This window comes from Somniosus microcephalus, unplaced genomic scaffold, assembly GCF_052327205.1.
Source record: "Somniosus microcephalus isolate GS21.2 unplaced genomic scaffold, FLI_Smic_1.0 unresolved_chr3, whole genome shotgun sequence".
In the NCBI taxonomy this organism is placed as follows: Eukaryota; Metazoa; Chordata; class Chondrichthyes; order Squaliformes; family Somniosidae; genus Somniosus; species Somniosus microcephalus.
The window spans coordinates 56,521,109-56,592,038 of record NW_028225181.1 but is presented as its reverse complement, the minus strand read 5'-3'; the positions used below and the strand labels follow the sequence as shown (position 1 = coordinate 56,592,038).

Here is a 70,930-nt window from a genome sequence, read left to right as displayed (position 1 = left end):
AAACCAAGAGGGAGGTAGACAGCGAGGGAAACGGAGACTGAGATGAAGAGAGAGACTTGCATGAATGTGCGTTCGGCTGTGTAAAGAAATTCCCTGTAGTGTAAAAATGTTCCCTGTTATATAAAATTGTTCCCTCTTGTGTAAAGATGGTCGCTGTTGTGTACAGATTCTCCCTGTTGTTTAGAGATTTTGTGTCCTTTGTAAAGATGTCCGCTATTGAGTAATGTGTTTCCTGTTGTGTAAAGGTTCTCCGTGTTGTGTAACGGTGTTCCGTTTTGTGTGATGGTATTCCCGTTTGTGTAAAGGCCAAGAACACCATCTGGTGCTGGCGACGCGGCGCTGCAGGATGCGTTGAGAGAAAGGGGAAGGCCAAGGCTGCTGCAAGTTTGCAGCATTTGCAGCTTATGTTGGTGCGAATAAAGTGTTTTGAAAGTTGTGTTGCAGTTTCTAGTGTTTATTGCAAGAAGGAAGTTGCTGTAAGTAAAGAATGAAGTGTGATAAAAAAAACCTGACGCATTGAGCCTGAAATTTATCGTAACTATAAGAGGAGAGAACAATAGAAAAAATTTGCCCTCCTGATCACATCTTCCTCAGACTGATGGTATGAAAAACACATCTGACTCTCATCCTGAAGTCAGAGTCCAGATCCCCTCCCCCACCCTTTTCTTTTGCAGAATGCATCTTCTCTTAACCATGTCAGAATGTAACTTTCGCTGTCTGGATTGGTTAGATTGAAAAAAAGATACTCGTGTTCAATTAATCGGATTGCAGCACAGGAGCAAATGGGAGGTGCTGTTCAACCGGCAAGTTCGGAAGAGCGAACGGGGAAGCGACGGAGAGATGGTGGGTGCGAGAGTGACAGCGGTCGATAGATTGCAAGAAATGGGAGAAGGAAAAATGGTGTAGACCTGAATAACTGAGAGGCAGCAGGTGTGGAGACGAGTGAGTGAACGGTTTGAATTCAGTTGGTTGGGTGACGGTGTTTGCAGTGTTCGGTGCGCGGCTTAGGCCAATTTACGGACCAGAGGAAACTCTGCGAATCAGATCTGCCTGTCAATAGCAACTGAATGAAAAGGTGACACAAAACCTGCATCCCTGCACGGTTTACTGCTGTTGCTGAAGCGACGAAATTTATTAATGTCGCAATATCTGGCAGCGGTGGGATTCGAACCCACGCCCCCGAAGAAACTGAAGCCTTAGTCCAGCGCCTTAGACCGCTCGGCCACGCTACCACATCCAAATGTTACGGAATTTGAAACTATTACCTGGTGATTGAAATGTGGCATGGTCTTGCAAATAACAGGGGAAACAAGAGGAAATTAAATTCGTGGACGGCAAACTCACTTCTGATGCAACCCAGTAGATCAGAAGAAGCTACGTCTTCACAGGGCAACTCTAATAAATAGATGTTTGCTGGAACACACCCATTGTAAATTTCATTCATAATTTATCCCTGTTGTGTATTGCAAGCAGGAAGTTGGTGTAAGTAAAGTGTGATAAAAATAAATGCGTTTGATTGTGGCTAGCAATAGAGGAATTTATTGCTGGTGTAAATAAGAACGCAACTAGCAGAGGATGGTTTCGATCCATCGACCTCTGGGTTATGGGCCCAGCACGCTTCCGCTGCGCCACTCTGCTGCCGGCTGGTGCGGGATCCCGGCTGGTGCTCAGATGCCGATGCCCCACAGTGCTGTGTGTCAGCGAGACACATTTCAGCATCCAGGCTGTGTTGAAAACTATAGAACGGCCCTCAATCCGCCCAGAGACCCGGACCCCGCAGCAGCCGAGTTTGCAGGCTAACTTGGCTGCACAATGTCACAAGGACACTCAGTATTACACCACCGACAATGGGACGGACAAAAAATGACACACAAAAAACCGGCAAGGGTCTTTCTGGCCACACAAAGGGAGGGACAGAGAAAGACACTGCGCATTGAGCCTGAAATTTATCGTAACTATAAGAGGAGAGAACAATAGAAAAAATTTGCCCTCCTGATCACATCTTCCTCAGACTGATGGTATGAAAAACACATCTGACTCTCATCCTGAAGTCAGAGTCCAGATCCCCTCCCCCACCCTTTTCTTTTGCAGAATGCATCTTCTCTTAACCATGTCAGAATGTAACTTTCGCTGTCTGGATTGAAAAGATACTCGTGTTCAATTAATCGGATTGCAGCACAGGAGCAAATGGGAGGTGCTGTTCAACCGGCAAGTTCGGAAGAGCGAACGGGGAAGCGACGGAGAGATGGTGGGTGCGAGAGTGACAGCGGTCGATAGATTGCAAGAAATGGGAGAAAGAAAAATGGTGTATACCTGAATAACTGAGAGGCAGCAGGTGTGGAGACGAGTGAGTGAACGGTCTGAATTCAGTTGGTTGGGTGACGGTGTTTGTGGTGTTCGGTGCGCGGCTCAGGCCAATGTACGGACCAGAGGAAACTCTGCGAATCACATTTGCCTGTCAATAGCAACTGAATGAAAAGGTGACACAAAACCTGCATGGTTTACTGCTGTTGCTGTAAGCGACGAAATTTATTAATGTCGAAAATATCTGGCAGCGGTGGGATTCGAACCCACGCCCCCGAAAAGACTGGAGCCTTAATCCAGCGCCTTAGACCGCTCGGCCACGCTACCACATCCAACCCTTACGGAATCTGAAACTAGTACCTGGTGATAGAAATGTGGCATGGTCTTGCAAATAACAGGGGAAACAAGAGGAAATTAAATTCGTGGACGGCAAACTCACTTCTGATGCAACCCAGTAGATCAGAAGAAGCTACGTCTTCACAGGGCAACTCTAATAAATAGATGTTTGCTGGAACACACCCATTGTAAATTCCATTCATAATTTATCCCTGTTGTGTATTGCAAGCAGGAAGTTGGTGTAAGTAAAGTGTGATAAAAATAAATGCGTTTGATTGTGGCTAGCAATAGAGGAATTTATTGCTGGTGTAAATAAGAACGCAACTAGCAGAGGATGGTTTCGATCCATCGACCTCTGGGTTATGGGCCCAGCACGCTTCCGCTGCGCCACTCTGCTGCCGGCTGGTGCGGGATCCCGGCTGGTGCTCAGATGCCGATGCCCCACAGTGCTGTGTGTCAGCGAGACACATTTCAGCATCCAGGCTGTGTTGAAAACTATAGAACGGCCCTCAATCCGCCCAGAGACCCGGACCCCGCAGCAGCCGAGTTTGCAGGCTAACTTGGCTGCACAATGTCACAAGGACACTCAGTATTACACCACCGACAATGGGACGGACAAAAAATGACACACAAAAAACCGGCAAGGGTCTTTCTGGCCACACAAAGGGAGGGACAGAGAAAGACACTGCGGATACCAAAGAGAAAGAGACAGACAGACATTCCGAATAACACGAGGCAGAGACAGAGACTGAGGGAAAACCGAGACTGCGAGAGAAACCGAGAGGGAGGTAGACAGCCAGGGAAACGGAGACTGAGATGAAGAGAGAGACTTGCATGAAGGTGCGTTCTGCTGTGTAAAGAAATTCCCTGTTGTGTAAAAATGTTCCCTGTTATATAAAATTGATCCCTCTTGTGTAAAGATGGTCGCTGTTGTGTACAGATTCTCCCTGTTGTTTAGAGATTTTGTGTCCTTTGTAAAGATGTCCGCTATTGAGTAATGTGTTTCCTGTTGTGTTAAGGTTCTCCGTGTTGTGTAACGGTGTTCCGATTTGTGTGATGGTATTCCCGTTTGTGTAAAGGCCAAGAGCATCATCTGGTGCTGGCGAGGCGGCGCTGCAGGATGCGTTGAGAGAAAGGGGAAGGCCAAGGCTGCTGCAAGTTTGCAGCATTTGCAGCTTATGTTGGTGCGAATAAAGTGTTTTGAAAGTTGTGTTGCAGTTTCTAGTGTTTATTGCAAGAAGGAAGTTGCTGTAAGTAAAGAATGAAGTGTGATAAAAAAAACCTGACGCATTGAGCCTGAAATTTATCGTAACTATAAGAGGAGAGAACAATAGAAAAAATTTGCCCTCCTGATCACATCTTCCTCAGACTGATGGTATGAAAAACACATCTGACTCTCATCCTGAAGTCAGAGTCCAGATCCCCTCCCCCACCCTTTTCTTTTGCAGAATGCATCTTCTCTTAACCATGTCAGAATGTAACTTTCGCTGTCTGGATTGGTTAGATTGAAAAAAAGATACTCGTGTTCAATTAATCGGATTGCAGCACAGGAGCAAATGGGAGGTGCTGTTCAACCGGCAAGTTCGGAAGAGCGAACGGGGAAGCGACGGAGAGATGGTGGGTGCGAGAGTGACAGCGGTCGATAGATTGCAAGAAATGGGAGAAGGAAAAATGGTGTAGACCTGAATAACTGAGAGGCAGCAGGTGTGGAGACGAGTGAGTGAACGGTTTGAATTCAGTTGGTTGGGTGACGGTGTTTGCAGTGTTCGGTGCGCGGCTTAGGCCAATTTACGGACCAGAGGAAACTCTGCGAATCAGATCTGCCTGTCAATAGCAACTGAATGAAAAGGTGACACAAAACCTGCATCCCTGCACGGTTTACTGCTGTTGCTGAAGCGACGAAATTTATTAATGTCGCAATATCTGGCAGCGGTGGGATTCGAACCCACGCCCCCGAAGAAACTGAAGCCTTAGTCCAGCGCCTTAGACCGCTCGGCCACGCTACCACATCCAAATGTTACGGAATTTGAAACTATTACCTGGTGATTGAAATGTGGCATGGTCTTGCAAATAACAGGGGAAACAAGAGGAAATTAAATTCGTGGACGGCAAACTCACTTCTGATGCAACCCAGTAGATCAGAAGAAGCTACGTCTTCACAGGGCAACTCTAATAAATAGATGTTTGCTGGAACACACCCATTGTAAATTTCATTCATAATTTATCCCTGTTGTGTATTGCAAGCAGGAAGTTGGTGTAAGTAAAGTGTGATAAAAATAAATGCGTTTGATTGTGGCTAGCAATAGAGGAATTTATTGCTGGTGTAAATAAGAACGCAACTAGCAGAGGATGGTTTCGATCCATCGACCTCTGGGTTATGGGCCCAGCACGCTTCCGCTGCGCCACTCTGCTGCCGGCTGGTGCGGGATCCCGGCTGGTGCTCAGATGCCGATGCCCCACAGTGCTGTGTGTCAGCGAGACACATTTCAGCATCCAGGCTGTGTTGAAAACTATAGAACGGCCCTCAATCCGCCCAGAGACCCGGACCCCGCAGCAGCCGAGTTTGCAGGCTAACTTGGCTGCACAATGTCACAAGGACACTCAGTATTACACCACCGACAATGGGACGGACAAAAAATGACACACAAAAAACCGGCAAGGGTCTTTCTGGCCACACAAAGGGAGGGACAGAGAAAGACACTGCGCATTGAGCCTGAAATTTATCGTAACTATAAGAGGAGAGAACAATAGAAAAAATTTGCCCTCCTGATCACATCTTCCTCAGACTGATGGTATGAAAAACACATCTGACTCTCATCCTGAAGTCAGAGTCCAGATCCCCTCCCCCACCCTTTTCTTTTGCAGAATGCATCTTCTCTTAACCATGTCAGAATGTAACTTTCGCTGTCTGGATTGAAAAGATACTCGTGTTCAATTAATCGGATTGCAGCACAGGAGCAAATGGGAGGTGCTGTTCAACCGGCAAGTTCGGAAGAGCGAACGGGGAAGCGACGGAGAGATGGTGGGTGCGAGAGTGACAGCGGTCGATAGATTGCAAGAAATGGGAGAAAGAAAAATGGTGTATACCTGAATAACTGAGAGGCAGCAGGTGTGGAGACGAGTGAGTGAACGGTCTGAATTCAGTTGGTTGGGTGACGGTGTTTGTGGTGTTCGGTGCGCGGCTCAGGCCAATGTACGGACCAGAGGAAACTCTGCGAATCACATTTGCCTGTCAATAGCAACTGAATGAAAAGGTGACACAAAACCTGCATGGTTTACTGCTGTTGCTGTAAGCGACGAAATTTATTAATGTCGAAAATATCTGGCAGCGGTGGGATTCGAACCCACGCCCCCGAAAAGACTGGAGCCTTAATCCAGCGCCTTAGACCGCTCGGCCACGCTACCACATCCAACCCTTACGGAATCTGAAACTAGTACCTGGTGATAGAAATGTGGCATGGTCTTGCAAATAACAGGGGAAACAAGAGGAAATTAAATTCGTGGACGGCAAACTCACTTCTGATGCAACCCAGTAGATCAGAAGAAGCTACGTCTTCACAGGGCAACTCTAATAAATAGATGTTTGCTGGAACACACCCATTGTAAATTCCATTCATAATTTATCCCTGTTGTGTATTGCAAGCAGGAAGTTGGTGTAAGTAAAGTGTGATAAAAATAAATGCGTTTGATTGTGGCTAGCAATAGAGGAATTTATTGCTGGTGTAAATAAGAACGCAACTAGCAGAGGATGGTTTCGATCCATCGACCTCTGGGTTATGGGCCCAGCACGCTTCCGCTGCGCCACTCTGCTGCCGGCTGGTGCGGGATCCCGGCTGGTGCTCAGATGCCGATGCCCCACAGTGCTGTGTGTCAGCGAGACACATTTCAGCATCCAGGCTGTGTTGAAAACTATAGAACGGCCCTCAATCCGCCCAGAGACCCGGACCCCGCAGCAGCCGAGTTTGCAGGCTAACTTGGCTGCACAATGTCACAAGGACACTCAGTATTACACCACCGACAATGGGACGGACAAAAAATGACACACAAAAAACCGGCAAGGGTCTTTCTGGCCACACAAAGGGAGGGACAGAGAAAGACACTGCGGATACCAAAGAGAAAGAGACAGACAGACATTCCGAATAACACGAGGCAGAGACAGAGACTGAGGGAAAACCGAGACTGCGAGAGAAACCGAGAGGGAGGTAGACAGCCAGGGAAACGGAGACTGAGATGAAGAGAGAGACTTGCATGAAGGTGCGTTCTGCTGTGTAAAGAAATTCCCTGTTGTGTAAAAATGTTCCCTGTTATATAAAATTGATCCCTCTTGTGTAAAGATGGTCGCTGTTGTGTACAGATTCTCCCTGTTGTTTAGAGATTTTGTGTCCTTTGTAAAGATGTCCGCTATTGAGTAATGTGTTTCCTGTTGTGTTAAGGTTCTCCGTGTTGTGTAACGGTGTTCCGATTTGTGTGATGGTATTCCCGTTTGTGTAAAGGCCAAGAGCATCATCTGGTGCTGGCGAGGCGGCGCTGCAGGATGCGTTGAGAGAAAGGGGAAGGCCAAGGCTGCTGCAAGTTTGCAGCATTTGCAGCTTATGTTGGTGCGAATAAAGTGTTTTGAAAGTTGTGTTGCAGTTTCTAGTGTTTATTGCAAGAAGGAAGTTGCTGTAAGTAAAGAATGAAGTGTGATAAAAAAAACCTGACGCATTGAGCCTGAAATTTATCGTAACTATAAGAGGAGAGAACAATAGAAAAAATTTGCCCTCCTGATCACATCTTCCTCAGACTGATGGTATGAAAAACACATCTGACTCTCATCCTGAAGTCAGAGTCCAGATCCCCTCCCCCACCCTTTTCTTTTGCAGAATGCATCTTCTCTTAACCATGTCAGAATGTAACTTTCGCTGTCTGGATTGGTTAGATTGAAAAAAAGATACTCGTGTTCAATTAATCGGATTGCAGCACAGGAGCAAATGGGAGGTGCTGTTCAACCGGCAAGTTCGGAAGAGCGAACGGGGAAGCGACGGAGAGATGGTGGGTGCGAGAGTGACAGCGGTCGATAGATTGCAAGAAATGGGAGAAGGAAAAATGGTGTAGACCTGAATAACTGAGAGGCAGCAGGTGTGGAGACGAGTGAGTGAACGGTTTGAATTCAGTTGGTTGGGTGACGGTGTTTGCAGTGTTCGGTGCGCGGCTTAGGCCAATTTACGGACCAGAGGAAACTCTGCGAATCAGATCTGCCTGTCAATAGCAACTGAATGAAAAGGTGACACAAAACCTGCATCCCTGCACGGTTTACTGCTGTTGCTGAAGCGACGAAATTTATTAATGTCGCAATATCTGGCAGCGGTGGGATTCGAACCCACGCCCCCGAAGAAACTGAAGCCTTAGTCCAGCGCCTTAGACCGCTCGGCCACGCTACCACATCCAAATGTTACGGAATTTGAAACTATTACCTGGTGATTGAAATGTGGCATGGTCTTGCAAATAACAGGGGAAACAAGAGGAAATTAAATTCGTGGACGGCAAACTCACTTCTGATGCAACCCAGTAGATCAGAAGAAGCTACGTCTTCACAGGGCAACTCTAATAAATAGATGTTTGCTGGAACACACCCATTGTAAATTTCATTCATAATTTATCCCTGTTGTGTATTGCAAGCAGGAAGTTGGTGTAAGTAAAGTGTGATAAAAATAAATGCGTTTGATTGTGGCTAGCAATAGAGGAATTTATTGCTGGTGTAAATAAGAACGCAACTAGCAGAGGATGGTTTCGATCCATCGACCTCTGGGTTATGGGCCCAGCACGCTTCCGCTGCGCCACTCTGCTGCCGGCTGGTGCGGGATCCCGGCTGGTGCTCAGATGCCGATGCCCCACAGTGCTGTGTGTCAGCGAGACACATTTCAGCATCCAGGCTGTGTTGAAAACTATAGAACGGCCCTCAATCCGCCCAGAGACCCGGACCCCGCAGCAGCCGAGTTTGCAGGCTAACTTGGCTGCACAATGTCACAAGGACACTCAGTATTACACCACCGACAATGGGACGGACAAAAAATGACACACAAAAAACCGGCAAGGGTCTTTCTGGCCACACAAAGGGAGGGACAGAGAAAGACACTGCGCATTGAGCCTGAAATTTATCGTAACTATAAGAGGAGAGAACAATAGAAAAAATTTGCCCTCCTGATCACATCTTCCTCAGACTGATGGTATGAAAAACACATCTGACTCTCATCCTGAAGTCAGAGTCCAGATCCCCTCCCCCACCCTTTTCTTTTGCAGAATGCATCTTCTCTTAACCATGTCAGAATGTAACTTTCGCTGTCTGGATTGAAAAGATACTCGTGTTCAATTAATCGGATTGCAGCACAGGAGCAAATGGGAGGTGCTGTTCAACCGGCAAGTTCGGAAGAGCGAACGGGGAAGCGACGGAGAGATGGTGGGTGCGAGAGTGACAGCGGTCGATAGATTGCAAGAAATGGGAGAAAGAAAAATGGTGTATACCTGAATAACTGAGAGGCAGCAGGTGTGGAGACGAGTGAGTGAACGGTCTGAATTCAGTTGGTTGGGTGACGGTGTTTGTGGTGTTCGGTGCGCGGCTCAGGCCAATGTACGGACCAGAGGAAACTCTGCGAATCACATTTGCCTGTCAATAGCAACTGAATGAAAAGGTGACACAAAACCTGCATGGTTTACTGCTGTTGCTGTAAGCGACGAAATTTATTAATGTCGAAAATATCTGGCAGCGGTGGGATTCGAACCCACGCCCCCGAAAAGACTGGAGCCTTAATCCAGCGCCTTAGACCGCTCGGCCACGCTACCACATCCAACCCTTACGGAATCTGAAACTAGTACCTGGTGATAGAAATGTGGCATGGTCTTGCAAATAACAGGGGAAACAAGAGGAAATTAAATTCGTGGACGGCAAACTCACTTCTGATGCAACCCAGTAGATCAGAAGAAGCTACGTCTTCACAGGGCAACTCTAATAAATAGATGTTTGCTGGAACACACCCATTGTAAATTCCATTCATAATTTATCCCTGTTGTGTATTGCAAGCAGGAAGTTGGTGTAAGTAAAGTGTGATAAAAATAAATGCGTTTGATTGTGGCTAGCAATAGAGGAATTTATTGCTGGTGTAAATAAGAACGCAACTAGCAGAGGATGGTTTCGATCCATCGACCTCTGGGTTATGGGCCCAGCACGCTTCCGCTGCGCCACTCTGCTGCCGGCTGATGTGGGATCCCGGCTGGTGCTCAGGTTCCGATGCCCCACAGTGCTGTGTGTTAGCGAGACACATTTCAGCATCCAGGCTGTGTTGAAAACTACAGAACGGCCCTCAATCCGCCCAGAGACCCGGACCCCGCAGCAGCCGAGTTTGCAGGCTAACTTGGCTGCACAATGTCACAAGGACACTCGGTATTACACCACCGACAATGGGACGGACAAAAAATGACACACAAAAAACCGGCAAGGGTCTTTCTGGCCACACAAAGGGAGGGACAGAGAAAGACACTGCGGATACCAAAGAGAAAGAGACAGACAGACATTCCGAATAACACGAGGCAGAGACAGAGAGTGAGGGAAAACCGAGACTGCAAGAGAAACCAAGAGGGAGGTAGACAGCGAGGGAAACGGAGACTGAGATGAAGAGAGAGACTTGCATGAATGTGCGTTCGGCTGTGTAAAGAAATTCCCTGTAGTGTAAAAATGTTCCCTGTTATATAAAATTGTTCCCTCTTGTGTAAAGATGGTCGCTGTTGTGTACAGATTCTCCCTGTTGTTTAGAGATTTTGTGTCCTTTGTAAAGATGTCCGCTATTGAGTAATGTGTTTCCTGTTGTGTAAAGGTTCTCCGTGTTGTGTAACGGTGTTCCGTTTTGTGTGATGGTATTCCCGTTTGTGTAAAGGCCAAGAACACCATCTGGTGCTGGCGACGCGGCGCTGCAGGATGCGTTGAGAGAAAGGGGAAGGCCAGGGCTGCTGCAAGCTTGCAGCATTTGCAGCTTATGTTGGTGCGAATAAAGTGTTTTGAAAGTTGTGCTGCAGTTTCTAGTGTTCATTGCAAGAAGGAAGTTGCTGTAAGTAAAGCATAAAGTGTGATAAAAAAAACCTGACGCATTGAGCCTGAAATTTATCGTAACTATAAGAGGAGAGAACAATAGAAAAAATTTGCCCTCCTGATCACATCTTCCTCAGACTGATGGTATGAAAAACACATCTGACTCTCATCCTGAAGTCAGAGTCCAGATCCCCTCCCCCACCCTTTTCTTTTGCAGAATGCATCTTCTCTTAACCATGTCAGAATGTAACTTTCGCTGTCTGGATTGGTTAGATTGAAAAAAAGATACTCGTGTTCAATTAATCGGATTGCAGCACAGGAGCAAATGGGAGGTGCTGTTCAACCGGAAAGTTCGGAAGAGCGAACGGGGAAGTCACGGAGAGATGGTGGGTGCGAGAGTGACAGCGGTCGATAGATTGCAAGAAATGGGAGAAAGAAAAATGGTGTATACCTGAATAACTGAGAGGCAGCAGGTGTGGAGACGAGTGAGTGAACGGTCTGAATTCATTTGGTTGGGTGACGGTGTTTGTAGTGTTCGGTGCGCGGCTCAGGCCAATGTACGGACCAGAGGAAACTCTGCGAATCAGATCTGTCTGTCAATAGCAACTGAATGAAAAGGTGACACAAAACCGGCATCCCTGCACGGTTTACTGCTGTTGCTGAAGCGACGAAATTTATTAATGTCGCAATATCTGGCAGCGGTGGGATTCGAACCCACGCCCCCGAAGAAACTGGAGCCTAAATCCAGCAGCCTTAGACCGCTCGGCCACGCTACCACATCCAAACGTGACGGAATCTGAAACTATTACCTGGTGATTGAAATGTGGCATGGTCTTGCAAATAACAGGGGAAACAAGAGGAAATTAAATTCGTGGACGGCAAACTCACTTCTGATGCAACCCAGTAGATCAGAAGAAGCTACGTCTTCACAGGGCAACTCTAATAAATAGATGTTTGCTGGAACACACCCATTGTAAATTTCATTCATAATTTATCCCTGTTGTGTATTGCAAGCAGGAAGTTGGTGTAAGTAAAGTGTGATAAAAATAAATGCGTTTGATTGTGGCTAGCAATAGAGGAATTTATTGCTGGTGTAAATAAGAACGCAACTAGCAGAGGATGGTTTCGATCCATCGACCTCTGGGTTATGGGCCCAGCACGCTTCCGCTGCGCCACTCTGCTGCCGGCTGGTGCGGGATCCCGGCTGGTGCTCAGATGCCGATGCCCCACAGTGCTGTGTGTCAGCGAGACACATTTCAGCATCCAGGCTGTGTTGAAAACTATAGAACGGCCCTCAATCCGCCCAGAGACCCGGACCCCGCAGCAGCCGAGTTTGCAGGCTAACTTGGCTGCACAATGTCACAAGGACACTCAGTATTACACCACCGACAATGGGACGGACAAAAAATGACACACAAAAAACCGGCAAGGGTCTTTCTGGCCACACAAAGGGAGGGACAGAGAAAGACACTGCGGATACCAAAGAGAAAGAGACAGACAGACATTCCGAATAACACGAGGCAGAGACAGAGACTGAGGGAAAACCGAGACTGCGAGAGAAACCGAGAGGGAGGTAGACAGCCAGGGAAACGGAGACTGAGATGAAGAGAGAGACTTGCATGAAGGTGCGTTCTGCTGTGTAAAGAAATTCCCTGTTGTGTAAAAATGTTCCCTGTTATATAAAATTGATCCCTCTTGTGTAAAGATGGTCGCTGTTGTGTACAGATTCTCCCTGTTGTTTAGAGATTTTGTGTCCTTTGTAAAGATGTCCGCTATTGAGTAATGTGTTTCCTGTTGTGTTAAGGTTCTCCGTGTTGTGTAACGGTGTTCCGATTTGTGTGATGGTATTCCCGTTTGTGTAAAGGCCAAGAGCATCATCTGGTGCTGGCGAGGCGGCGCTGCAGGATGCGTTGAGAGAAAGGGGAAGGCCAAGGCTGCTGCAAGTTTGCAGCATTTGCAGCTTATGTTGGTGCGAATAAAGTGTTTTGAAAGTTGTGTTGCAGTTTCTAGTGTTTATTGCAAGAAGGAAGTTGCTGTAAGTAAAGAATGAAGTGTGATAAAAAAAACCTGACGCATTGAGCCTGAAATTTATCGTAACTATAAGAGGAGAGAACAATAGAAAAAATTTGCCCTCCTGATCACATCTTCCTCAGACTGATGGTATGAAAAACACATCTGACTCTCATCCTGAAGTCAGAGTCCAGATCCCCTCCCCCACCCTTTTCTTTTGCAGAATGCATCTTCTCTTAACCATGTCAGAATGTAACTTTCGCTGTCTGGATTGGTTAGATTGAAAAAAAGATACTCGTGTTCAATTAATCGGATTGCAGCACAGGAGCAAATGGGAGGTGCTGTTCAACCGGCAAGTTCGGAAGAGCGAACGGGGAAGCGACGGAGAGATGGTGGGTGCGAGAGTGACAGCGGTCGATAGATTGCAAGAAATGGGAGAAGGAAAAATGGTGTAGACCTGAATAACTGAGAGGCAGCAGGTGTGGAGACGAGTGAGTGAACGGTTTGAATTCAGTTGGTTGGGTGACGGTGTTTGCAGTGTTCGGTGCGCGGCTTAGGCCAATTTACGGACCAGAGGAAACTCTGCGAATCAGATCTGCCTGTCAATAGCAACTGAATGAAAAGGTGACACAAAACCTGCATCCCTGCACGGTTTACTGCTGTTGCTGAAGCGACGAAATTTATTAATGTCGCAATATCTGGCAGCGGTGGGATTCGAACCCACGCCCCCGAAGAAACTGAAGCCTTAGTCCAGCGCCTTAGACCGCTCGGCCACGCTACCACATCCAAATGTTACGGAATTTGAAACTATTACCTGGTGATTGAAATGTGGCATGGTCTTGCAAATAACAGGGGAAACAAGAGGAAATTAAATTCGTGGACGGCAAACTCACTTCTGATGCAACCCAGTAGATCAGAAGAAGCTACGTCTTCACAGGGCAACTCTAATAAATAGATGTTTGCTGGAACACACCCATTGTAAATTTCATTCATAATTTATCCCTGTTGTGTATTGCAAGCAGGAAGTTGGTGTAAGTAAAGTGTGATAAAAATAAATGCGTTTGATTGTGGCTAGCAATAGAGGAATTTATTGCTGGTGTAAATAAGAACGCAACTAGCAGAGGATGGTTTCGATCCATCGACCTCTGGGTTATGGGCCCAGCACGCTTCCGCTGCGCCACTCTGCTGCCGGCTGGTGCGGGATCCCGGCTGGTGCTCAGATGCCGATGCCCCACAGTGCTGTGTGTCAGCGAGACACATTTCAGCATCCAGGCTGTGTTGAAAACTATAGAACGGCCCTCAATCCGCCCAGAGACCCGGACCCCGCAGCAGCCGAGTTTGCAGGCTAACTTGGCTGCACAATGTCACAAGGACACTCAGTATTACACCACCGACAATGGGACGGACAAAAAATGACACACAAAAAACCGGCAAGGGTCTTTCTGGCCACACAAAGGGAGGGACAGAGAAAGACACTGCGGATACCAAAGAGAAAGAGACAGACAGACATTCCGAATAACACGAGGCAGAGACAGAGACTGAGGGAAAACCGAGACTGCGAGAGAAACCGAGAGGGAGGTAGACAGCCAGGGAAACGGAGACTGAGATGAAGAGAGAGACTTGCATGAAGGTGCGTTCTGCTGTGTAAAGAAATTCCCTGTAGTGTAAAAATGTTCCCTGTTATATAAAATTGATCCCTCTTGTGTAAAGATGGTCGCTGTTGTGTACAGATTCTCCCTGTTGTTTAGAGATTTTGTGTCCTTTGTAAAGATGTCCGCTATTGAGTAATGTGTTTCCTGTTGTGTTAAGGTTCTCCGTGTTGTGTAACGGTGTTCCGATTTGTGTGATGGTATTCCCGTTTGTGTAAAGGCCAAGAGCATCATCTGGTGCTGGCGAGGCGGCGCTGCAGGATGCGTTGAGAGAAAGGGGAAGGCCAAGGCTGCTGCAAGTTTGCAGCATTTGCAGCTTATGTTGGTGCGAATAAAGTGTTTTGAAAGTTGTGTTGCAGTTTCTAGTGTTTATTGCAAGAAGGAAGTTGCTGTAAGTAAAGAATGAAGTGTGATAAAAAAAACCTGACGCATTGAGCCTGAAATTTATCGTAACTATAAGAGGAGAGAACAATAGAAAAAATTTGCCCTCCTGATCACATCTTCCTCAGACTGATGGTATGAAAAACACATCTGACTCTCATCCTGAAGTCAGAGTCCAGATCCCCTCCCCCACCCTTTTCTTTTGCAGAATGCATCTTCTCTTAACCATGTCAGAATGTAACTTTCGCTGTCTGGATTGGTTAGATTGAAAAAAAGATACTCGTGTTCAATTAATCGGATTGCAGCACAGGAGCAAATGGGAGGTGCTGTTCAACCGGCAAGTTCGGAAGAGCGAACGGGGAAGCGACGGAGAGATGGTGGGTGCGAGAGTGACAGCGGTCGATAGATTGCAAGAAATGGGAGAAGGAAAAATGGTGTAGACCTGAATAACTGAGAGGCAGCAGGTGTGGAGACGAGTGAGTGAACGGTTTGAATTCAGTTGGTTGGGTGACGGTGTTTGCAGTGTTCGGTGCGCGGCTTAGGCCAATTTACGGACCAGAGGAAATTCTGCGAATCAGATCTGCCTGTCAATAGCAACTGAATGAAAAGGTGACACAAAACCTGCATCCCTGCACGGTTTACTGCTGTTGCTGAAGCGACGAAATTTATTAATGTCGCAATATCTGGCAGCGGTGGGATTCGAACCCACGCCCCCGAAGAAACTGAAGCCTTAGTCCAGCGCCTTAGACCGCTCGGCCACGCTACCACATCCAAATGTTGCGGAATTTGAAACTATTACCTGGTGATTGAAATGTGGCATGGTCTTGCAAATAACAGGGGAAACAAGAGGAAATTAAATTCGTGGACGGCAAACTCACTTCTGATGCAACCCAGTAGATCAGAAGAAGCTACGTCTTCACAGGGCAACTCTAATAAATAGATGTTTGCTGGAACACACCCATTGTAAATTTCATTCATAATTTATCCCTGTTGTGTATTGCAAGCAGGAAGTTGGTGTAAGTAAAGTGTGATAAAAATAAATGCGTTTGATTGTGGCTAGCAATAGAGGAATTTATTGCTGGTGTAAATAAGAACGCAACTAGCAGAGGATGGTTTCGATCCATCGACCTCTGGGTTATGGGCCCAGCACGCTTCCGCTGCGCCACTCTGCTGCCGGTTGGTGCGGGATCCCGGCTGGTGCTCAGATGCCGATGCCCCACAGTGCTGTGTGTCAGCGAGACACATTTCAGCATCCAGGCTGTGTTGAAAACTATAGAACGGCCCTCAATCCGCCCAGAGACCCGGACCCCGCAGCAGCCGAGTTTGCAGGCTAACTTGGCTGCACAATGTCACAAGGACACTCAGTATTACACCACCGACAATGGGACGGACAAAAAATGACACACAAAAAACCGGCAAGGGTCTTTCTGGCCACACAAAGGGAGGGACAGAGAAAGACACTGCGGATACCAAAGAGAAAGAGACAGACAGACATTCCGAATAACACGAGGCAGAGACAGAGACTGAGGGAAAACCGAGACTGCGAGAGAAACCGAGAGGGAGGTAGACAGCCAGGGAAACGGAGACTGAGATGAAGAGAGAGACTTGCATGAAGGTGCGTTCTGCTGTGTAAAGAAATTCCCTGTAGTGTAAAAATGTTCCCTGTTATATAAAATTGATCCCTCTTGTGTAAAGATGGTCGCTGTTGTGTACAGATTCTCCCTGTTGTTTAGAGATTTTGTGTCCTTTGTAAAGATGTCCGCTATTGAGTAATGTGTTTCCTGTTGTGTTAAGGTTCTCCGTGTTGTGTAACGGTGTTCCGATTTGTGTGATGGTATTCCCGTTTGTGTAAAGGCCAAGAGCATCATCTGGTGCTGGCGAGGCGGCGCTGCAGGATGCGTTGAGAGAAAGGGGAAGGCCAAGGCTGCTGCAAGTTTGCAGCATTTGCAGCTTATGTTGGTGCGAATAAAGTGTTTTGAAAGTTGTGTTGCAGTTTCTAGTGTTTATTGCAAGAAGGAAGTTGCTGTAAGTAAAGAATGAAGTGTGATAAAAAAAACCTGACGCATTGAGCCTGAAATTTATCGTAACTATAAGAGGAGAGAACAATAGAAAAAATTTGCCCTCCTGATCACATCTTCCTCAGACTGATGGTATGAAAAACACATCTGACTCTCATCCTGAAGTCAGAGTCCAGATCCCCTCCCCCACCCTTTTCTTTTGCAGAATGCATCTTCTCTTAACCATGTCAGAATGTAACTTTCGCTGTCTGGATTGGTTAGATTGAAAAAAAGATACTCGTGTTCAATTAATCGGATTGCAGCACAGGAGCAAATGGGAGGTTCGGAAGAGCGAACGGGGAAGCGACGGAGAGATGCTGGGTGCGAGAGTGAGAGCGGTCGATAGATTGCAAGAAATGGGAGAAAGAAAAATGGTGTATACCTGAAAGGCAGCAGGTGTGGAGACGAGTGAGTGAACGGTGTGAATTCAGTTGGTTGGGTGACGGTGTTTGTAGTGTTCGGTGCGCGGCTCAGGCCAATGTACGGACCAGAGGAAACTCTGCGAATCAGATCTGCCTGTCAATAGCAACTGAATGAAAAGGTGACACAAAACCTGCATCCCTGCACGGTTTACTGCTGTTGCTGAAGCGACGAAATTTATTAATGTCGCAATATCTGGCAGCGGTGGGATTCGAACCCACGCCCCCGAAGAAACTGAAGCCTTAATCCAGCGCCTTAGACCGCTCGGCCACGCTACCACATCCCAACGTCAGGGAATTTGAAACTGTTACCTGTTGATTGAAATGTGACATGGTCTTGCAAATAACAGGGGAAACAAGAGGAAATTAAATTCGTGGACGGCAAACTCACTTCTGATGCAACCCAGTAGATCAGAAGAAGCTACGTCTTCACAGGGCAACTCTAATAAATAGATGTTTGCTGGAACACACCCATTGTAAATTTCATTCATAATTTATCCCTGTTGTGTATTGCAAGCAGGAAGTTGGTGTAAGTAAAGTGTGATAAAAATAAATGCGTTTGATTGTGGCTAGCAATAGAGGAATTTATTGCTGGTGTAAATAAGAACGCAACTAGCAGAGGATGGTTTCGATCCATCGACCTCTGGGTTATGGGCCCAGCACGCTTCCGCTGCGCCACTCTGCTGCCGGCTGGTGGGGGATCCCGGCTGGTGCTCAGGTGCCGATGCCCCACAGTGCTGTGTGTTAGCGAGACACATTTCAGCATCCAGGCTGTGTTGAAAACTATCGAACGGCCCTCAATCCGCCCAGAGACCCGGACCCCGCAGCAGCCGAGTTTGCAGGCTAACTTGGCTGCACAGTGTCACAAGAACACTCAGTATTACACCACCGACAGTGGGACGGACAAAAAATGACACACAAAAAACCGGCAAGGGTCTTTCTGGCCACACAAAGGGAGGGACAGAGAAAGACCCTGCGGATACCAAAGAGAAAGAGACAGACAGACATTCCGAATAACACGAGGCAGAGACAGAGACTGAGGGAAAACCGAGACTGCGAGAGAAACCGAGAGGGAGGTAGACAGCCAGGGAAACGGAGACTGAGATGAAGAGAGAGACTTACATGAAGGTGCGTTCTGCTGTGTAAAGAAATTCCCTGTAGTGTAAAAATGTTCCCTGTTATATAAAATTGTTCCCTCTTGTGTAAAGATGGTCGCTGTTGTGTACAGATTCTCCCTGTTGTTTAGAGATTTTGTGTCCTTTGTAAAGATGTCCGCTATTGAGTAATGTGTTTCCTGTTGTGTAAAGGTTCTCCGTGTTGTGTAACGGTGTTCCGTTTTGTGTGATGGTATTCCCGTTTGTGTAAAGGCCAAGAGCACCATCTGGTGCTGGCGACGCGGCGCCGCAGGATGCGTTGAGAGAAAGGGGAAGGCCAAGGCTGCTGCAAGTTTGCAGCATTTGCAGCTTATGTTGGTGCGAATAAAGTGTTTTGAAAGTTGTGTTGCAGTTTCTAGTGTTTATTGCAAGAAGGAAGTTGCTGTAAGTAAAGCATAAAGTGTGATAAAAAAAACCTGACGCATTGAGCCTGAAATTTATCGTAACTATAAGAGGAGAGAACAATAGAAAAAATTTGCCCTCCTGATCACATCTTCCTCAGACTGATGGTATGAAAAACTCATCTGACTCTCATCCTGAAGTCAGAGTCCAGATCCCCTCCCCCACCCTTTTCTTTTGCAGAATGCATCTTCTCTTAACCATGTCAGAATGTAACTTTCGCTGTCTGGATTGGTTAGATTGAAAAAAAGATACTCGTGTTCAATTAATCGGATTGCAGCACAGGAGCAAATGGGAGGTGCTGTTCAACCGGCAAGTTCGGAAGAGCGAACGGGGAAGCGACGGAGAGATGGTGGGTGCGAGAGTGACAGCGGTCGATAGATTGCAAGAAATGGGAGAAGGAAAAATGGTGTTGACCTGAATAACTGAGAGGCAGCAGGTGTGGAGACGAGTGAGTGAACGGTCTGAATTCAGTTGGTTGGGTGACGGTGTTTGTAGTGTTCGGTGCGCGGCTCAGGCCAATGCACTGGACCAGAGGAAACTCTGCGAATCAGATCTGTCTGTCAATAGCAACTGAATGAAAAGGTGACACAAAACCGGCATCCCTGCACGGTTTACTGCTGTTGCTGAAGCGACGAAATTTATTAATGTCGCAATATCTGGCAGCGGTGGGATTCGAACCCACGCCCCCGAAGAAACTGGAGCCTAAATCCAGCGCCTTAGACCGCTCGGCCACGCTACCACATCGAAATGTTACGGAATCTGAAACTATTACCTGGTGATTGAAATGTGGCATGGTCTTGCAAATACCAGGGGAAACAAGAGGAAATTAAATTCGTGGGCGGCAAACTCACTTCTGATGCAACCCAGTAGATCAGAAGAAGCTACGTCTTCACAGGGCAACTCTAATAAATAGATGTTTGCTGGAACACACCCATTGTAAATTTCATTCATAATTTATCCCTGTTGTGTATTGCAAGCAGGAAGTTGGTGTAAGTAAAGTGTGATAAAAATAAATGCGTTTGATTGTGGCTAGCAATAGAGGAATTTATTGCTGGTGTAAATAAGAACGCAACTAGCAGAGGATGGTTTCGATCCATCGACCTCTGGGTTATGGGCCCAGCACGCTTCCGCTGCGCCACTCTGCTGCCGGCTGGTGTGGGATCCCGGCTGGTGCTCAGATGCCGATGCCCCACAGTGCTGTGTGTTAGCGAGACACATTTCAGCATCCAGGCTGTGTTGAAAACTATAGAACGGCCCTCAATCCGCCCAGAGACCCGGACCCCGCAGCAGCCGAGTTTGCAGGCTAACTTGGCTGCACAATGTCACAAGGACACTCAGTATTACACCACCGACAATGGGACGGACAAAAAATGACACACAAAAAACCGGCAAGGGTCTTTCTGGCCACACAAAGGGAGGGACAGAGAAAGACACTGCGGATACCAAAGAGAAAGAGACAGACAGACATTCCGAATAACACGAGGCAGAGACAGAGACTGAGGGAAAACCGAGACTGCGAGAGAAACCGAGAGGGAGGTAGACAGCCAGGGAAACGGAGACTGAGATGAAGAGAGAGACTTGCATGAAGGTGCGTTCTGCTGTGTAAAGAAATTCCCTGTAGTGTAAAAATGTTCCCTGTTATATAAAATTGTTCCCTCTTGTGTAAAGATGGTCGCTGTTGTGTACAGATTCTCCCTGTTGTTTAGAGATTTTGTGTCCTTTGTAAAGATGTCCGCTATTGAGTAATGTGTTTCCTGTTGTGTAAAGGTTCTCCGTGTTGTGTAACGGTGTTCCGTTTTGTGTGATGGTATTCCCGTTTGTGTAAAGGCCAAGAGCACCATCTGGTGCTGGCGACGCGGCGCTGCAGGATGCGTTGAGAGAAAGGGGAAGGCCAAGGCTGCTGCAAGATTGCAGCATTTGCAGCTTATGTTGGTGCGAATAAAGTGTTTTGAAAGTTGTGTTGCAGTTTCTAGTGTTTATTGCAAGAAGGAAGTTGCTGTAAGTAAAGCATAAAGTGTGATAAAAAAAACCTGACGCATTGAGCCTGAAATTTATCGTAACTATAAGAGGAGAGAACAATAGAAAACATTTGCCCTCCTGATCACATCTTCCTCAGACTGATGGTATGAAAAACACATCTGACTCTCATCCTGAAGTCAGAGTCCAGATCCCCTCCCCCACCCTTTTCTTTTGCAGAATGCATCTTCTCTTAACCATGTCAGAATGTAACTTTCGCTGTCTGGATTGGTTAGATTGAAAAAAAGATACTCGTGTTCAATTAATCGGATTGCAGCACAGGAGCAAATGGGAGGTTCGGAAGAGCGAACGGGGAAGCGACGGAGAGATGCTGGGTGCGAGAGTGAGAGCGGTCGATAGATTGCAAGAAATGGGAGAAAGAAAAATGGTGTATACCTGAAAGGCAGCAGGTGTGGAGACGAGTGAGTGAACGGTGTGAATTCAGTTGGTTGGGTGACGGTGTTTGTAGTGTTCGGTGCGCGGCTCAGGCCAATGTACGGACCAGAGGAAACTCTGCGAATCAGATCTGCCTGTCAATAGCAACTGAATGAAAAGGTGACACAAAACCTGCATCCCTGCACGGTTTACTGCTGTTGCTGAAGCGACGAAATTTATTAATGTCGCAATATCTGGCAGCGGTGGGATTCGAACCCTCGCCCCCGAAGAAACTGAAGCCTTAGTCCAGCGCCTTAGACCGCTCGGCCACGCTACCACATCCAAATGTTACGGAATTTGAAACTATTACCTGGTGATTGAAATGTGGCATGGTCTTGCAAATAACAGGGGAAACAAGAGGAAATTAAATTCGTGGACGGCAAACTCACTTCTGATGCAACCCAGTAGATCAGAAGAAGCTACGTCTTCACAGGGCAACTCTAATAAATAGATGTTTGCTGGAACACACCCATTGTAAATTTCATTCATAATTTATCCCTGTTGTGTATTGCAAGCAGGAAGTTGGTGTAAGTAAAGTGTGATAAAAATAAATGCGTTTGATTGTGGCTAGCAATAGAGGAATTTATTGCTGGTGTAAATAAGAACGCAACTAGCAGAGGATGGTTTCGATCCATCGACCTCTGGGTTATGGGCCCAGCACGCTTCCGCTGCGCCACTCTGCTGCCGGCTGGTGCGGGATCCCGGCTGGTGCTCAGATGCCGATGCCCCACAGTGCTGTGTGTCAGCGAGACACATTTCAGCATCCAGGCTGTGTTGAAAACTATAGAACGGCCCTCAATCCGCCCAGAGACCCGGACCCCGCAGCAGCCGAGTTTGCAGGCTAACTTGGCTGCACAATGTCACAAGGACACTCAGTATTACACCACCGACAATGGGACGGACAAAAAATGACACACAAAAAACCGGCAAGGGTCTTTCTGGCCACACAAAGGGAGGGACAGAGAAAGACACTGCGCATTGAGCCTGAAATTTATCGTAACTATAAGAGGAGAGAACAATAGAAAAAATTTGCCCTCCTGATCACATCTTCCTCAGACTGATGGTATGAAAAACACATCTGACTCTCATCCTGAAGTCAGAGTCCAGATCCCCTCCCCCACCCTTTTCTTTTGCAGAATGCATCTTCTCTTAACCATGTCAGAATGTAACTTTCGCTGTCTGGATTGAAAAGATACTCGTGTTCAATTAATCGGATTGCAGCACAGGAGCAAATGGGAGGTGCTGTTCAACCGGCAAGTTCGGAAGAGCGAACGGGGAAGCGACGGAGAGATGGTGGGTGCGAGAGTGACAGCGGTCGATAGATTGCAAGAAATGGGAGAAAGAAAAATGGTGTATACCTGAATAACTGAGAGGCAGCAGGTGTGGAGACGAGTGAGTGAACGGTCTGAATTCAGTTGGTTGGGTGACGGTGTTTGTGGTGTTCGGTGCGCGGCTCAGGCCAATGTACGGACCAGAGGAAACTCTGCGAATCACATTTGCCTGTCAATAGCAACTGAATGAAAAGGTGACACAAAACCTGCATGGTTTACTGCTGTTGCTGTAAGCGACGAAATTTATTAATGTCGAAAATATCTGGCAGCGGTGGGATTCGAACCCACGCCCCCGAAAAGACTGGAGCCTTAATCCAGCGCCTTAGACCGCTCGGCCACGCTACCACATCCAACCCTTACGGAATCTGAAACTAGTACCTGGTGATAGAAATGTGGCATGGTCTTGCAAATAACAGGGGAAACAAGAGGAAATTAAATTCGTGGACGGCAAACTCACTTCTGATGCAACCCAGTAGATCAGAAGAAGCTACGTCTTCACAGGGCAACTCTAATAAATAGATGTTTGCTGGAACACACCCATTGTAAATTCCATTCATAATTTATCCCTGTTGTGTATTGCAAGCAGGAAGTTGGTGTAAGTAAAGTGTGATAAAAATAAATGCGTTTGATTGTGGCTAGCAATAGAGGAATTTATTGCTGGTGTAAATAAGAACGCAACTAGCAGAGGATGGTTTCGATCCATCGACCTCTGGGTTATGGGCCCAGCACGCTTCCGCTGCGCCACTCTGCTGCCGGCTGGTGCGGGATCCCGGCTGGTGCTCAGATGCCGATGCCCCACAGTGCTGTGTGTCAGCGAGACACATTTCAGCATCCAGGCTGTGTTGAAAACTATAGAACGGCCCTCAATCCGCCCAGAGACCCGGACCCCGCAGCAGCCGAGTTTGCAGGCTAACTTGGCTGCACAATGTCACAAGGACACTCAGTATTACACCACCGACAATGGGACGGACAAAAAATGACACACAAAAAACCGGCAAGGGTCTTTCTGGCCACACAAAGGGAGGGACAGAGAAAGACACTGCGCATTGAGCCTGAAATTTATCGTAACTATAAGAGGAGAGAACAATAGAAAAAATTTGCCCTCCTGATCACATCTTCCTCAGACTGATGGTATGAAAAACACATCTGACTCTCATCCTGAAGTCAGAGTCCAGATCCCCTCCCCCACCCTTTTCTTTTGCAGAATGCATCTTCTCTTAACCATGTCAGAATGTAACTTTCGCTGTCTGGATTGAAAAGATACTCGTGTTCAATTAATCGGATTGCAGCACAGGAGCAAATGGGAGGTGCTGTTCAACCGGCAAGTTCGGAAGAGCGAACGGGGAAGCGACGGAGAGATGGTGGGTGCGAGAGTGACAGCGGTCGATAGATTGCAAGAAATGGGAGAAAGAAAAATGGTGTATACCTGAATAACTGAGAGGCAGCAGGTGTGGAGACGAGTGAGTGAACGGTCTGAATTCAGTTGGTTGGGTGACGGTGTTTGTGGTGTTCGGTGCGCGGCTCAGGCCAATGTACGGACCAGAGGAAACTCTGCGAATCACATTTGCCTGTCAATAGCAACTGAATGAAAAGGTGACACAAAACCTGCATGGTTTACTGCTGTTGCTGTAAGCGACGAAATTTATTAATGTCGAAAATATCTGGCAGCGGTGGGATTCGAACCCACGCCCCCGAAAAGACTGGAGCCTTAATCCAGCGCCTTAGACCGCTCGGCCACGCTACCACATCCAACCCTTACGGAATCTGAAACTAGTACCTGGTGATAGAAATGTGGCATGGTCTTGCAAATAACAGGGGAAACAAGAGGAAATTAAATTCGTGGACGGCAAACTCACTTCTGATGCAACCCAGTAGATCAGAAGAAGCTACGTCTTCACAGGGCAACTCTAATAAATAGATGTTTGCTGGAACACACCCATTGTAAATTCCATTCATAATTTATCCCTGTTGTGTATTGCAAGCAGGAAGTTGGTGTAAGTAAAGTGTGATAAAAATAAATGCGTTTGATTGTGGCTAGCAATAGAGGAATTTATTGCTGGTGTAAATAAGAACGCAACTAGCAGAGGATGGTTTCGATCCATCGACCTCTGGGTTATGGGCCCAGCACGCTTCCGCTGCGCCACTCTGCTGCCGGCTGGTGCGGGATCCCGGCTGGTGCTCAGATGCCGATGCCCCACAGTGCTGTGTGTCAGCGAGACACATTTCAGCATCCAGGCTGTGTTGAAAACTATAGAACGGCCCTCAATCCGCCCAGAGACCCGGACCCCGCAGCAGCCGAGTTTGCAGGCTAACTTGGCTGCACAATGTCACAAGGACACTCAGTATTACACCACCGACAATGGGACGGACAAAAAATGACACACAAAAAACCGGCAAGGGTCTTTCTGGCCACACAAAGGGAGGGACAGAGAAAGACACTGCGGATACCAAAGAGAAAGAGACAGACAGACATTCCGAATAACACGAGGCAGAGACAGAGACTGAGGGAAAACCGAGACTGCGAGAGAAACCGAGAGGGAGGTAGACAGCCAGGGAAACGGAGACTGAGATGAAGAGAGAGACTTGCATGAAGGTGCGTTCTGCTGTGTAAAGAAATTCCCTGTTGTGTAAAAATGTTCCCTGTTATATAAAATTGATCCCTCTTGTGTAAAGATGGTCGCTGTTGTGTACAGATTCTCCCTGTTGTTTAGAGATTTTGTGTCCTTTGTAAAGATGTCCGCTATTGAGTAATGTGTTTCCTGTTGTGTTAAGGTTCTCCGTGTTGTGTAACGGTGTTCCGATTTGTGTGATGGTATTCCCGTTTGTGTAAAGGCCAAGAGCATCATCTGGTGCTGGCGAGGCGGCGCTGCAGGATGCGTTGAGAGAAAGGGGAAGGCCAAGGCTGCTGCAAGTTTGCAGCATTTGCAGCTTATGTTGGTGCGAATAAAGTGTTTTGAAAGTTGTGTTGCAGTTTCTAGTGTTTATTGCAAGAAGGAAGTTGCTGTAAGTAAAGAATGAAGTGTGATAAAAAAAACCTGACGCATTGAGCCTGAAATTTATCGTAACTATAAGAGGAGAGAACAATAGAAAAAATTTGCCCTCCTGATCACATCTTCCTCAGACTGATGGTATGAAAAACACATCTGACTCTCATCCTGAAGTCAGAGTCCAGATCCCCTCCCCCACCCTTTTCTTTTGCAGAATGCATCTTCTCTTAACCATGTCAGAATGTAACTTTCGCTGTCTGGATTGGTTAGATTGAAAAAAAGATACTCGTGTTCAATTAATCGGATTGCAGCACAGGAGCAAATGGGAGGTGCTGTTCAACCGGCAAGTTCGGAAGAGCGAACGGGGAAGCGACGGAGAGATGGTGGGTGCGAGAGTGACAGCGGTCGATAGATTGCAAGAAATGGGAGAAGGAAAAATGGTGTAGACCTGAATAACTGAGAGGCAGCAGGTGTGGAGACGAGTGAGTGAACGGTTTGAATTCAGTTGGTTGGGTGACGGTGTTTGCAGTGTTCGGTGCGCGGCTTAGGCCAATTTACGGACCAGAGGAAACTCTGCGAATCAGATCTGCCTGTCAATAGCAACTGAATGAAAAGGTGACACAAAACCTGCATCCCTGCACGGTTTACTGCTGTTGCTGAAGCGACGAAATTTATTAATGTCGCAATATCTGGCAGCGGTGGGATTCGAACCCACGCCCCCGAAGAAACTGAAGCCTTAGTCCAGCGCCTTAGACCGCTCGGCCACGCTACCACATCCAAATGTTACGGAATTTGAAACTATTACCTGGTGATTGAAATGTGGCATGGTCTTGCAAATAACAGGGGAAACAAGAGGAAATTAAATTCGTGGACGGCAAACTCACTTCTGATGCAACCCAGTAGATCAGAAGAAGCTACGTCTTCACAGGGCAACTCTAATAAATAGATGTTTGCTGGAACACACCCATTGTAAATTTCATTCATAATTTATCCCTGTTGTGTATTGCAAGCAGGAAGTTGGTGTAAGTAAAGTGTGATAAAAATAAATGCGTTTGATTGTGGCTAGCAATAGAGGAATTTATTGCTGGTGTAAATAAGAACGCAACTAGCAGAGGATGGTTTCGATCCATCGACCTCTGGGTTATGGGCCCAGCACGCTTCCGCTGCGCCACTCTGCTGCCGGCTGGTGCGGGATCCCGGCTGGTGCTCAGATGCCGATGCCCCACAGTGCTGTGTGTCAGCGAGACACATTTCAGCATCCAGGCTGTGTTGAAAACTATAGAACGGCCCTCAATCCGCCCAGAGACCCGGACCCCGCAGCAGCCGAGTTTGCAGGCTAACTTGGCTGCACAATGTCACAAGGACACTCAGTATTACACCACCGACAATGGGACGGACAAAAAATGACACACAAAAAACCGGCAAGGGTCTTTCTGGCCACACAAAGGGAGGGACAGAGAAAGACACTGCGCATTGAGCCTGAAATTTATCGTAACTATAAGAGGAGAGAACAATAGAAAAAATTTGCCCTCCTGATCACATCTTCCTCAGACTGATGGTATGAAAAACACATCTGACTCTCATCCTGAAGTCAGAGTCCAGATCCCCTCCCCCACCCTTTTCTTTTGCAGAATGCATCTTCTCTTAACCATGTCAGAATGTAACTTTCGCTGTCTGGATTGAAAAGATACTCGTGTTCAATTAATCGGATTGCAGCACAGGAGCAAATGGGAGGTGCTGTTCAACCGGCAAGTTCGGAAGAGCGAACGGGGAAGCGACGGAGAGATGGTGGGTGCGAGAGTGACAGCGGTCGATAGATTGCAAGAAATGGGAGAAAGAAAAATGGTGTATACCTGAATAACTGAGAGGCAGCAGGTGTGGAGACGAGTGAGTGAACGGTCTGAATTCAGTTGGTTGGGTGACGGTGTTTGTGGTGTTCGGTGCGCGGCTCAGGCCAATGTACGGACCAGAGGAAACTCTGCGAATCACATTTGCCTGTCAATAGCAACTGAATGAAAAGGTGACACAAAACCTGCATGGTTTACTGCTGTTGCTGTAAGCGACGAAATTTATTAATGTCGAAAATATCTGGCAGCGGTGGGATTCGAACCCACGCCCCCGAAAAGACTGGAGCCTTAATCCAGCGCCTTAGACCGCTCGGCCACGCTACCACATCCAACCCTTACGGAATCTGAAACTAGTACCTGGTGATAGAAATGTGGCATGGTCTTGCAAATAACAGGGGAAACAAGAGGAAATTAAATTCGTGGACGGCAAACTCACTTCTGATGCAACCCAGTAGATCAGAAGAAGCTACGTCTTCACAGGGCAACTCTAATAAATAGATGTTTGCTGGAACACACCCATTGTAAATTCCATTCATAATTTATCCCTGTTGTGTATTGCAAGCAGGAAGTTGGTGTAAGTAAAGTGTGATAAAAATAAATGCGTTTGATTGTGGCTAGCAATAGAGGAATTTATTGCTGGTGTAAATAAGAACGCAACTAGCAGAGGATGGTTTCGATCCATCGACCTCTGGGTTATGGGCCCAGCACGCTTCCGCTGCGCCACTCTGCTGCCGGCTGGTGCGGGATCCCGGCTGGTGCTCAGATGCCGATGCCCCACAGTGCTGTGTGTCAGCGAGACACATTTCAGCATCCAGGCTGTGTTGAAAACTATAGAACGGCCCTCAATCCGCCCAGAGACCCGGACCCCGCAGCAGCCGAGTTTGCAGGCTAACTTGGCTGCACAATGTCACAAGGACACTCAGTATTACACCACCGACAATGGGACGGACAAAAAATGACACACAAAAAACCGGCAAGGGTCTTTCTGGCCACACAAAGGGAGGGACAGAGAAAGACACTGCGGATACCAAAGAGAAAGAGACAGACAGACATTCCGAATAACACGAGGCAGAGACAGAGACTGAGGGAAAACCGAGACTGCGAGAGAAACCGAGAGGGAGGTAGACAGCCAGGGAAACGGAGACTGAGATGAAGAGAGAGACTTGCATGAAGGTGCGTTCTGCTGTGTAAAGAAATTCCCTGTTGTGTAAAAATGTTCCCTGTTATATAAAATTGATCCCTCTTGTGTAAAGATGGTCGCTGTTGTGTACAGATTCTCCCTGTTGTTTAGAGATTTTGTGTCCTTTGTAAAGATGTCCGCTATTGAGTAATGTGTTTCCTGTTGTGTTAAGGTTCTCCGTGTTGTGTAACGGTGTTCCGATTTGTGTGATGGTATTCCCGTTTGTGTAAAGGCCAAGAGCATCATCTGGTGCTGGCGAGGCGGCGCTGCAGGATGCGTTGAGAGAAAGGGGAAGGCCAAGGCTGCTGCAAGTTTGCAGCATTTGCAGCTTATGTTGGTGCGAATAAAGTGTTTTGAAAGTTGTGTTGCAGTTTCTAGTGTTTATTGCAAGAAGGAAGTTGCTGTAAGTAAAGAATGAAGTGTGATAAAAAAAACCTGACGCATTGAGCCTGAAATTTATCGTAACTATAAGAGGAGAGAACAATAGAAAAAATTTGCCCTCCTGATCACATCTTCCTCAGACTGATGGTATGAAAAACACATCTGACTCTCATCCTGAAGTCAGAGTCCAGATCCCCTCCCCCACCCTTTTCTTTTGCAGAATGCATCTTCTCTTAACCATGTCAGAATGTAACTTTCGCTGTCTGGATTGGTTAGATTGAAAAAAAGATACTCGTGTTCAATTAATCGGATTGCAGCACAGGAGCAAATGGGAGGTGCTGTTCAACCGGCAAGTTCGGAAGAGCGAACGGGGAAGCGACGGAGAGATGGTGGGTGCGAGAGTGACAGCGGTCGATAGATTGCAAGAAATGGGAGAAGGAAAAATGGTGTAGACCTGAATAACTGAGAGGCAGCAGGTGTGGAGACGAGTGAGTGAACGGTTTGAATTCAGTTGGTTGGGTGACGGTGTTTGCAGTGTTCGGTGCGCGGCTTAGGCCAATTTACGGACCAGAGGAAACTCTGCGAATCAGATCTGCCTGTCAATAGCAACTGAATGAAAAGGTGACACAAAACCTGCATCCCTGCACGGTTTACTGCTGTTGCTGAAGCGACGAAATTTATTAATGTCGCAATATCTGGCAGCGGTGGGATTCGAACCCACGCCCCCGAAGAAACTGAAGCCTTAGTCCAGCGCCTTAGACCGCTCGGCCACGCTACCACATCCAAATGTTACGGAATTTGAAACTATTACCTGGTGATTGAAATGTGGCATGGTCTTGCAAATAACAGGGGAAACAAGAGGAAATTAAATTCGTGGACGGCAAACTCACTTCTGATGCAACCCAGTAGATCAGAAGAAGCTACGTCTTCACAGGGCAACTCTAATAAATAGATGTTTGCTGGAACACACCCATTGTAAATTTCATTCATAATTTATCCCTGTTGTGTATTGCAAGCAGGAAGTTGGTGTAAGTAAAGTGTGATAAAAATAAATGCGTTTGATTGTGGCTAGCAATAGAGGAATTTATTGCTGGTGTAAATAAGAACGCAACTAGCAGAGGATGGTTTCGATCCATCGACCTCTGGGTTATGGGCCCAGCACGCTTCCGCTGCGCCACTCTGCTGCCGGCTGGTGCGGGATCCCGGCTGGTGCTCAGATGCCGATGCCCCACAGTGCTGTGTGTCAGCGAGACACATTTCAGCATCCAGGCTGTGTTGAAAACTATAGAACGGCCCTCAATCCGCCCAGAGACCCGGACCCCGCAGCAGCCGAGTTTGCAGGCTAACTTGGCTGCACAATGTCACAAGGACACTCAGTATTACACCACCGACAATGGGACGGACAAAAAATGACACACAAAAAACCGGCAAGGGTCTTTCTGGCCACACAAAGGGAGGGACAGAGAAAGACACTGCGGATACCAAAGAGAAAGAGACAGACAGACATTCCGAATAACACGAGGCAGAGACAGAGACTGAGGGAAAACCGAGACTGCGAGAGAAACCGAGAGGGAGGTAGACAGCCAGGGAAACGGAGACTGAGATGAAGAGAGAGACTTGCATGAAGGTGCGTTCTGCTGTGTAAAGAAATTCCCTGTAGTGTAAAAATGTTCCCTGTTATATAAAATTGATCCCTCTTGTGTAAAGATGGTCGCTGTTGTGTACAGATTCTCCCTGTTGTTTAGAGATTTTGTGTCCTTTGTAAAGATGTCCGCTATTGAGTAATGTGTTTCCTGTTGTGTTAAGGTTCTCCGTGTTGTGTAACGGTGTTCCGATTTGTGTGATGGTATTCCCGTTTGTGTAAAGGCCAAGAGCATCATCTGGTGCTGGCGAGGCGGCGCTGCAGGATGCGTTGAGAGAAAGGGGAAGGCCAAGGCTGCTGCAAGTTTGCAGCATTTGCAGCTTATGTTGGTGCGAATAAAGTGTTTTGAAAGTTGTGTTGCAGTTTCTAGTGTTTATTGCAAGAAGGAAGTTGCTGTAAGTAAAGAATGAAGTGTGATAAAAAAAACCTGACGCATTGAGCCTGAAATTTATCGTAACTATAAGAGGAGAGAACAATAGAAAAAATTTGCCCTCCTGATCACATCTTCCTCAGACTGATGGTATGAAAAACACATCTGACTCTCATCCTGAAGTCAGAGTCCAGATCCCCTCCCCCACCCTTTTCTTTTGCAGAATGCATCTTCTCTTAACCATGTCAGAATGTAACTTTCGCTGTCTGGATTGGTTAGATTGAAAAAAAGATACTCGTGTTCAATTAATCGGATTGCAGCACAGGAGCAAATGGGAGGTGCTGTTCAACCGGCAAGTTCGGAAGAGCGAACGGGGAAGCGACGGAGAGATGGTGGGTGCGAGAGTGACAGCGGTCGATAGATTGCAAGAAATGGGAGAAGGAAAAATGGTGTAGACCTGAATAACTGAGAGGCAGCAGGTGTGGAGACGAGTGAGTGAACGGTTTGAATTCAGTTGGTTGGGTGACGGTGTTTGCAGTGTTCGGTGCGCGGCTTAGGCCAATTTACGGACCAGAGGAAACTCTGCGAATCAGATCTGCCTGTCAATAGCAACTGAATGAAAAGGTGACACAAAACCTGCATCCCTGCACGGTTTACTGCTGTTGCTGAAGCGACGAAATTTATTAATGTCGCAATATCTGGCAGCGGTGGGATTCGAACCCACGCCCCCGAAGAAACTGAAGCCTTAGTCCAGCGCCTTAGACCGCTCGGCCACGCTACCACATCCAAATGTTGCGGAATTTGAAACTATTACCTGGTGATTGAAATGTGGCATGGTCTTGCAAATAACAGGGGAAACAAGAGGAAATTAAATTCGTGGACGGCAAACTCACTTCTGATGCAACCCAGTAGATCAGAAGAAGCTACGTCTTCACAGGGCAACTCTAATAAATAGATGTTTGCTGGAACACACCCATTGTAAATTTCATTCATAATTTATCCCTGTTGTGTATTGCAAGCAGGAAGTTGGTGTAAGTAAAGTGTGATAAAAATAAATGCGTTTGATTGTGGCTAGCAATAGAGGAATTTATTGCTGGTGTAAATAAGAACGCAACTAGCAGAGGATGGTTTCGATCCATCGACCTCTGGGTTATGGGCCCAGCACGCTTCCGCTGCGCCACTCTGCTGCCGGTTGGTGCGGGATCCCGGCTGGTGCTCAGATGCCGATGCCCCACAGTGCTGTGTGTCAGCGAGACACATTTCAGCATCCAGGCTGTGTTGAAAACTATAGAACGGCCCTCAATCCGCCCAGAGACCCGGACCCCGCAGCAGCCGAGTTTGCAGGCTAACTTGGCTGCACAATGTCACAAGGACACTCAGTATTACACCACCGACAATGGGACGGACAAAAAATGACACACAAAAAACCGGCAAGGGTCTTTCTGGCCACACAAAGGGAGGGACAGAGAAAGACACTGCGGATACCAAAGAGAAAGAGACAGACAGACATTCCGAATAACACGAGGCAGAGACAGAGACTGAGGGAAAACCGAGACTGCGAGAGAAACCGAGAGGGAGGTAGACAGCCAGGGAAACGGAGACTGAGATGAAGAGAGAGACTTGCATGAAGGTGCGTTCTGCTGTGTAAAGAAATTCCCTGTAGTGTAAAAATGTTCCCTGTTATATAAAATTGATCCCTCTTGTGTAAAGATGGTCGCTGTTGTGTACAGATTCTCCCTGTTGTTTAGAGATTTTGTGTCCTTTGTAAAGATGTCCGCTATTGAGTAATGTGTTTCCTGTTGTGTTAAGGTTCTCCGTGTTGTGTAACGGTGTTCCGTTTTGTGTGATGGTATTCCCGTTTGTGTAAAGGCCAAGAGCACCATCTGGTGCTGGCGACGCGGCGCCGCAGGATGCGTTGAGAGAAAGGGGAAGGCCAAGGCTGCTGCAAGTTTGCAGCATTTGCAGCTTATGTTGGTGCGAATAAAGTGTTTTGAAAGTTGTGTTGCAGTTTCTAGTGTTTATTGCAAGAAGGAAGTTGCTGTAAGTAAAGCATAAAGTGTGATAAAAAAAACCTGACGCATTGAGCCTGAAATTTATCGTAACTATAAGAGGAGAGAACAATAGAAAAAATTTGCCCTCCTGATCACATCTTCCTCAGACTGATGGTATGAAAAACTCATCTGACTCTCATCCTGAAGTCAGAGTCCAGATCCCCTCCCCCACCCTTTTCTTTTGCAGAATGCATCTTCTCTTAACCATGTCAGAATGTAACTTTCGCTGTCTGGATTGGTTAGATTGAAAAAAAGATACTCGTGTTCAATTAATCGGATTGCAGCACAGGAGCAAATGGGAGGTGCTGTTCAACCGGCAAGTTCGGAAGAGCGAACGGGGAAGCGACGGAGAGATGGTGGGTGCGAGAGTGACAGCGGTCGATAGATTGCAAGAAATGGGAGAAGGAAAAATGGTGTTGACCTGAATAACTGAGAGGCAGCAGGTGTGGAGACGAGTGAGTGAACGGTCTGAATTCAGTTGGTTGGGTGACGGTGTTTGTAGTGTTCGGTGCGCGGCTCAGGCCAATGCACTGGACCAGAGGAAACTCTGCGAATCAGATCTGTCTGTCAATAGCAACTGAATGAAAAGGTGACACAAAACCGGCATCCCTGCACGGTTTACTGCTGTTGCTGAAGCGACGAAATTTATTAATGTCGCAATATCTGGCAGCGGTGGGATTCGAACCCACGCCCCCGAAGAAACTGGAGCCTAAATCCAGCGCCTTAGACCGCTCGGCCACGCTACCACATCGAAATGTTACGGAATCTGAAACTATTACCTGGTGATTGAAATGTGGCATGGTCTTGCAAATACCAGGGGAAACAAGAGGAAATTAAATTCGTGGGCGGCAAACTCACTTCTGATGCAACCCAGTAGATCAGAAGAAGCTACGTCTTCACAGGGCAACTCTAATAAATAGATGTTTGCTGGAACACACCCATTGTAAATTTCATTCATAATTTATCCCTGTTGTGTATTGCAAGCAGGAAGTTGGTGTAAGTAAAGTGTGATAAAAATAAATGCGTTTGATTGTGGCTAGCAATAGAGGAATTTATTGCTGGTGTAAATAAGAACGCAACTAGCAGAGGATGGTTTCGATCCATCGACCTCTGGGTTATGGGCCCAGCACGCTTCCGCTGCGCCACTCTGCTGCCGGCTGGTGTGGGATCCCGGCTGGTGCTCAGATGCCGATGCCCCACAGTGCTGTGTGTTAGCGAGACACATTTCAGCATCCAGGCTGTGTTGAAAACTATAGAACGGCCCTCAATCCGCCCAGAGACCCGGACCCCGCAGCAGCCGAGTTTGCAGGCTAACTTGGCTGCACAATGTCACAAGGACACTCAGTATTACACCACCGACAATGGGACGGACAAAAAATGACACACAAAAAACCGGCAAGGGTCTTTCTGGCCACACAAAGGGAGGGACAGAGAAAGACACTGCGGATACCAAAGAGAAAGAGACAGACAGACATTCCGAATAACACGAGGCAGAGACAGAGACTGAGGGAAAACCGAGACTGCGAGAGAAACCGAGAGGGAGGTAGACAGCCAGGGAAACGGAGACTGAGATGAAGAGAGAGACTTGCATGAAGGTGCGTTCTGCTGTGTAAAGAAATTCCCTGTAGTGTAAAAATGTTCCCTGTTATATAAAATTGTTCCCTCTTGTGTAAAGATGGTCGCTGTTGTGTACAGATTCTCCCTGTTGTTTAGAGATTTTGTGTCCTTTGTAAAGATGTCCGCTATTGAGTAATGTGTTTCCTGTTGTGTAAAGGTTCTCCGTGTTGTGTAACGGTGTTCCGTTTTGTGTGATGGTATTCCCGTTTGTGTAAAGGCCAAGAGCACCATCTGGTGCTGGCGACGCGGCGCTGCAGGATGCGTTGAGAGAAAGGGGAAGGCCAAGGCTGCTGCAAGATTGCAGCATTTGCAGCTTATGTTGGTGCGAATAAAGTGTTTTGAAAGTTGTGTTGCAGTTTCTAGTGTTTATTGCAAGAAGGAAGTTGCTGTAAGTAAAGCATAAAGTGTGATAAAAAAAACCTGACGCATTGAGCCTGAAATTTATCGTAACTATAAGAGGAGAGAACAATAGAAAACATTTGCCCTCCTGATCACATCTTCCTCAGACTGATGGTATGAAAAACACATCTGACTCTCATCCTGAAGTCAGAGTCCAGATCCCCTCCCCCACCCTTTTCTTTTGCAGAATGCATCTTCTCTTAACCATGTCAGAATGTAACTTTCGCTGTCTGGATTGGTTAGATTGAAAAAAAGATACTCGTGTTCAATTAATCGGATTGCAGCACAGGAGCAAATGGGAGGTTCGGAAGAGCGAACGGGGAAGCGACGGAGAGATGCTGGGTGCGAGAGTGAGAGCGGTCGATAGATTGCAAGAAATGGGAGAAAGAAAAATGGTGTATACCTGAAAGGCAGCAGGTGTGGAGACGAGTGAGTGAACGGTGTGAATTCAGTTGGTTGGGTGACGGTGTTTGTAGTGTTCGGTGCGCGGCTCAGGCCAATGTACGGACCAGAGGAAACTCTGCGAATCAGATCTGCCTGTCAATAGCAACTGAATGAAAAGGTGACACAAAACCTGCATCCCTGCACGGTTTACTGCTGTTGCTGAAGCGACGAAATTTATTAATGTCGCAATATCTGGCAGCGGTGGGATTCGAACCCACGCCCCCGAAGAAACTGGAGCCTTAATCCAGCGCCTTAGACCGCTCGGCCACGCTACCACATCCCAACGTCATGGAATTTGAAACTGTTACCTGTTGATTGAAATGTGACATGGTCTTGCAAATAACAGGGGAAACAAGAGGAAATTAAATTCGTGGACGGCAAACTCACTTCTGATGCAACCCAGTAGATCAGAAGAAGCTACGTCTTCACAGGGCAACTCTAATAAATAGATGTTTGCTGGAACACACCCATTGTAAATTTCATTCATAATTTATCCCTGTTGTGTATTGCAAGCAGGAAGTTGGTGTAAGTAAAGTGTGATAAAAATAAATGCGTTTGATTGTGGCTAGCAATAGAGGAATTTATTGCTGGTGTAAATAAGAACGCAACTAGCAGAGGATGGTTTCGATCCATCGACCTCTGGGTTATGGGCCCAGCACGCTTCCGCTGCGCCACTCTGCTGCCGGCTGGTGGGGGATCCCGGCTGGTGCTCAGGTGCCGATGCCCCACAGTGCTGTGTGTTAGCGAGACACATTTCAGCATCCAGGCTGTGTTGAAAACTATCGAACGGCCCTCAATCCGCCCAGAGACCCGGACCCCGCAGCAGCCGAGTTTGCAGGCTAACTTGGCTGCACAGTGTCACAAGAACACTCAGTATTACACCACCGACAGTGGGACGGACAAAAAATGACACACAAAAAACCGGCAAGGGTCTTTCTGGCCACACAAAGGGAGGGACAGAGAAAGACCCTGCGGATACCAAAGAGAAAGAGACAGACAGACATTCCGAATAACACGAGGCAGAGACAGAGACTGAGGGAAAACCGAGACTGCGAGAGAAACCGAGAGGGAGGTAGACAGCCAGGGAAACGGAGACTGAGATGAAGAGAGAGACTTACATGAAGGTGCGTTCTGCTGTGTAAAGAAATTCCCTGTAGTGTAAAAATGTTCCCTGTTATATAAAATTGTTCCCTCTTGTGTAAAGATGGTCGCTGTTGTGTACAGATTCTCCCTGTTGTTTAGAGATTTTGTGTCCTTTGTAAAGATGTCCGCTATTGAGTAATGTGTTTCCTGTTGTGTAAAGGTTCTCCGTGTTGTGTAACGGTGTTCCGTTTTGTGTGATGGTATTCCCGTTTGTGTAAAGGCCAAGAGCACCATCTGGTGCTGGCGACGCGGCGCCGCAGGATGCGTTGAGAGAAAGGGGAAGGCCAAGGCTGCTGCAAGTTTGCAGCATTTGCAGCTTATGTTGGTGCGAATAAAGTGTTTTGAAAGTTGTGTTGCAGTTTCTAGTGTTTATTGCAAGAAGGAAGTTGCTGTAAGTAAAGCATAAAGTGTGATAAAAAAAACCTGACGCATTGAGCCTGAAATTTATCGTAACTATAAGAGGAGAGAACAATAGAAAAAATTTGCCCTCCTGATCACATCTTCCTCAGACTGATGGTATGAAAAACTCATCTGACTCTCATCCTGAAGTCAGAGTCCAGATCCCCTCCCCCACCCTTTTCTTTTGCAGAATGCATCTTCTCTTAACCATGTCAGAATGTAACTTTCGCTGTCTGGATTGGTTAGATTGAAAAAAAGATACTCGTGTTCAATTAATCGGATTGCAGCACAGGAGCAAATGGGAGGTGCTGTTCAACCGGCAAGTTCGGAAGAGCGAACGGGGAAGCGACGGAGAGATGGTGGGTGCGAGAGTGACAGCGGTCGATAGATTGCAAGAAATGGGAGAAGGAAAAATGGTGTTGACCTGAATAACTGAGAGGCAGCAGGTGTGGAGACGAGTGAGTGAACGGTCTGAATTCAGTTGGTTGGGTGACGGTGTTTGTAGTGTTCGGTGCGCGGCTCAGGCCAATGCACTGGACCAGAGGAAACTCTGCGAATCAGATCTGTCTGTCAATAGCAACTGAATGAAAAGGTGACACAAAACCGGCATCCCTGCACGGTTTACTGCTGTTGCTGAAGCGACGAAATTTATTAATGTCGCAATATCTGGCAGCGGTGGGATTCGAACCCACGCCCCCGAAGAAACTGGAGCCTAAATCCAGCGCCTTAGACCGCTCGGCCACGCTACCACATCGAAATGTTACGGAATCTGAAACTATTACCTGGTGATTGAAATGTGGCATGGTCTTGCAAATACCAGGGGAAACAAGAGGAAATTAAATTCGTGGGCGGCAAACTCACTTCTGATGCAACCCAGTAGATCAGAAGAAGCTACGTCTTCACAGGGCAACTCTAATAAATAGATGTTTGCTGGAACACACCCATTGTAAATTTCATTCATAATTTATCCCTGTTGTGTATTGCAAGCAGGAAGTTGGTGTAAGTAAAGTGTGATAAAAATAAATGCGTTTGATTGTGGCTAGCAATAGAGGAATTTATTGCTGGTGTAAATAAGAACGCAACTAGCAGAGGATGGTTTCGATCCATCGACCTCTGGGTTATGGGCCCAGCACGCTTCCGCTGCGCCACTCTGCTGCCGGCTGGTGTGGGATCCCGGCTGGTGCTCAGATGCCGATGCCCCACAGTGCTGTGTGTTAGCGAGACACATTTCAGCATCCAGGCTGTGTTGAAAACTATAGAACGGCCCTCAATCCGCCCAGAGACCCGGACCCCGCAGCAGCCGAGTTTGCAGGCTAACTTGGCTGCACAATGTCACAAGGACACTCAGTATTACACCACCGACAATGGGACGGACAAAAAATGACACACAAAAAACCGGCAAGGGTCTTTCTGGCCACACAAAGGGAGGGACAGAGAAAGACACTGCGGATACCAAAGAGAAAGAGACAGACAGACATTCCGAATAACACGAGGCAGAGACAGAGACTGAGGGAAAACCGAGACTGCGAGAGAAACCGAGAGGGAGGTAGACAGCCAGGGAAACGGAGACTGAGATGAAGAGAGAGACTTGCATGAAGGTGCGTTCTGCTGTGTAAAGAAATTCCCTGTAGTGTAAAAATGTTCCCTGTTATATAAAATTGTTCCCTCTTGTGTAAAGATGGTCGCTGTTGTGTACAGATTCTCCCTGTTGTTTAGAGATTTTGTGTCCTTTGTAAAGATGTCCGCTATTGAGTAATGTGTTTCCTGTTGTGTAAAGGTTCTCCGTGTTGTGTAACGGTGTTCCGTTTTGTGTGATGGTATTCCCGTTTGTGTAAAGGCCAAGAGCACCATCTGGTGCTGGCGACGCGGCGCTGCAGGATGCGTTGAGAGAAAGGGGAAGGCCAAGGCTGCTGCAAGATTGCAGCATTTGCAGCTTATGTTGGTGCGAATAAAGTGTTTTGAAAGTTGTGTTGCAGTTTCTAGTGTTTATTGCAAGAAGGAAGTTGCTGTAAGTAAAGCATAAAGTGTGATAAAAAAAACCTGACGCATTGAGCCTGAAATTTATCGTAACTATAAGAGGAGAGAACAATAGAAAACATTTGCCCTCCTGATCACATCTTCCTCAGACTGATGGTATGAAAAACACATCTGACTCTCATCCTGAAGTCAGAGTCCAGATCCCCTCCCCCACCCTTTTCTTTTGCAGAATGCATCTTCTCTTAACCATGTCAGAATGTAACTTTCGCTGTCTGGATTGGTTAGATTGAAAAAAAGATACTCGTGTTCAATTAATCGGATTGCAGCACAGGAGCAAATGGGAGGTTCGGAAGAGCGAACGGGGAAGCGACGGAGAGATGCTGGGTGCGAGAGTGAGAGCGGTCGATAGATTGCAAGAAATGGGAGAAAGAAAAATGGTGTATACCTGAAAGGCAGCAGGTGTGGAGACGAGTGAGTGAACGGTGTGAATTCAGTTGGTTGGGTGACGGTGTTTGTAGTGTTCGGTGCGCGGCTCAGGCCAATGTACGGACCAGAGGAAACTCTGCGAATCAGATCTGCCTGTCAATAGCAACTGAATGAAAAGGTGACACAAAACCTGCATCCCTGCACGGTTTACTGCTGTTGCTGAAGCGACGAAATTTATTAATGTCGCAATATCTGGCAGCGGTGGGATTCGAACCCACGCCCCCGAAGAAACTGGAGCCTTAATCCAGCGCCTTAGACCGCTCGGCCACGCTACCACATCCCAACGTCATGGAATTTGAAACTGTTACCTGTTGATTGAAATGTGACATGGTCTTGCAAATAACAGGGGAAACAAGAGGAAATTAAATTCGTGGACGGCAAACTCACTTCTGATGCAACCCAGTAGATCAGAAGAAGCTACGTCTTCACAGGGCAACTCTAATAAATAGATGTTTGCTGGAACACACCCATTGTAAATTTCATTCATAATTTATCCCTGTTGTGTATTGCAAGCAGGAAGTTGGTGTAAGTAAAGTGTGATAAAAATAAATGCGTTTGATTGTGGCTAGCAATAGAGGAATTTATTGCTGGTGTAAATAAGAACGCAACTAGCAGAGGATGGTTTCGATCCATCGACCTCTGGGTTATGGGCCCAGCACGCTTCCGCTGCGCCACTCTGCTGCCGGCTGGTGGGGGATCCCGGCTGGTGCTCAGGTGCCGATGCCCCACAGTGCTGTGTGTTAGCGAGACACATTTCAGCATCCAGGCTGTGTTGAAAACTATCGAACGGCCCTCAATCCGCCCAGAGACCCGGACCCCGCAGCAGCCGAGTTTGCAGGCTAACTTGGCTGCACAGTGTCACAAGAACACTCAGTATTACACCACCGACAGTGGGACGGACAAAAAATGACACACAAAAAACCGGCAAGGGTCTTTCTGGCCACACAAAGGGAGGGACAGAGAAAGACCCTGCGGATACCAAAGAGAAAGAGACAGACAGACATTCCGAATAACACGAGGCAGAGACAGAGACTGAGGGAAAACCGAGACTGCGAGAGAAACCGAGAGGGAGGTAGACAGCCAGGGAAACGGAGACTGAGATGAAGAGAGAGACTTACATGAAGGTGCGTTCTGCTGTGTAAAGAAATTCCCTGTAGTGTAAAAATGTTCCCTGTTATATAAAATTGTTCCCTCTTGTGTAAAGATGGTCGCTGTTGTGTACAGATTCTCCCTGTTGTTTAGAGATTTTGTGTCCTTTGTAAAGATGTCCGCTATTGAGTAATGTGTTTCCTGTTGTGTTAAGGTTCTCCGTGTTGTGTAACGGTGTTCCGTTTTGTGTGATGGTATTCCCGTTTGTGTAAAGGCCAAGAGCACCATCTGGTGCTGGCAACGCGGCGCTGCAGGATGCGTTGAGAGAAAGGGGAAGGCCAAGGCTGCTGCAAGTTTGCAGCATTTGCAGCTTATGTTGGTGCGAATAAAGTGTTTTGAAAGTTGTGTTGCAGTTTCTAGTGTTTATTGGAAGAAGGAAGTTGCTGTAAGTAAAGCATAAAGTGTGATAAAAAAAACCTGACGCATTGAGCCTGAAATTTATCGTAACTATAAGAGGAGAGAACAATAGAAAAAAGTTGCCCTCCTGATCACATCTTCCTCAGACTGATGGTATGAAAAACACATCTGACTCTCATCCTGAAGTCAGAGTCCAGATCCCCTCCCCCACCCTTTTCTTTTGCAGAATGCATCTTCTCTTAACCATGTCAGAATGTAACTTTCGCTGTCTGAATTGGTTAGATTGAAAAAAAGATACTCGTGTTCAATTAATCGGATGGCAGCACAGGAGCAAATGGGAGGTGCTGTTCAACCGGCAAGTTCGGAAGAGCGAACGGGGAAGCGACGGAGAGATGGTGGGTGCGAGAGTGACAGCGGTCGATAGATTGTAAGAAATGGGAGAAAGAGAAATGGTGTATACCTGAATAACTGAGAGGCAGCAGGTGTGGAAACGAGTGAGTGAACGGTCTGAATTCAGTTGGCTTGGGTGACGGTGTTTGTCGTGTTCGGTGCGCGGCTCAGGCCAATGTACGGACCAGAGGAAACTCTGCGAATCAGATCTGCCTGTCAATAGCAACTGAATGAAAAGGTGACACAAAAACGGCATGGTTTACTGCAGCGACGAAATTTATTAATGTCGCAATATCTGGCAGCGGTGGGATTCGAACCCACGCCCCCGAAGAAACTGGAGCCTAAATCCAGCGCCTTAGACCGCTCGGCCACGCTACCACATCGAAATGTTACGGAATCTGAAACTATTACCTGGTGATTGAAATGTGGCATGGTCTTGCAAATACCAGGGGAAACAAGAGGAAATTAAATTCGTGGGCGGCAAACTCACTTCTGATGCAACCCAGTAGATCAGAAGAAGCTACGTCTTCACAGGGCAACTCTAATAAATAGATGTTTGCTGGAACACACCCATTGTAAATTTCATTCATAATTTATCCCTGTTGTGTATTGCAAGCAGGAAGTTGGTGTAAGTAAAGTGTGATAAAAATAAATGCGTTTGATTGTGGCTAGCAATAGAGGAATTTATTGCTGGTGTAAATAAGAACGCAACTAGCAGAGGATGGTTTCGATCCATCGACCTCTGGGTTATGGGCCCAGCACGCTTCCGCTGCGCCACTCTGCTGCCGGCTGGTGTGGGATCCCGGCTGGTGCTCAGATGCCGATGCCCCACAGTGCTGTGTGTTAGCGAGACACATTTCAGCATCCAGGCTGTGTTGAAAACTATAGAACGGCCCTCAATCCGCCCAGAGACCCGGACCCCGCAGCAGCCGAGTTTGCAGGCTAACTTGGCTGCACAATGTCACAAGGACACTCAGTATTACACCACCGACAATGGGACGGACAAAAAATGACACACAAAAAACCGGCAAGGGTCTTTCTGGCCACACAAAGGGAGGGACAGAGAAAGACACTGCGGATACCAAAGAGAAAGAGACAGACAGACATTCCGAATAACACGAGGCAGAGACAGAGACTGAGGGAAAACCGAGACTGCGAGAGAAACCGAGAGGGAGGTAGACAGCCAGGGAAACGGAGACTGAGATGAAGAGAGAGACTTGCATGAAGGTGCGTTCTGCTGTGTAAAGAAATTCCCTGTAGTGTAAAAATGTTCCCTGTTATATAAAATTGTTCCCTCTTGTGTAAAGATGGTCGCTGTTGTGTACAGATTCTCCCTGTTGTTTAGAGATTTTGTGTCCTTTGTAAAGATGTCCGCTATTGAGTAATGTGTTTCCTGTTGTGTAAAGGTTCTCCGTGTTGTGTAACGGTGTTCCGTTTTGTGTGATGGTATTCCCGTTTGTGTAAAGGCCAAGAGCACCATCTGGTGCTGGCGACGCGGCGCTGCAGGATGCGTTGAGAGAAAGGGGAAGGCCAAGGCTGCTGCAAGATTGCAGCATTTGCAGCTTATGTTGGTGCGAATAAAGTGTTTTGAAAGTTGTGTTGCAGTTTCTAGTGTTTATTGCAAGAAGGAAGTTGCTGTAAGTAAAGCATAAAGTGTGATAAAAAAAACCTGACGCATTGAGCCTGAAATTTATCGTAACTATAAGAGGAGAGAACAATAGAAAACATTTGCCCTCCTGATCACATCTTCCTCAGACTGATGGTATGAAAAACACATCTGACTCTCATCCTGAAGTCAGAGTCCAGATCCCCTCCCCCACCCTTTTCTTTTGCAGAATGCATCTTCTCTTAACCATGTCAGAATGTAACTTTCGCTGTCTGGATTGGTTAGATTGAAAAAAAGATACTCGTGTTCAATTAATCGGATTGCAGCACAGGAGCAAATGGGAGGTTCGGAAGAGCGAACGGGGAAGCGACGGAGAGATGCTGGGTGCGAGAGTGAGAGCGGTCGATAGATTGCAAGAAATGGGAGAAAGAAAAATGGTGTATACCTGAAAGGCAGCAGGTGTGGAGACGAGTGAGTGAACGGTGTGAATTCAGTTGGTTGGGTGACGGTGTTTGTAGTGTTCGGTGCGCGGCTCAGGCCAATGTACGGACCAGAGGAAACTCTGCGAATCAGATCTGCCTGTCAATAGCAACTGAATGAAAAGGTGACACAAAACCTGCATCCCTGCACGGTTTACTGCTGTTGCTGAAGCGACGAAATTTATTAATGTCGCAATATCTGGCAGCGGTGGGATTCGAACCCACGCCCCCGAAGAAACTGGAGCCTTAATCCAGCGCCTTAGACCGCTCGGCCACGCTACCACATCCCAACGTCATGGAATTTGAAACTGTTACCTGTTGATTGAAATGTGACATGGTCTTGCAAATAACAGGGGAAACAAGAGGAAATTAAATTCGTGGACGGCAAACTCACTTCTGATGCAACCCAGTAGATCAGAAGAAGCTACGTCTTCACAGGGCAACTCTAATAAATAGATGTTTGCTGGAACACACCCATTGTAAATTTCATTCATAATTTATCCCTGTTGTGTATTGCAAGCAGGAAGTTGGTGTAAGTAAAGTGTGATAAAAATAAATGCGTTTGATTGTGGCTAGCAATAGAGGAATTTATTGCTGGTGTAAATAAGAACGCAACTAGCAGAGGATGGTTTCGATCCATCGACCTCTGGGTTATGGGCCCAGCACGCTTCCGCTGCGCCACTCTGCTGCCGGCTGGTGGGGGATCCCGGCTGGTGCTCAGGTGCCGATGCCCCACAGTGCTGTGTGTTAGCGAGACACATTTCAGCATCCAGGCTGTGTTGAAAACTATCGAACGGCCCTCAATCCGCCCAGAGACCCGGACCCCGCAGCAGCCGAGTTTGCAGGCTAACTTGGCTGCACAGTGTCACAAGAACACTCAGTATTACACCACCGACAGTGGGACGGACAAAAAATGACACACAAAAAACCGGCAAGGGTCTTTCTGGCCACACAAAGGGAGGGACAGAGAAAGACCCTGCGGATACCAAAGAGAAAGAGACAGACAGACATTCCGAATAACACGAGGCAGAGACAGAGACTGAGGGAAAACCGAGACTGCGAGAGAAACCGAGAGGGAGGTAGACAGCCAGGGAAACGGAGACTGAGATGAAGAGAGAGACTTACATGAAGGTGCGTTCTGCTGTGTAAAGAAATTCCCTGTAGTGTAAAAATGTTCCCTGTTATATAAAATTGTTCCCTCTTGTGTAAAGATGGTCGCTGTTGTGTACAGATTCTCCCTGTTGTTTAGAGATTTTGTGTCCTTTGTAAAGATGTCCGCTATTGAGTAATGTGTTTCCTGTTGTGTTAAGGTTCTCCGTGTTGTGTAACGGTGTTCCGTTTTGTGTGATGGTATTCCCGTTTGTGTAAAGGCCAAGAGCACCATCTGGTGCTGGCAACGCGGCGCTGCAGGATGCGTTGAGAGAAAGGGGAAGGCCAAGGCTGCTGCAAGTTTGCAGCATTTGCAGCTTATGTTGGTGCGAATAAAGTGTTTTGAAAGTTGTGTTGCAGTTTCTAGTGTTTATTGGAAGAAGGAAGTTGCTGTAAGTAAAGCATAAAGTGTGATAAAAAAAACCTGACGCATTGAGCCTGAAATTTATCGTAACTATAAGAGGAGAGAACAATAGAAAAAAGTTGCCCTCCTGATCACATCTTCCTCAGACTGATGGTATGAAAAACACATCTGACTCTCATCCTGAAGTCAGAGTCCAGATCCCCTCCCCCACCCTTTTCTTTTGCAGAATGCATCTTCTCTTAACCATGTCAGAATGTAACTTTCGCTGTCTGAATTGGTTAGATTGAAAAAAAGATACTCGTGTTCAATTAATCGGATGGCAGCACAGGAGCAAATGGGAGGTGCTGTTCAACCGGCAAGTTCGGAAGAGCGAACGGGGAAGCGACGGAGAGATGGTGGGTGCGAGAGTGACAGCGGTCGATAGATTGTAAGAAATGGGAGAAAGAGAAATGGTGTATACCTGAATAACTGAGAGGCAGCAGGTGTGGAAACGAGTGAGTGAACGGTCTGAATTCAGTTGGCTTGGGTGACGGTGTTTGTCGTGTTCGGTGCGCGGCTCAGGCCAATGTACGGACCAGAGAAAACTCTGGGAATCAGATCTGTCTGTCAATAGCAACTGAATGAAAAGGTGACACAAAACCGGCATGGTTTACTGCAGCGACGAAATTTATTAATGTCGCAATATCTGGCAGCGGTGGGATTCGAACCCACGCCCCCGAAGAGACTGGAGCCTCAGTCCAGCGCCTTAGACCGCTCGGCCACGCTACCACATCCAAACGTTGCGGAATTTGAAACTATTACCTGGTGATTGAAATGTGGCATGGTCTTGCAAATACCAGGAGAAACAAGAGGAAATTAAATTCGTGGACGGCAAACTCACTTCTGATGCAACCCAGTAGATCAGAAGAAGCTACGTCTTCACAGGGCAACTCTAATAAATAGATGTTTGCTGGAACACACCCATTGTAAATTTCATTCATAATTTATCCCTGTTGTGTATTGCAAGCAGGAAGTTGGTGTAAGTAAAGTGTGACAAAAATAAATGCGTTTGATTGTGGCTAGCAATAGAGGAATTTATTGCTGGTGTAAATAAGAACGCAACTAGCAGAGGATGGTTTCGATCCATCGACCTCTGGGTTATGGGCCCAGCACGCTTCCGCTGCGCCACTCTGCTGCCGGCTGGTATGGGATCCCGGCTGGTGCTCAGGTTCCGATGCCCCACAGTGCTGTGTGTTAGCGAGACACTTTTCAGCATCCAGGCTGTGTTGAAAACTATAGAACGGCCCTCAATCCGCCCAGAGACCCGGACCCCGCAGCAGCCGAGTTTGCAGGCTAACTTGGCTGCACAATGTCACAAGGACACTCAGTATTACACCACCGACAATGGGACGGACAAAAAATGACACACAAAAAACCGGCAAGGGTCTTTCTGGCCACACAAAGGGAGGGACAGAGAAAGACACTGCGGATACCAAAGAGAAAGAGACAGACAGACATTCCGAATAACGCGAGGCAGAGACAGAGACTGAGGGAAAACCGAGACTGCGAGAGAAACCGAGAGGGAGGTAGACAGCCAGGGAAACGGAGACTGAGATGAAGAGAGAGACTTGCATGAAAGTGCGTTCTGCTGTGTAAAGAAATTCCCTGTAGTGTAAAAATGTTCCCTGTTATATAAAATTGTTCCCTCTTGTGTAAAGATGGTCGCTGTTGTGTACAGATTCTCCCTGTTGTTTAGAGATTTTGTGTCCTTTGTAAAGATGTCCGCTATTGAGTAATGTGTTTCCTGTTGTGTTAAGGTTCTCCGTGTTGTGTAACGGTGTTCCGTTTTGTGTGATGGTATTCCCGTTTGTGTAAAGGCCAAGAGCACCATCTGGTGCTGGCGACGCGGCGCTGCAGGATGCGTTGAGAGAAAGGCGAAGGCCAAGGCTGCTGCAAGTTTGCAGGATTTGCAGCTTATGTTGGTGCGAATAAAGTGTTTTGAAAGTTGTGTTGCAGTTTCTAGTGTTTATTGGAAGAAGGAAGTTGCTGTAAGTAAAGCATAAAGTGTGATAAAAAAAACCTGACGCATTGAGCCTGAAATTTATCGTAACTATAAGAGGAGAGAACAATAGAAAAAAGTTGCCCTCCTGATCACATCTTCCTCAGACTGATGGTATGAAAAACACATCTGACTCTCATCCTGAAGTCAGAGTCCAGATCCCCTCCCCCACCCTTTTCTTTTGCAGAATGCATCTTCTCTTAACCATGTCAGAATGTAACTTTCGCTGTCTGAATTGGTTAGATTGAAAAAAAGATACTCGTGTTCAATTAATCGGATGGCAGCACAGGAGCAAATGGGAGGTGCTGTTCAACCGGCAAGTTCGGAAGAGCGAACGGGGAAGCGACGGAGAGATTGTGGGTGCGAGAGTGACAGCGGTCGATAGATTGTAAGAAATGGGAGAAAGAGAAATGGTGTATACCTGAATAACTGAGAGGCAGCAGGTGTGGAGACGAGTGAGTGAACGGTCTGAATTCAGTTGGTTGGGTGACGGTGTTTGTCGTGTTCGGTGCGCGGCTCAGGCCAATGTACGGACCAGAGGAAACTCTGCGAATCAGATCTGTCTGTCAATAGCAACTGAATGAAAAGGTGACACAAAACCGGCATGGTTTACTGCAGCGACGAAATTTATTAATGTCGCAATATCTGGCAGCGGTGGGATTCGAACCCGCGCCCCCGAAGAGACTGGAGCCTTAGTCCAGCGCCTTAGACCGCTCGGCCACGCTACCACATCCAAACGTTGCGGAATTTGAAACTATTACCTGGTGATTGAAATGTGGCATGGTCTTGCAAATACCAGGAGAAACAAGAGGAAATTAAATTCGTGGACGGCAAACTCACTTCTGATGCAACCCAGTAGATCAGAAGAAGCTACGTCTTCACAGGGCAACTCTAATAAATATATGTTTGCTGGAACACACCCATTGTAAATTTCATTCATAATTTATCCCTGTTGTGTATTGCAAGCAGGAAGTTGGTGTAAGTAAAGTGTGACAAAAATAAATGCGTTTGATTGTGGCTAGCAATAGAGGAATTTATTGCTGGTGTAAATAAGAACGCAACTAGCAGAGGATGGTTTCGATCCATCGACTTCTGGGTTATGGGCCCAGCACGCTTCCGCTGCGCCACTCTGCTGCCGGTTGGTGTGGGATCCCGGCTGGTGCTCAGGTTCCGATGCCCCACATTGCTGTGTGTTAGCGAGACACATTTCAGCATCCAGGCTGTGTTGAAAACTATAGAACGGCCCTCAATCCGCCCAGAGACCCGGACCCCGCAGCAGCCGAGTTTGCAGGCTAACTTGGCTGCACAATGTCACAAGGACACTCAGTATTACACCACCGACAATGGGACGGACAAAAAATGACACACAAAAAACCGGCAAGGGTCTTTCTGGCCACACAAAGGGAGGGACAGAGAAAGACACTGCGGATACCAAAGAGAAAGAGACAGACAGACATTCCGAATAACGCGAGGCAGAGACAGAGACTGAGGGAAAACCGAGACTGCGAGAGAAACCGAGAGGGAGGTAGACAGCCAGGGAAACGGAGACTGAGATGAAGAGAGAGACTTGCATGAAAGTGCGTTCTGCTGTGTAAAGAAATTCCCTGTAGTGTAAAAATGTTCCCTGTTATATAAAATTGTTCCCTCTTGTGTAAAGATGGTCGCTGTTGTGTACAGATTCTCCCTGTTGTTTAGAGATTTTGTGTCCTTTGTAAAGATGTCCGCTATTGAGTAATGTGTTTCCTGTTGTGTTAAGGTTCTCCGTGTTGTGTAACGGTGTTCCGTTTTGTGTGATGGTATTCCCGTTTGTGTAAAGGCCAAGAGCACCATCTGGTGCTGGCGACGCGGCGCTGCAGGATGCGTTGAGAGAAAGGCGAAGGCCAAGGCTGCTGCAAGTTTGCAGGATTTGCAGCTTATGTTGGTGCGAATAAAGTGTTTTGAAAGTTGTGTTGCAGTTTCTAGTGTTTATTGGAAGAAGGAAGTTGCTGTAAGTAAAGCATAAAGTGTGATAAAAAAAACCTGACGCATTGAGCCTGAAATTTATCGTAACTATAAGAGGAGAGAACAATAGAAAAAAGTTGCCCTCCTGATCACATCTTCCTCAGACTGATGGTATGAAAAACACATCTGACTCTCATCCTGAAGTCAGAGTCCAGATCCCCTCCCCCACCCTTTTCTTTTGCAGAATGCATCTTCTCTTAACCATGTCAGAATGTAACTTTCGCTGTCTGAATTGGTTAGATTGAAAAAAAGATACTCGTGTTCAATTAATCGGATGGCAGCACAGGAGCAAATGGGAGGTGCTGTTCAACCGGCAAGTTCGGAAGAGCGAACGGGGAAGCGACGGAGAGATGGTGGGTGCGAGAGTGACAGCGGTCGATAGATTGTAAGAAATGGGAGAAAGAGAAATGGTGTATACCTGAATAACTGAGAGGCAGCAGGTGTGGAAACGAGTGAGTGAACGGTCTGAATTCAGTTGGCTTGGGTGACGGTGTTTGTCGTGTTCGGTGCGCGGCTCAGGCCAATGTACGGACCAGAGGAAACTCTGGGAATCAGATCTGTCTGTCAATAGCAACTGAATGAAAAGGTGACACAAAACCGGCATGGTTTACTGCAGCGACGAAATTTATTAATGTCGCAATATCTGGCAGCGGTGGGATTCGAACCCACGCCCCCGAAGAGACTGGAGCCTCAGTCCAGCGCCTTAGACCGCTCGGCCACGCTACCACATCCAAACGTTGCGGAATTTGAAACTATTACCTGGTGATTGAAATGTGGCATGGTCTTGCAAATACCAGGAGAAACAAGAGGAAATTAAATTCGTGGACGGCAAACTCACTTCTGATGCAACCCAGTAGATCAGAAGAAGCTACGTCTTCACAGGGCAACTCTAATAAATAGATGTTTGCTGGAACACACCCATTGTAAATTTCATTCATAATTTATCCCTGTTGTGTATTGCAAGCAGGAAGTTGGTGTAAGTAAAGTGTGACAAAAATAAATGCGTTTGATTGTGGCTAGCAATAGAGGAATTTATTGCTGGTGTAAATAAGAACGCAACTAGCAGAGGATGGTTTCGATCCATCGACCTCTGGGTTATGGGCCCAGCACGCTTCCGCTGCGCCACTCTGCTGCCGGCTGGTATGGGATCCCGGCTGGTGCTCAGGTTCCGATGCCCCACAGTGCTGTGTGTTAGCGAGACACTTTTCAGCATCCAGGCTGTGTTGAAAACTATAGAACGGCCCTCAATCCGCCCAGAGACCCGGACCCCGCAGCAGCCGAGTTTGCAGGCTAACTTGGCTGCACAATGTCACAAGGACACTCAGTATTACACCACCGACAATGGGACGGACAAAAAATGACACACAAAAAACCGGCAAGGGTCTTTCTGGCCACACAAAGGGAGGGACAGAGAAAGACACTGCGGATACCAAAGAGAAAGAGACAGACAGACATTCCGAATAACGCGAGGCAGAGACAGAGACTGAGGGAAAACCGAGACTGCGAGAGAAACCGAGAGGGAGGTAGACAGCCAGGGAAACGGAGACTGAGATGAAGAGAGAGACTTGCATGAAAGTGCGTTCTGCTGTGTAAAGAAATTCCCTGTAGTGTAAAAATGTTCCCTGTTATATAAAATTGTTCCCTCTTGTGTAAAGATGGTCGCTGTTGTGTACAGATTCTCCCTGTTGTTTAGAGATTTTGTGTCCTTTGTAAAGATGTCCGCTATTGAGTACTGTGTTTCCTGTTGTGTTAAGGTTCTCCGTGTTGTGTAACGGTGTTCCGTTTTGTGTGATGGTATTCCCGTTTGTGTAAAGGCCAAGAGCACCATCTGGTGCTGGCGACGCGGCGCTGCAGGATGCGTTGAGAGAAAGGGGAAGGCCAAGGCTGCTGCAAGTTTGCAGGATTTGCAGCTTATGTTGGTGCGAATAAAGTGTTTTGAAAGTTGTGTTGCAGTTTCTAGTGTTTATTGGAAGAAGGAAGTTGCTGTAAGTAAAGCATAAAGTGTGATAAAAAAAACCTGACGCATTGAGCCTGAAATTTATCGTAACTATAAGAGGAGAGAACAATAGAAAAAAGTTGCCCTCCTGATCACATCTTCCTCAGACTGATGGTATGAAAAACACATCTGACTCTCATCCTGAAGTCAGAGTCCAGATCCCCTCCCCCACCCTTTTCTTTTGCAGAATGCATCTTCTCTTAACCATGTCAGAATGTAACTTTCGCTGTCTGAATTGGTTAGATTGAAAAAAAGATACTCGTGTTCAATTAATCGGATGGCAGCACAGGAGCAAATGGGAGGTGCTGTTCAACCGGCAAGTTCGGAAGAGCGAACGGGGAAGCGACGGAGAGATGGTGGGTGCGAGAGTGACAGCGGTCGATAGATTGTAAGAAATGGGAGAAAGAGAAATGGTGTATACCTGAATAACTGAGAGGCAGCAGGTGTGGAGACGAGTGAGTGAACGGTCTGAATTCAGTTGGTTGGGTGACGGTGTTTGTCGTGTTCGGTGCGCGGCTCAGGCCAATGTACGGACCAGAGGAAACTCTGGGAATCAGATCTGTCTGTCAATAGCAACTGAATGAAAAGGTGACACAAAACCGGCATGGTTTACTGCAGCGACGAAATTTATTAATGTCGCAATATCTGGCAGCGGTGGGATTCGAACCCAAGCCCCCGAAGAGACTGGAGCCTTAGTCCAGCGCCTTAGACCGCGCGGCCACGCTACCACATCCAAACGTTGCGGAATTTGAAACTATTACCTGGTGATTGAAATGTGGCATGGTCTTGCAAATACCAGGAGAAACAAGAGGAAATTAAATTCGTGGACGGCAAACTCACTTCTGATGCAACCCAGTAGATCAGAAGAAGCTACTTCTTCACAGGGCAACTCTAATAAATAGATGTTTGCTGGAACACACCCATTGTAAATTTCATTCATAATTTATCCCTGTTGTGTATTGCAAGCAGGAAGTTGGTGTAAGTAAAGTGTGACAAAAATAAATGCGTTTGATTGTGGCTAGCAATAGAGGAATTTATTGCTGGTGTAAATAAGAACGCAACTAGCAGAGGATGGTTTCGATCCATCGACCTCTGGGTTATGGGCCCAGCACGCTTCCGCTGCGCCACTCTGCTGCCGGCTGGTATGGGATCCCGGCTGGTGCTCAGGTTCCGATGCCCCACAGTGCTGTGTGTTAGCGAGACACATTTCAGCATCCAGGCTGTGTTGAAAACTATAGAACGGCCCTCAATCCGCCCAGAGACCCGGACCCCGCAGCAGCCGAGTTTGCAGGCTAACTTGGCTGCACAATGTCACAAGGACACTCAGTATTGCACCACCGACAATGGGACGGACAAAAAATGACACACAAAAAACCGGCAAGGGTCTTTCTGGCCACACAAAGGGAGGGACAGAGAAAGACACTGCGGATACCAAAGAGAAAGAGACAGACAGACATTCCGAATAACGCGAGGCAGAGACAGAGACTGAGGGAAAACCGAGACTGCGAGAGAAACCGAGAGGGAGGTAGACAGCCAGGGAAACGGAGACTGAGATGAAGAGAGAGACTTGCATGAAAGTGCGTTCTGCTGTGTAAAGAAATTCCCTGTAGTGTAAAAATGTTCCCTGTTATATAAAATTGTTCCCTCTTGTGTAAAGATGGTCGCTGTTGTGTACAGATTCTCCCTGTTGTTTAGAGATTTTGTGTCCTTTGTAAAGATGTCCGCTATTGAATAATGTGTTTCCTGTTGTGTTAAGGTTCTCCGTGTTGTGTAACGGTGTTCCGTTTTGTGTGATGGTATTCCCGTTTGTGTAAAGGCCAAGAGCACCATCTGGTGCTGGCGACGCGGCGCTGCAGGATGCGTTGAGAGAAAGGGGAAGGCCAAGGCTGCTGCAAGTTTGCAGCATTTGCAGCTTATGTTGGTGCGAATAAAGTGTTTTGAAAGTTGTGTTGCAGTTTCTAGTGTTTATTGCAAGAAGGAAGTTGCTGTAAGTAAAGCATAAAGTGTGATAAAAAAAACCTGACGCATTGAGCCTGAAATTTATCGTAACTATAAGAGGAGAGAACAATAGAAAAAAGTTGCCCTCCTGATCACATCTTCCTCAGACTGATGGTATGAAAAACACATCTGACTCTCATCCTGAAGTCAGAGTCCAGATCCCCTCCCCCACCCTTTTCTTTTGCAGAATGCATCTTCTCTTAACCATGTCAGAATGTAACTTTCGCTGTCTGAATTGGTTAGATTGAAAAAAAGATACTCGTGTTCAATTAATCGGATTGCAGCACAGGAGCAAATGGGAGGTGCTGTTCAACCGGCAAGTTCGGAAGAGCGAACGGGGAAGCGACGGAGAGATGGTGGGTGCGAGAGTGACAGCGGTCGATAGATTGCAAGAAATGGGAGAAAGAGAAATGGTGTATACCTGAATAACTGAGAGGCAGCAGGTGTGGAAACGAGTGAGTGAACGGTCTGAATTCAGTTGGCTTGGGTGACGGTGTTTGTCGTGTTCGGTGCGCGGCTCAGGCCAATGTACGGACCAGAGGAAACTCTGCGAATCAGATCTGTCTGTCAATAGCAACTGAATGAAAAGGTGACACAAAACCGGCATGGTTTACTGCAGCGACGAAATTTATTAATGTCGCAATATCTGGCAGCGGTGGGATTCGAACCCACGCCCCCGAAGAGACTGGAGCCTTAGTCCAGCGCCTTAGACCGCGCGGCCACGCTACCACATCCAAACGTTGCGGAATTTGAAACTATTACCTGGTGATTGAAATGTGGCATGGTCTTGCAAATACCAGGAGAAACAAGAGGAAATTAAATTCGTGGACGGCAAACTCACTTCTGATGCAACCCAGTAGATCAGAAGAAGCTACTTCTTCACAGGGCAACTCTAATAAATAGATGTTTGCTGGAACACACCCATTGTAAATTTCATTCATAATTTATCCCTGTTGTGTATTGCAAGCAGGAAGTTGGTGTAAGTAAAGTGTGACAAAAATAAATGCGTTTGATTGTGGCTAGCAATAGAGGAATTTATTGCTGGTGTAAATAAGAACGCAACTAGCAGAGGATGGTTTCGATCCATCGACCTCTGGGTTATGGGCCCAGCACGCTTCCGCTGCGCCACTCTGCTGCCGGCTGGTATGGGATCCCGGCTGGTGCTCAGGTTCCGATGCCCCACAGTGCTGTGTGTTAGCGAGACACATTTCAGCATCCAGGCTGTGTTGAAAACTATAGAACGGCCCTCAATCCGCCCAGAGACCCGGACCCCGCAGCAGCCGAGTTTGCAGGCTAACTTGGCTGCACAATGTCACAAGGACACTCAGTATTGCACCACCGACAATGGGACGGACAAAAAATGACACACAAAAAACCGGCAAGGGTCTTTCTGGCCACACAAAGGGAGGGACAGAGAAAGACACTGCGGATACCAAAGAGAAAGAGACAGACAGACATTCCGAATAACGCGAGGCAGAGACAGAGACTGAGGGAAAACCGAGACTGCGAGAGAAACCGAGAGGGAGGTAGACAGCCAGGGAAACGGAGACTGAGATGAAGAGAGAGACTTGCATGAAAGTGCGTTCTGCTGTGTAAAGAAATTCCCTGTAGTGTAAAAATGTTCCCTGTTATATAAAATTGTTCCCTCTTGTGTAAAGATGGTCGCTGTTGTGTACAGATTCTCCCTGTTGTTTAGAGATTTTGTGTCCTTTGTAAAGATGTCCGCTATTGAATAATGTGTTTCCTGTTGTGTTAAGGTTCTCCGTGTTGTGTAACGGTGTTCCGTTTTGTGTGATGGTATTCCCGTTTGTGTAAAGGCCAAGAGCACCATCTGGTGCTGGCGACGCGGCGCTGCAGGATGCGTTGAGAGAAAGGGGAAGGCCAAGGCTGCTGCAAGTTTGCAGCATTTGCAGCTTATGTTGGTGCGAATAAAGTGTTTTGAAAGTTGTGTTGCAGTTTCTAGTGTTTATTGCAAGAAGGAAGTTGCTGTAAGTAAAGCATAAAGTGTGATAAAAAAAACCTGACGCATTGAGCCTGAAATTTATCGTAACTATAAGAGGAGAGAACAATAGAAAAAAGTTGCCCTCCTGATCACATCTTCCTCAGACTGATGGTATGAAAAACACATCTGACTCTCATCCTGAAGTCAGAGTCCAGATCCCCTCCCCCACCCTTTTCTTTTGCAGAATGCATCTTCTCTTAACCATGTCAGAATGTAACTTTCGCTGTCTGAATTGGTTAGATTGAAAAAAAGATACTCGTGTTCAATTAATCGGATTGCAGCACAGGAGCAAATGGGAGGTGCTGTTCAACCGGCAAGTTCGGAAGAGCGAACGGGGAAGCGACGGAGAGATGGTGGGTGCGAGAGTGACAGCGGTCGATAGATTGCAAGAAATGGGAGAAAGAGAAATGGTGTATACCTGAATAACTGAGAGGCAGCAGGTGTGGAAACGAGTGAGTGAACGGTCTGAATTCAGTTGGCTTGGGTGACGGTGTTTGTCGTGTTCGGTGCGCGGCTCAGGCCAATGTACGGACCAGAGGAAACTCTGCGAATCAGATCTGTCTGTCAATAGCAACTGAATGAAAAGGTGACACAAAACCGGCATGGTTTACTGCAGCGACGAAATTTATTAATGTCGCAATATCTGGCAGCGGTGGGATTCGAACCCACGCCCCCGAAGAGACTGGAGCCTTAGTCCAGCGCCTTAGACCGCGCGGCCACGCTACCACATCCAAACGTTGCGGAATTTGAAACTATTACCTGGTGATTGAAATGTGGCATGGTCTTGCAAATACCAGGAGAAACAAGAGGAAATTAAATTCGTGGACGGCAAACTCACTTCTGATGCAACCCAGTAGATCAGAAGAAGCTACTTCTTCACAGGGCAACTCTAATAAATAGATGTTTGCTGGAACACACCCATTGTAAATTTCATTCATAATTTATCCCTGTTGTGTATTGCAAGCAGGAAGTTGGTGTAAGTAAAGTGTGACAAAAATAAATGCGTTTGATTGTGGCTAGCAATAGAGGAATTTATTGCTGGTGTAAATAAGAACGCAACTAGCAGAGGATGGTTTCGATCCATCGACCTCTGGGTTATGGGCCCAGCACGCTTCCGCTGCGCCACTCTGCTGCCGGCTGGTATGGGATCCCGGCTGGTGCTCAGGTTCCGATGCCCCACAGTGCTGTGTGTTAGCGAGACACATTTCAGCATCCAGGCTGTGTTGAAAACTATAGAACGGCCCTCAATCCGCCCAGAGACCCGGACCCCGCAGCAGCCGAGTTTGCAGGCTAACTTGGCTGCACAATGTCACAAGGACACTCAGTATTGCACCACCGACAATGGGACGGACAAAAAATGACACACAAAAAACCGGCAAGGGTCTTTCTGGCCACACAAAGGGAGGGACAGAGAAAGACACTGCGGATACCAAAGAGAAAGAGACAGACAGACATTCCGAATAACGCGAGGCAGAGACAGAGACTGAGGGAAAACCGAGACTGCGAGAGAAACCGAGAGGGAGGTAGACAGCCAGGGAAACGGAGACTGAGATGAAGAGAGAGACTTGCATGAAAGTGCGTTCTGCTGTGTAAAGAAATTCCCTGTAGTGTAAAAATGTTCCCTGTTATATAAAATTGTTCCCTCTTGTGTAAAGATGGTCGCTGTTGTGTACAGATTCTCCCTGTTGTTTAGAGATTTTGTGTCCTTTGTAAAGATGTCCGCTATTGAATAATGTGTTTCCTGTTGTGTTAAGGTTCTCCGTGTTGTGTAACGGTGTTCCGTTTTGTGTGATGGTATTCCCGTTTGTGTAAAGGCCAAGAGCACCATCTGGTGCTGGCGACGCGGCGCTGCAGGATGCGTTGAGAGAAAGGGGAAGGCCAAGGCTGCTGCAAGTTTGCAGCATTTGCAGCTTATGTTGGTGCGAATAAAGTGTTTTGAAAGTTGTGTTGCAGTTTCTAGTGTTTATTGCAAGAAGGAAGTTGCTGTAAGTAAAGCATAAAGTGTGATAAAAAAAACCTGACGCATTGAGCCTGAAATTTATCGTAACTATAAGAGGAGAGAACAATAGAAAAAAGTTGCCCTCCTGATCACATCTTCCTCAGACTGATGGTATGAAAAACACATCTGACTCTCATCCTGAAGTCAGAGTCCAGATCCCCTCCCCCACCCTTTTCTTTTGCAGAATGCATCTTCTCTTAACCATGTCAGAATGTAACTTTCGCTGTCTGAATTGGTTAGATTGAAAAAAAGATACTCGTGTTCAATTAATCGGATTGCAGCACAGGAGCAAATGGGAGGTGCTGTTCAACCGGCAAGTTCGGAAGAGCGAACGGGGAAGCGACGGAGAGATGGTGGGTGCGAGAGTGACAGCGGTCGATAGATTGCAAGAAATGGGAGAAAGAGAAATGGTGTATACCTGAATAACTGAGAGGCAGCAGGTGTGGAAACGAGTGAGTGAACGGTCTGAATTCAGTTGGCTTGGGTGACGGTGTTTGTCGTGTTCGGTGCGCGGCTCAGGCCAATGTACGGACCAGAGGAAACTCTGCGAATCAGATCTGTCTGTCAATAGCAACTGAATGAAAAGGTGACACAAAACCGGCATGGTTTACTGCAGCGACGAAATTTATTAATGTCGCAATATCTGGCAGCGGTGGGATTCGAACCCACGCCCCCGAAGAGACTGGAGCCTTAGTCCAGCGCCTTAGACCGCGCGGCCACGCTACCACATCCGAACGTTGCGGAATTTGAAACTATTACCTGGTGATTGAAATGTGGCATGGTCTTGCAAATACCAGGAGAAACAAGAGGAAATTAAATTCGTGGACGGCAAACTCACTTCTGATGCAACCCAGTAGATCAGAAGAAGCTACTTCTTCACAGGGCAACTCTAATAAATAGATGTTTGCTGGAACACACCCATTGTAAATTTCATTCATAATTTATCCCTGTTGTGTATTGCAAGCAGGAAGTTGGTGTAAGTAAAGTGTGACAAAAATAAATGCGTTTGATTGTGGCTAGCAATAGAGGAATTTATTGCTGGTGTAAATAAGAACGCAACTAGCAGAGGATGGTTTCGATCCATCGACCTCTGGGTTATGGGCCCAGCACGCTTCCGCTGCGCCACTCTGCTGCCGGCTGGTATGGGATCCCGGCTGGTGCTCAGGTTCCGATGCCCCACAGTGCTGTGTGTTAGCGAGACACATTTCAGCATCCAGGCTGTGTTGAAAACTATAGAACGGCCCTCAATCCGCCCAGAGACCCGGACCCCGCAGCAGCCGAGTTTGCAGGCTAACTTGGCTGCACAATGTCACAAGGACACTCAGTATTGCACCACCGACAATGGGACGGACAAAAAATGACACACAAAAAACCGGCAAGGGTCTTTCTGGCCACACAAAGGGAGGGACAGAGAAAGACACTGCGGATACCAAAGAGAAAGAGACAGACAGACATTCCGAATAACGCGAGGCAGAGACAGAGACTGAGGGAAAACCGAGACTGCGAGAGAAACCGAGAGGGAGGTAGACAGCCAGGGAAACGGAGACTGAGATGAAGAGAGAGACTTGCATGAAAGTGCGTTCTGCTGTGTAAAGAAATTCCCTGTAGTGTAAAAATGTTCCCTGTTATATAAAATTGTTCCCTCTTGTGTAAAGATGGTCGCTGTTGTGTACAGATTCTCCCTGTTGTTTAGAGATTTTGTGTCCTTTGTAAAGATGTCCGCTATTGAATAATGTGTTTCCTGTTGTGTTAAGGTTCTCCGTGTTGTGTAACGGTGTTCCGTTTTGTGTGATGGTATTCCCGTTTGTGTAAAGGCCAAGAGCACCATCTGGTGCTGGCGACGCGGCGCTGCAGGATGCGTTGAGAGAAAGGGGAAGGCCAAGGCTGCTGCAAGTTTGCAGCATTTGCAGCTTATGTTGGTGCGAATAAAGTGTTTTGAAAGTTGTGTTGCAGTTTCTAGTGTTTATTGCAAGAAGGAAGTTGCTGTAAGTAAAGCATAAAGTGTGATAAAAAAAAACCTGACGCATTGAGCCTGAAATTTATCGTAACTATAAGAGGAGAGAACAATAGAAAAAAGTTGCCCTCCTGATCACATCTTCCTCAGACTGATGGTATGAAAAACACATCTGACTCTCATCCTGAAGTCAGAGTCCAGATCCCCTCCCCCACCCTTTTCTTTTGCAGAATGCATCTTCTCTTAACCATGTCAGAATGTAACTTTCGCTGTCTGAATTGGTTAGATTGAAAAAAAGATACTCGTGTTCAATTAATCGGATTGCAGCACAGGAGCAAATGGGAGGTGCTGTTCAACCGGCAAGTTCGGAAGAGCGAACGGGGAAGCGACGGAGAGATGGTGGGTGCGAGAGTGACAGCGGTCGATAGATTGCAAGAAATGGGAGAAAGAGAAATGGTGTATACCTGAATAACTGAGAGGCAGCAGGTGTGGAAACGAGTGAGTGAACGGTCTGAATTCAGTTGGCTTGGGTGACGGTGTTTGTCGTGTTCGGTGCGCGGCTCAGGCCAATGTACGGACCAGAGGAAACTCTGCGAATCAGATCTGTCTGTCAATAGCAACTGAATGAAAAGGTGACACAAAACCGGCATGGTTTACTGCAGCGACGAAATTTATTAATGTCGCAATATCTGGCAGCGGTGGGATTCGAACCCACGCCCCCGAAGAGACTGGAGCCTTAGTCCAGCGCCTTAGACCGCGCGGCCACGCTACCACATCCAAACGTTGCGGAATTTGAAACTATTACCTGGTGATTGAAATGTGGCATGGTCTTGCAAATACCAGGAGAAACAAGAGGAAATTAAATTCGTGGACGGCAAACTCACTTCTGATGCAACCCAGTAGATCAGAAGAAGCTACTTCTTCACAGGGCAACTCTAATAAATAGATGTTTGCTGGAACACACCCATTGTAAATTTCATTCATAATTTATCCCTGTTGTGTATTGCAAGCAGGAAGTTGGTGTAAGTAAAGTGTGACAAAAATAAATGCGTTTGATTGTGGCTAGCAATAGAGGAATTTATTGCTGGTGTAAATAAGAACGCAACTAGCAGAGGATGGTTTCGATCCATCGACCTCTGGGTTATGGGCCCAGCACGCTTCCGCTGCGCCACTCTGCTGCCGGCTGGTATGGGATCCCGGCTGGTGCTCAGGTTCCGATGCCCCACAGTGCTGTGTGTTAGCGAGACACATTTCAGCATCCAGGCTGTGTTGAAAACTATAGAACGGCCCTCAATCCGCCCAGAGACCCGGACCCCGCAGCAGCCGAGTTTGCAGGCTAACTTGGCTGCACAATGTCACAAGGACACTCAGTATTGCACCACCGACAATGGGACGGACAAAAAATGACACACAAAAAACCGGCAAGGGTCTTTCTGGCCACACAAAGGGAGGGACAGAGAAAGACACTGCGGATACCAAAGAGAAAGAGACAGACAGACATTCCGAATAACGCGAGGCAGAGACAGAGACTGAGGGAAAACCGAGACTGCGAGAGAAACCGAGAGGGAGGTAGACAGCCAGGGAAACGGAGACTGAGATGAAGAGAGAGACTTGCATGAAAGTGCGTTCTGCTGTGTAAAGAAATTCCCTGTAGTGTAAAAATGTTCCCTGTTATATAAAATTGTTCCCTCTTGTGTAAAGATGGTCGCTGTTGTGTACAGATTCTCCCTGTTGTTTAGAGATTTTGTGTCCTTTGTAAAGATGTCCGCTATTGAATAATGTGTTTCCTGTTGTGTTAAGGTTCTCCGTGTTGTGTAACGGTGTTCCGTTTTGTGTGATGGTATTCCCGTTTGTGTAAAGGCCAAGAGCACCATCTGGTGCTGGCGACGCGGCGCTGCAGGATGCGTTGAGAGAAAGGGGAAGGCCAAGGCTGCTGCAAGTTTGCAGGATTTGCAGCTTATGTTGGTGCGAATAAAGTGTTTTGAAAGTTGTGTTGCAGTTTCTAGTGTTTATTGGAAGAAGGAAGTTGCTGTAAGTAAAGCATAAAGTGTGATAAAAAAAACCTGACGCATTGAGCCTGAAATTTATCGTAACTATAAGAGGAGAGAACAATAGAAAAAAGTTGCCCTCCTGATCACATCTTCCTCAGACTGATGGTATGAAAAACACATCTGACTCTCATCCTGAAGTCAGAGTCCAGATCCCCTCCCCCACCCTTTTCTTTTGCAGAATGCATCTTCTCTTAACCATGTCAGAATGTAACTTTCGCTGTCTGAATTGGTTAGATTGAAAAAAAGATACTCGTGTTCAATTAATCGGATGGCAGCACAGGAGCAAATGGGAGGTGCTGTTCAACCGGCAAGTTCGGAAGAGCGAACGGGGAAGCGACGGAGAGATGGTGGGTGCGAGAGTGACAGCGGTCGATAGATTGTAAGAAATGGGAGAAAGAGAAATGGTGTATACCTGAATAACTGAGAGGCAGCAGGTGTGGAGACGAGTGAGTGAACGGTCTGAATTCAGTTGGTTGGGTGACGGTGTTTGTCGTGTTCGGTGCGCGGCTCAGGCCAATGTACGGACCAGAGGAAACTCTGGGAATCAGATCTGTCTGTCAATAGCAACTGAATGAAAAGGTGACACAAAACCGGCATGGTTTACTGCAGCGACGAAATTTATTAATGTCGCAATATCTGGCAGCGGTGGGATTCGAACCCAAGCCCCCGAAGAGACTGGAGCCTTAGTCCAGCGCCTTAGACCGCGCGGCCACGCTACCACATCCAAACGTTGCGGAATTTGAAACTATTACCTGGTGATTGAAATGTGGCATGGTCTTGCAAATACCAGGAGAAACAAGAGGAAATTAAATTCGTGGACGGCAAACTCACTTCTGATGCAACCCAGTAGATCAGAAGAAGCTACTTCTTCACAGGGCAACTCTAATAAATAGATGTTTGCTGGAACACACCCATTGTAAATTTCATTCATAATTTATCCCTGTTGTGTATTGCAAGCAGGAAGTTGGTGTAAGTAAAGTGTGACAAAAATAAATGCGTTTGATTGTGGCTAGCAATAGAGGAATTTATTGCTGGTGTAAATAAGAACGCAACTAGCAGAGGATGGTTTCGATCCATCGACCTCTGGGTTATGGGCCCAGCACGCTTCCGCTGCGCCACTCTGCTGCCGGCTGGTATGGGATCCCGGCTGGTGCTCAGGTTCCGATGCCCCACAGTGCTGTGTGTTAGCGAGACACATTTCAGCATCCAGGCTGTGTTGAAAACTATAGAACGGCCCTCAATCCGCCCAGAGACCCGGACCCCGCAGCAGCCGAGTTTGCAGGCTAACTTGGCTGCACAATGTCACAAGGACACTCAGTATTGCACCACCGACAATGGGACGGACAAAAAATGACACACAAAAAACCGGCAAGGGTCTTTCTGGCCACACAAAGGGAGGGACAGAGAAAGACACTGCGGATACCAAAGAGAAAGAGACAGACAGACATTCCGAATAACGCGAGGCAGAGACAGAGACTGAGGGAAAACCGAGACTGCGAGAGAAACCGAGAGGGAGGTAGACAGCCAGGGAAACGGAGACTGAGATGAAGAGAGAGACTTGCATGAAAGTGCGTTCTGCTGTGTAAAGAAATTCCCTGTAGTGTAAAAATGTTCCCTGTTATATAAAATTGTTCCCTCTTGTGTAAAGATGGTCGCTGTTGTGTACAGATTCTCCCTGTTGTTTAGAGATTTTGTGTCCTTTGTAAAGATGTCCGCTATTGAATAATGTGTTTCCTGTTGTGTTAAGGTTCTCCGTGTTGTGTAACGGTGTTCCGTTTTGTGTGATGGTATTCCCGTTTGTGTAAAGGCCAAGAGCACCATCTGGTGCTGGCGACGCGGCGCTGCAGGATGCGTTGAGAGAAAGGGGAAGGCCAAGGCTGCTGCAAGTTTGCAGCATTTGCAGCTTATGTTGGTGCGAATAAAGTGTTTTGAAAGTTGTGTTGCAGTTTCTAGTGTTTATTGCAAGAAGGAAGTTGCTGTAAGTAAAGCATAAAGTGTGATAAAAAAAACCTGACGCATTGAGCCTGAAATTTATCGTAACTATAAGAGGAGAGAACAATAGAAAAAAGTTGCCCTCCTGATCACATCTTCCTCAGACTGATGGTATGAAAAACACATCTGACTCTCATCCTGAAGTCAGAGTCCAGATCCCCTCCCCCACCCTTTTCTTTTGCAGAATGCATCTTCTCTTAACCATGTCAGAATGTAACTTTCGCTGTCTGAATTGGTTAGATTGAAAAAAAGATACTCGTGTTCAATTAATCGGATTGCAGCACAGGAGCAAATGGGAGGTGCTGTTCAACCGGCAAGTTCGGAAGAGCGAACGGGGAAGCGACGGAGAGATGGTGGGTGCGAGAGTGACAGCGGTCGATAGATTGCAAGAAATGGGAGAAAGAGAAATGGTGTATACCTGAATAACTGAGAGGCAGCAGGTGTGGAAACGAGTGAGTGAACGGTCTGAATTCAGTTGGCTTGGGTGACGGTGTTTGTCGTGTTCGGTGCGCGGCTCAGGCCAATGTACGGACCAGAGGAAACTCTGCGAATCAGATCTGTCTGTCAATAGCAACTGAATGAAAAGGTGACACAAAACCGGCATCCCTGCACGGTTTACTGCAGCGACGAAATTTATTAATGTCGCAATATCTGGCAGCGGTGGGATTCGAACCCACGCCCCCGAAGAGACTGGAGCCTTAGTCCAGCGCCTTAGACCGCTCGGCCACGCTACCACATGCAAACGTTGTGGAATTTGAAACTATTACCTGGTGATTGAAATGTGGCATGGTCTTGCAAATAACAGGGGAAACAAGAGGAAATTAAATTCGTGGACTGCAAACTCACTTCTGATGCAACCCAGTAGATCAGAAGAAGCTACGTCTTCACAGGGCAACTCTACTAAATAGATGTTTGCTGGAACACACCCATTGTAAATTTCATTCATAATTTATCCCTGTTGTGTATTGCAAGCAGGAAGTTGGTGTAAGTAAAGTGTGATAAAAATAAATGCCTTTGATTGTGGCTAGCAATAGAGGAATTTATTGCTGGTGTAAATAAGAACGCAACTAGCAGAGGATGGTTTCGATCCATCGACCTCTGGGTTATGGGCCCAGCACGCTTCCGCTGCGCCACTCTGCTGCCGGCTGGTGTGGGATCCCGGCTGGTGCTCAGGTTCCGATGCCCCACAGTGCTGTGTGTTAGCGAGACACATTTCAGCATCCAGGCTGTGTTGAAAACTATCGAACGGCCCTCAACCCGCCCAGAGACCCGGACCCCGCAGCAGCCGAGTTTGCAGGCTAACTTGGCTGCACAATGTCACAAGGACACTCAGTATTACACCACCGACAATGGGACGGACAAAAAATGACACACAAAAAACCGGCAAGGGTCTTTCTGGCCACACAAAGGGAGGGACAGAGAAAGACACTGCGGATACCAAAGAGAAAGAGACAGACAGACATTCCGAATAACACGAGGCAGAGACAGAGACTGAGGGAAAACCGAGACTGCGAGAGAAACCGAGAGGGATGTAGACAGCCAGGGAAACGGAGACTGAGATGAAGAGAGAGACTTGCATGAAAGTGCGTTCTGCTGTGTAAAGAAATTCCCTGCAGTGTAAAAATGTTCCCTGTTATATAAAATTGTTCCCTCTTCTGTAAAGATGGTCGCTGTTGTGTACAGATTCTCCCTGTTGTTTAGAGATTTTGTGTCCTTTGTAAAGATGTCCGCTATTGAATAATGTGTTTCCTGTTGTGTTAAGGTTCTCCGCGTTGTGTAACGGTGTTCCGTTTTGTGTGATGGTATTCCCGTTTGTGTAAAGGCCAAGAGCACCATCTGGTGCTGGCGACGCGGCGCTGCAGGATGCGTTGAGAGAAAGGGGAAGGCCAAGGCTGCTGCAAGTTTGCAGCATTTGCAGCTTATGTTGGTGCGAATAAAGTGTTTTGAAAGTTGTGTTGCAGTTTCTAGTGTTTATTGCAAGAAGGAAGTTGCTGTAAGTAAAGCATAAAGTGTGATAAAAAAAAACTGACGCATTGAGCCTGAAATTTATCGTAACTATAAGAGGAGAGAACAATAGAAAAAATTTGCCCTCCTGATCACATCTTCCTCAGACTGATGGTATGAAAAACACATCTGACTCTCATCCTGAAGTCAGAGTCCAGATCCCCTCCCCCACCCTTTTCTTTTGCAGAATGCATCTTCTCTGAACCATGTCAGAATGTAACTTTCGCTGTCTGGATTGGTTAGATTGAAAAAAAGATACTCGTGTTCAATTAATCGGATTGCAGCACAGGAGCAAATGGGAGGTGCTGTTCAACCGGCAAGTTCGGAAGAGCGAACGGGGAAGCGACGGAGAGATGGTGGCTGCGAGAGTGACAGCGGTCGATAGATTGCAAGAAATGGGAGAAAGAAAAATGGTGTATACCTGAATAACTGAGAGGCAGCAGGTGTGGAGACGAGTGAGTGAACGGTCTGAATTCAGTTGGTTGGGTGACGGTGTTTGCAGTGTTCGGTGCGCGGCTCAGGCCAATGCACGGACCAGAGGAAACTCTGCGAATCAGATCTGCCTGTCAATAGCAACTGAATGAAAAGGTGACACAAAACCGGCATCCCTGCACGGTTTACTGCAGCGACGAAATTTATTAACGTCGCAATATCTGGCAGCGGTGGGATTCGAACCCACGCCCCCGGAGAGACTGGAGCCTTAGTCCAGCGCCTTAGACCGCTCGGCCACGCTACCACATCCAAACGTTGCGGAATTTGAAACTATTACCTGGTGATTGAAATGTGGCATGGTCTTGCAAATAACAGGGGAAACAAGAGGAAATTAAATTCGTGGACGGCAAACTCACTTCTGATGCAACCCAGTAGATCAGAAGAAGCTACGTCTTCACAGGGCAACTCTAATAAATAGATGTTTGCTGGAACACACCCATTGTAAATTTCATTCATAATTTATCCCTGTTGTGTATTGCAAGCAGGAAGTTGGTGTAAGTAAAGTGTGACAAAAATAAATGCGTTTGATTGTGGCTAGCAATAGAGGAATTTATTGCTGGTGTAAATAAGAACGCAACTAGCAGAGGATGGTTTCGATCCATCGACCTCTGGGTTATGGGCCCAGCACGCTTCCGCTGCGCCACTCTGCTGCCGGCTGGTGTGGAATCCCGGCTGGTGCTCAGGTTCCGATGCCCCACAGTGCTGTGTGTTAGCGAGACACATTTCAGCATCCAGGCTGTGTTGAAAACTATAGAACGGCCCTCAATCCGCCCAGAGACCCGGACCCCGCAGCAGCCGAGTTTGCAGGCTAACTTGGCTGCACAATGTCACAAGGACACTCAGTATTACACCACCGACAATGGGACGGACAAAAAATGACACAGAAAAAACCGGCAAGGGTCTTTCTGGCCACACAAAGGGACGGACAGAGAAAGGCACTGCGGATACCAAAGAGAAAGAGACAGACAGACATTCCGAATAACGCGAGGCAGAGACAGAGACTGAGGGAAAACCGAGACTGCGAGAGAAACGGAGAGGGATGCACACAGCCAGGGAAACGGAGACTGAGATGAAGAGAGAGACTTGCATGAACGTACGTTCTGCTGTGTAAAGAAATTCCCTGTAGTGTAAAAATGTTCCCTGTTATATAAAATTGTTCCCTCTTGTGTAAAGATGGTCGCTGTTGTGTACAGATTCTCCCTGTTGTTTAGAGATTTTGTGTCCTTTGTAAAGATGTCCGCTATTGAATAATGTGTTTCCTGTTGTGTTAAGGTTCTCCGTGTTGTGTAACGGTGTTCCGCTTTGTGTGATGGTATTCCCGTTTGTGTAAAGGCCAAGAGCACCATCTGGTGCTGGCGACGCGGCGCTGCAGGATGCGTTGAGAGAAAGGGGAAGGCCAAGGCTGCTGCAAGTTTGCAGCATTTGCAGCTTATGTTGGTGCGAATAAAGTGTTTTGAAAGTTGTGTTGCAGTTTCTAGTGTTTATTGCAAGAAGGAAGTTGCTGTAAGTAAAGCATAAAGTGTGATAAAAAAAACCTGACGCATTGAGCCTGAAATTTATCGTAACTATAAGAGGAGAGAACAATAGAAAAAATTTGCCCTCCTGATCACATCTTCCTCAGACTGATGGTATGAAAAACACATCTGACTCTCATCCTGAAGTCAGAGTCCAGATCCCCTCCCCCAGCCTTTTCTTTTGCAGAATGCATCTTCTCTTAACCATGTCAGAATGTAACTTTCGCTGTCTGGATTGGTTAGATTGAAAAAAAGATACTCGTGTTCAATTAATCGGATTGCAGCACAGGAGCAAATGGGAGGTGCTGTTCAACCGGCAAGTTCGGAAGAGCGAACGGGGAAGCGACGGAGAGATGGTGGGTGCGAGAGTGACAGCGGTCGATAGATTGCAAGAAATGGGAGAAAGAAAAATGGTGTATACCTGAATAACTGAGAGGCAGCAGGTGTGGAGACGAGTGAGTGAACGGTCTGAATTCAGTTGGTTGGGTGACGGTGTTTGCAGTGTTCGGCTCAGGCCAATGTACGGACCAGAGGAAACTCTGCGAATCAGATCTGCCTGTCAATAGCAACTGAATGAAAAGGTGACACAAAACCGGCATGGTTTACTGCAGCGACGAAATTTATTAATGTGGCAATATCTGGCAGCGGTGGGATTCGAACCCACGCCCCCGAAGAGACTGGAGCCTTAGTCCAGCGCCTTAGACCGCTCGGCCACGCTACCACATCCAAACGTTGCGGAATTTGAAACTATTACCTGGTGATTGAAATGTGGCATGGTCTTGCAAATAACAGGGGAAACAAGAGGAAATTAAATTCGTGGACGGCAAACTCACTTCTGATGCAACCCAGTAGATCAGAAGAAGCTACGTCTTCACAGGGCAACTCTAATAAATAGATGTTTGCTGGAACACACCCATTGTAAATTTCATTCATAATTTATCCCTGTTGTGTATTGCAAGCAGGAAGTTGGTGTAAGTAAAGTGTGACAAAAATAAATGCGTTTGATTGTGGCTAGCAATAGAGGAATTTATTGCTGGTGTAAATAAGAACGCAACTAGCAGAGGATGGTTTCGATCCATCGACCTCTGGGTTATGGGCCCAGCACGCTTCCGCTGCGCCACTCTGCTGCCGGCTGGTGTGGGATCCCGGCTGGTGCTCAGGTTCCGATGCCCCACAGTGCTGTGTGTTAGCGAGACACATTTCAGCATCCAGGCTGTGTTGAAAACTATAGAACGGCCCTCAATCCGCCCAGAGACCCGGACCCCGCAGCAGCCGAGTTTGCAGGCTAACTTGGCTGCACAATGTCACAAGGACACTCAGTATTGCACCACCGACAATGGGACGGACAAAAAATGACACACAAAAAACCGGCAAGGGTCTTTCTGGCCACACAAAGGGAGGGACAGAGAAAGACACTGCGGATACCAAAGAGAAAGAGACAGACAGACATTCCGAATAACGCGAGGCAGAGACAGAGACTGAGGGAAAACCGAGACTGCGAGAGAAACCGAGAGGGAAGTAGACAGCCAGGGAAACGGAGACTGAGATGAAGAGAGAGACTTGCATGAAAGTGCGTTCTGCTGTGTAAAGAAATTCCCTGTAGTGTAAAAATGTTCCCTGTTATATAAAATTGTTCCCTCTTGTGTAAAGATGGTCGCTGTTGTGTACAGATTCTCCCTGTTGTTTAGAGATTTTGTGTCCTTTGTAAAGATGTCCGCTATTGAATAATGTGTTTCCTGTTGTGTTAAGGTTCTCCGTGTTGTGTAACGGTGTTCCGTTTTGTGTGATGGTATTCCCGTTTGTGTAAAGACCAAGAGCACCATCTGGTGCTGGCGACGCGGCGCTGCAGGATGCGTTGAGAGAAAGGGGAAGGCCAAGGCTGCTGCAAGTTTGCAGCATTTGCAGCTTATGTTGGTGCGAATAAAGTGTTTTGAAAGTTGTGTTGCAGTTTCTAGTGTTTATTGCAAGAAGGAAGTTGCTGTAAGTAAAGCATAAAGTGTGATAAAAAAAAACCTGACGCATTGAGCCTGAAATTTATCTTAACTATAAGAGGACAGAACAATAGAAAAAAGTTGCCCTCCTGATCACATCTTCCTCAGACTGATGGTATGAAAAACACATCTGACTCTCATCCTGAAGTCAGAGTCCAGATCCCCTCCCCCACACTTTTCTTTTGCAGAATGCATCTTCTCTTAACCATGTCAGAATGTAACTTTCGCTGTCTGAATTGGTTAGATTGAAAAAAAGATACTCGTGTTCAATTAATCGGATGGCAGCACAGGAGCAAATGGGAGGTGCTGTTCAACCGGCAAGTTCGGAAGAGCGAACGGGGAAGCGACGGAGAGATGGTGGGTGCGAGAGTGACAGCGGTCGATAGATTGCAAGAAATGGGAGAAAGAGAAATGGTGTATACCTGAATAACTGAGAGGCAGCAAGGTGTGGAGACGAGTGAGTGAACGGTCTGAATTCAGTTGGTTGGGTGACGGTGTTTGCAGTGTTCGGTGCGCGGCTCAGGCCAATGTACGGACCAGAGGAAACTCTGCGAATCAGATCTGCCTGTCAATAGCAACTGAATGAAAAGGTGACACAAAACCGGCATGGTTTACTGCAGCGACGAAATTTATTAATGTCGCAATATCTGGCAGCGGTTGGATTCGAACCCACGCCCCCGAAGAGACTGGAGCCTTAGTCCAGCGCCTTAGACCGCTCGGCCACGCTACCACATCCAAACGTTGCGGAATTTGAAACAATTACCTGGTGATTGAAATGTGGCATGGTCTTGCAAATAACAGGGGAAACAAGAGGAAATTAAATTCGTGGACGGCAAACTCACTTCTGATGCAACCCAGTAGATCAGAAGAAGCTACGTCTTCACAGGGCAACTCTAATAAATAGATGTTTGCTGGAACACACCCATTGTAAATTTCATTCATAATTTATCCCTGTTGTGTATTGCAAGCAGGAAGTTGGTGTAAGTAAAGTGTGACAAAAATAAATGCGTTTGATTGTGGCTAGCAATAGAGGAATTTATTGCTGGTGTAAATAAGAACGCAACTAGCAGAGAATGGTTTCGATCCATCGACCTCTGGGTTATGGGCCCAGCACGCTTCCGCTGCGCCACTCTGCTGCCGGCTGGTGTGGGATCCCGGCTGGTGCTCTGTTTCCGATGCCCCACAGTGCTGTGTGTTAGCGAGACACATTTCAGCATCCAGGCTGTGTTGAAAACTATCGAACGGCCCTCAATCCGCCCAGAGACCCGGACCCCGCAGCAGCCGAGTTTGCAGGCTAACTTGGCTGCACAATGTCACAAGGACACTCAGTATTACACCACCGACAATGGGACGGACAAAAAATGACACACAAAAAACCGGCAAGGGTCTTTCTGGCCACACAAAGGGAGGGACAGAGAAAGACACTGCGGATACCAAAGAGAAAGAGACAGATAGACATTCCGAATAACGCGAGGCAGAGACAGAGACTGAGGGAAAACCGAGACTGCGAGAGAAACCGAGAGGGAGGTAGACAGCCAGGGAAACGGAGACTGAGATGAAGAGAGAGACTTGCATGAAAGTGCGTTCTGCTGTGTAAAGAAATTCCCTGTAGTGTAAAAATGTTCCCTGTTATATAAAATTGTTCCCTCTTGTGTAAAGATGGTCGCTGTTGTGTACAGATTCTCCCTGTTGTTTAGAGATTTTGTGTCCTTTGTAAAGATGTCCGCTATTGAATAATGTGTTTCCTGTTGTGTTAAGGTTCTCCGTGTTGTGTAACGGTGTTCCGTTTTGTGTGATGGTATTCCCGTTTGTGTAAAGGCCAAGAGCACCATCTGGTGCTGGCGACGCGGCGCTGCAGGATGCGTTGAGAGAAAGGGGAAGGCCAAGGCTGCTGCAAGTTTGCAGCATTTGCAGCTTATGTTGGTGCG

The 70,930-nt window shown here is 47.1% G+C and overlaps 10 non-coding genes across 10 annotated transcripts; all 10 read right to left on the bottom strand.

Annotated features, from left to right (window-relative positions):
* Nucleotides 1-11,392: 11,392 nt before the first annotated feature.
* On the bottom strand, nt 11,393-11,475 carry trnal-uag (transfer RNA leucine (anticodon UAG)). Its single transcript has one exon. It is a non-coding gene; the product is annotated as a tRNA-Leu (tRNA).
* A 7,953-nt stretch (nt 11,476-19,428) lies between these two features.
* Nucleotides 19,429-19,510, bottom strand: trnal-uag (transfer RNA leucine (anticodon UAG)). The gene has a single exon. It is a non-coding gene; the product is annotated as a tRNA-Leu (tRNA).
* A 14,165-nt stretch (nt 19,511-33,675) lies between these two features.
* Nucleotides 33,676-33,757, bottom strand: trnal-uag (transfer RNA leucine (anticodon UAG)). The gene has a single exon. It is a non-coding gene; the product is annotated as a tRNA-Leu (tRNA).
* A 3,923-nt stretch (nt 33,758-37,680) lies between these two features.
* trnal-uag (transfer RNA leucine (anticodon UAG)) lies at nt 37,681-37,762 on the bottom strand. Its single transcript has one exon. It is a non-coding gene; the product is annotated as a tRNA-Leu (tRNA).
* A 3,906-nt stretch (nt 37,763-41,668) lies between these two features.
* Nucleotides 41,669-41,750, bottom strand: trnal-uag (transfer RNA leucine (anticodon UAG)). The gene has a single exon. It is a non-coding gene; the product is annotated as a tRNA-Leu (tRNA).
* Nucleotides 41,751-45,656: 3,906 nt separating this feature from the next.
* trnal-gag (transfer RNA leucine (anticodon GAG)) lies at nt 45,657-45,738 on the bottom strand. The gene has a single exon. It is a non-coding gene; the product is annotated as a tRNA-Leu (tRNA).
* Nucleotides 45,739-49,653: 3,915 nt separating this feature from the next.
* On the bottom strand, nt 49,654-49,735 carry trnal-gag (transfer RNA leucine (anticodon GAG)). Its single transcript has one exon. It is a non-coding gene; the product is annotated as a tRNA-Leu (tRNA).
* Nucleotides 49,736-63,653: 13,918 nt separating this feature from the next.
* Nucleotides 63,654-63,735, bottom strand: trnal-aag (transfer RNA leucine (anticodon AAG)). Its single transcript has one exon. It is a non-coding gene; the product is annotated as a tRNA-Leu (tRNA).
* A 1,924-nt stretch (nt 63,736-65,659) lies between these two features.
* Nucleotides 65,660-65,741, bottom strand: trnal-aag (transfer RNA leucine (anticodon AAG)). The gene has a single exon. It is a non-coding gene; the product is annotated as a tRNA-Leu (tRNA).
* Nucleotides 65,742-67,650: 1,909 nt separating this feature from the next.
* trnal-aag (transfer RNA leucine (anticodon AAG)) lies at nt 67,651-67,732 on the bottom strand. The gene has a single exon. It is a non-coding gene; the product is annotated as a tRNA-Leu (tRNA).
* Nucleotides 67,733-70,930: the final 3,198 nt, after the last annotated feature.